At 39.7% G+C, this 60,948-nt stretch overlaps 1 long non-coding RNA gene across 1 annotated transcript; it reads left to right on the top strand.

Moving 5' to 3' along the window:
* Positions 1–317: 317 nt before the first annotated feature.
* Positions 318–37,222, top strand: LOC103891568 (uncharacterized). Its single transcript, XR_655822.3, has 3 exons — positions 318–407; positions 543–726; positions 36,933–37,222. It is a non-coding gene; the product is annotated as an uncharacterized LOC103891568 (long non-coding RNA).
* Positions 37,223–60,948: the final 23,726 nt, after the last annotated feature.

Here is a 60,948-nt window from a genome sequence, read left to right as displayed (position 1 = left end):
ATCAAGATAATAATGGATCGAAAGTGAATTTATTCAGTTATGAACAGTGCATTCAACCACATCTAAGGATAAATATTAAGCAAAAACAATTCAAGTCACAAACTTAAAATACTCTAAGTAAGGTCATGCCAAACTACTTTAAGAATATATCTGTGGTAAAAATACATTCTAGGCTACATTACATAGAGTGAGATTTGTGGGAAATAACTTGCCCTTTTCTTCTATTAAAGGGCAGAGTTTTTTGGAAAAAAAAAAGATAGTTCAATTTCCTCTCTCCAAGCTGTCTTTTTAAAATAACATAACATAACACATAGTTTGACACAACTCCACATGACTCAGAAGCCCTTCTTAAAATAAGACCAGACCACATTCATGGAGGCTGAGTCACCTCTAACCTTCCAAACTTGGTGAGGATTACTAACCAGAACATATTTTTATTCCTAAGATAGTATGAGAAAGTTCTGATCTTGACAGTTCACGTAACATTCAATCAATTATACCATTGCTCTATCTCTAACATTTTCTTTTTCTCCTTTTCTCAGTGTCTTACCAAGAATGAAAGACAACCTATGTAAAAACTATGGGCTTTCTAGTATAAATAAAAACTACTCATCTCCAGAAAATAAACATTGACTGCTAAGATGATTGAAAAAAGAAAGGAGAAGAAAGTAGCTTATAAAAGTGTGTGAAATTCACTCACGTTGGAATCTCCTACAGGCACTTCAGGTAGGAATTCTACCTTATCCTCTATGTTTTACTCCAGAAAAGCATTTCCTTTTCCAGAGCAAGGAAAAAAAAAAAAACTTTTTAAACAAAATTCAGCATTTTTTAATTAAAAATTGACTCTAATGCATATATCCTAGACTGCACTGCATTGCATATTATGCCGTTGTGTGTGATAAGTTCAGGTTTTCACGATTCTGTCTGAAAGCTTAAAGATGTGTGTTTTACAAAAATAGCTCTAGTACAATAGGTCAATAAAACGTGAACTCTTGAAGATCTGAATTGGAATTATTTTCCGACAGACTATACTTTTCAATTTTTTTATTCAATAAATGAAGATGGATAACATTGACCTCATGTGTAACTACAACGAATTCAAGGGTGTGGACATGTTTTTCAGGTCTTGAGACTGTAAACATTTGAAGTGTGATTGCTGCGAATGAAGAAAACGCACAGCCATCATGACAAGCCTAAACTCAAAGGGGACTGATTTCTTCTACTCACTGAAAGTTTCATTAGTGACGGGGCCCAGATAATAAAGAATTGTGATCACTTCCTGTGAGTGATGGCTTTCCCTCAATTGTATGCTGAGTAACAGTTACAGTATTCATTTTTAAGCACCCATCTTCCTGGGAGCCATATCTTTCCCTAAGCTTTCAATTAATCCTCCTAACAACAGAGATCACTTAGGCACTGAGCTGCACAGCTGCTGCCTGAGTCTCCTGGACCCCTGCCCTCACCTCCAGCCACACTGAAAAACATTCAAGCTTTAACTTCAGAAATTTTCTCTAACCCACTCCCAGACCCCCAACTGATTAAATCATAGATTAGAGGAAAAAAATTCTTGCCTGAAATTGTCATCTTGCACGTGTGCTGATGTCCAGAAGGACACATCCTGGTGGGAAGTGACTGCATGTTTTGTTCATATTCCAAGTCCTGTTGACAAAAGAGAATAATACAGGTGTCCTCCTGAAACTGTCATCACAGTGACCTTCCTCAGTCAAAAAGAAATATAAATAATATTGTGTTTCTCATGTCTGAGGCACCTCTGAAAGCATTTATCTTTTCAGAGAGTTCAGCACTTCATCTCACGGGTTAATTAAGCCAGCCTGTAGTGGCAAAGTTTAGTGGTAGTGAAAATAAACATAATCCTCTTTCTGTTGCCCAACTTTTCAGTTTCATTTTGTAATTTTTCAATACAGGGGCACGATAAGTGACAATCCTGGATGCCAAATGATTTTCATTTCTTTCTCTGCCACCTGCCCTGCCCCAACACCTGCCATCCCTCATTTACACAATTCAAGTAATCAAGGGGCAGTTTGGCTCCCTTTTTCTGGAGGCAAACTTTTGCAGAGTTTTAACTTACTCAGTGGGAAGAAAAGCCCCCAAAACACTGAAGCATACCAAGCAAATAAATAAATAAATACACAAAGGCTCCCTGCGGTTGTCTGACGAGGATACTGGAGCAAGCAGCCTGAAGAACAAACGTCTGACTGTTGAAACAGTGAGATAGGAATAAACCCATGGGGCCACATCTGGGAGTGTGAGTGTGTGAATGGAACTAAGCTGGTCTCCCACACAACAGGAATTCCACCAAAAGTATGCGCTCTGTATGGGAGGACAGAAAAAAATGTGTTTAAAATATCACTAAGGAAACCCAGATACATTATCTCTGCCAGACTACAGAAGACAGTACAGTTAGTGCTTGTCTCAAAATGACAGAAACAGAGAACATGCTTTGATGATGTCGAAGATGCAGGAAAATAGAAAAATAAAAACGGTGGAAAGATTTTTTTTAATGCCCTAAAATGAGCAAGACGCCTCCCTTTTCATAGTACCAGGAGACATTTCCATTGCTTTTTTTCATGCTTGTGGCTTTTTGAGGGCAAAGAGTAAGTGAAATCCAAGAATTTGGTCTTTCTACTCCAAAGTTTTGGCTGCCGTAAACTTATTGTTCAAATATCAGAATGGTTGTTCCTGCTTTGACGCCTGTGAAACAATTTGTTTCAATATTATAGCACAGTTTTAAAAGTATATTTTGACTCCAGAAATATGTTTGACCTCAGAATTTTGAAAGTATGTTTTGACCTTTGAACTCTTACTTCGAGAAGACATATGTGTGCATGTGTGTGTTTGTAGGGTGTGTGTGTGTGTCTTGTAGAGCCTCACGTTTTATTCAGTAGCTTAGCTCCTTTTCAATGCCAGTTAAATTTTAGCATTATAATAATACAATGAATTACTCTCTAAAAATAGGTTGAAATGTATTTATATTTGTGAAGTTTAGGCAAAATGACACCATCTGCAATATCCTTTAACAGATTAGCTATTGTGAAGGCATAATTGTTAGGAATAATGCTTTTCTGCATTGTAATAATTTCCCGTTATTCCTACGGCAAGTGCTGGATGATTGTTGTTTCAGTGTGGATCAGCCTGACTTCAATCCATCTGTGCTTCCCAGGGCCGACTCCTGAATTCCTGCTCCATGCCATCATACCTTACTGGCTCTCCTGCTGTTACGTTCAGTCATAATGTTAAAAACTCAGACTATTAGAATGTAAAGAAATGAATTCTTTTGGAAATTGTCAACATGGAAGAGTCTACAATCTGCCTTTAATTTAGCGGCGAAATGACTTACTTCATGCAACAATTTCACATGCTGAGGAAGAGTTTTCGATTGCTGAATTAGTGTGATAAAGTGATGGTGAAGTTTTCTGTTGACTCTGGAAGCAACAACAAAAATGGTGGTGCTCTTCTCCATACCCATGTTCATACATATATCGTCACAGGTGACACTCAAACTTTATTTGATTTTTTTTCTTTTTTGGCTGACTGCTTGAAACACATGTATCCCCAGGAAACAAGTAGAGCCACCCCAGGGAACTAAAAAACAAGTGAGTAACCCAAGACTCTAAACCACGTGCAGTAGAAATCCTTGACTCTTGTTACAGAGATGCCTGGAGGTTAATCCACATGACAGGGATGAATTATCTATTGATGGGATATTTTTAAAATACCACCCAAAAGTTTGTAAGCATATACATAAAATTAATTCAAATAATTTAATGTGAAAGCTAAAGAATGAATCAGTAAATTTTAAGAAAAAATGAACCCAGATAATAAGACAAATTGTAGATAATAACAATCACAAATTATTGATTCTAAGATGCAGTTTTCTACTGCTTAAAACCCTTTGAAGTCTTAACCAAATACACTGTCACTATTTTTATAAACTCATTTATTTTGAACCATTTATTAATTGATACACAAGCACACACTTTTTAGTGGTAGAAATTGCAATAAATAATTCTGACACTTTAGTTAACAGTTTAATCTAGCTAAAAGATAAATTCCCGACAAATGTGTTAAATGACAAATTTTATTTTTCATCATAACCCACGTTTGAGTCTAAAGGTGGTAGTTACAATATCTAAAGAGAAATTTATATCGTATGTCACTGGATAAAACAAGAGGCATGGTCTGACTTTGGGAAAGGCTGAATATATAGCACAGACAGGCACTTTTTAATGGGCCTTTGCAGGCCTCAATAACCATTTTCCAAATATATTTGCAACAAATTTCAAATAACACACTTCAAATTAAAGACCATGTAGATTCAAATGTTTTACTACCAATATTTATCCATTTACATACCATAAAATTGCAAAATTGAACATTCATACAAAAGCATTTTAAAATGCCCCTGACTAAAATCATATTTTCTGCAAAAATACAAGTCATAGACTCTTAAGGACCCTGACAATTTTTTTTCTCCATTAGAACACAAGGAACACAGAAAGGTATAAGCACAACAAAAATATCATAAATAGATTCTGTTATTCTACTTAAGGCCAAACCAATTCTCAAGCTAAATTACACTGCAGATAACTCGGAATTAAACACGGTTTTGTTCGCCCAGCTCTCCCACCTTCCACTCAAGTTCTTGATGTTTCAAGTTTTCCTATTTTTATATCTAGTATATGGGGATTTTTATATGAGTAACTATTCTTGTTATAAAATAGCAAGAATGATCAGTAACATAATCAACAGCAGTTAATTTGGCATTTATGATGTAAAATTGCCTGCAAGAAATACTTGTAACCAATACAAAGTATGCAACCTAATTTACGCCAGCAATAACAGCATTTTTCTATTAACTTGTAGGGCAGTGAGTTTCTACCGTGGGGATTCTTTTGCTAGCCAGCTTGCACAGGGATGAAAGGAAAACGCATATCTGCTATTTTACAGCAGGCAAAGAATATAGACAACTAATGGGAGGGTTAATCCTGAAAAGGGTAAAAAAATACGATAAACATTTATTTATAACAACAATATAAAATTGATTTTTGCAGAATGGGTAAAAATACAGATATGACGCATGATTTTCTACATCAAACTCTGTGACACCTCTCTTACCTACCATGCATCATTATCCTAACAACATCCTACTCTTTCTCTCAATCCTAACAAACAAATCACAGTATATGTGTCATCTTAATTCTCAACTAATTTCCATCACGTTTTGACTGTCAACTTTAAAGTTAGGCAAAAGATCCAAGAATAATATCAAAACTGTTTAGCAACCATGATGGTACAGGCAATGAATAATCCACAAAGATTGGCTGAAAGCAACAGAAAGCACACAGGTGTGAGCTGACAGAACATTAGCCTGCATATCACCGAAGCCCGCCTTAAACCAGCACTAGCTCTCTCTGGCCGCCTTCCTGGGGAATGGAGGGAGGGTATTGTGGAAAGGCAGAGTACTGTGGTCAGGATGGCCTGTGCAGGACCTCATGCAATTGCTATTTCCCTGTTTCTTCCTGGGAAAATCCCTGAGACTCACTGGGTAGACATCTTCATCTGAAAGAGAGGGTTAATAGAAAATAATCCACACTTCTGGATGTGAAAAAACCATGAATCAAGGATTGATCATTACATCATCCATAGAATATGTTTACCTCTACTAGGTAGCAAAATTGAAAAGTCAGCACAAACAAAACAAAACAAAAGCACCCAATGCCTGGTTGGGAGCGCTGGGCTGTCTTCTCACTGAAGTTCTCTTGTACTCGCTGCACTAACTTAGCCACGTGCTTCCTCATAGCCAGATGTCCATTGACAGGCTGGGCACACAGGCAGCCCAGTCCACGGCCCCCGGGCACAGTGGACACACTAGTGTGTGACCACGCACACATGGGCTGTGCTGCTGCTAGGGACAAGGAAGGCAAGACCTTGGATCAAAGCTGGGTATAAAGACTGTTTCTGAGGTCACCCTTGGCTGGTGAGACAATTATTCCCCAATGTCTTCACAGAAAGGAAAAAAGGGACCCTACATTCTTAGAATGCTAGAATAACCCTGGTATATGCTTGGTGCTGGCCATGAGAATGGAAATATATCTCGGTTTGATTGTAAATTCTGTCCCAACATCCATAAGAGGGCATGCCTTGCACACCTGCATGGCACGGTGCTGAGTAAGGCTCTGAGCCAAATGACTGCAGGCGGCTCTGCCAGTCTGCAGTGTTACGGGCCCTCAGGGCTTGCACTAGGCTGAGGTTTCCAGGTAACATTAATACTGGGAACACTGCTGTGGACCCTAATAACAAAGGGAATGTGAAATGGGTCTAGGATCAACAAAAGCAGTAACAGTAAAAACTAGACCTGACCATTTCTTTTCTGAATTTAAAAAAATATAGTTACAATCTTTAAGGAATCTCCACACTGTTTTCCATAGTGGTTATACTAGAAACATTCCCACCAGCAGTGTAGAAGTGTTCCCTTTTAACTGGATCCACACCAATATCTATTATTTTTTTATTTTTTCAGTAAGGCCATTCTTGCAGGAGTGAGGCGATATCTCATGGTGGTTTCGATTTGCATTTCCCTGATCATTAGTGATGTAGAGCATTTTCCCATATGTTTCTTGGCCATTTGTATATTGTATATCTTCTTTTGAGAATTGTCTATTCATGTCCTTAGCCCACTTTTTGATGGGATTGTTTGTTCTTTTCTTGCTGACTTGTTTTTTCTTTTCTTGCTGACTTGTTTGAGTTCCTTGTAGATTCTGGATATTAGTCCTTTGTTAGATTTATAGATTGTGATGATTTTCTCCCACTCTGAGGGTGGTCCATTTACTTTGCTGACTATTACTTTTGCTGTGCAAAAGCTCTTTAGTTTAATTAAGTCCCACCTATTTATCTTTGTTTTTATTGCATTTGCTTTTGGGTTCTTGGTAATGAAGTCTGCCAGCAATCCCACTACTGTGTATCTAGCCAGAGGAAAAGAAGTTATTATATGAAAACGATATCTGCACATGCATGTTTATAGCAGCACAATTCACAATTGCAAAAATATGGAACCAGCCCAAATGCCATCAATCAATGAGTGCATGAAGAAACTGTGGTAGACATATATGACGGAATACTACTCAGCCATAAAAAAGAAATGAATTAATGGCATTCACAGCAACCTGGGTGGGATTGGAGACCATTATTCTAAGTGAAGTAACTCAGTAATGGAAAACCAAACATCGTATGTTCTCATTCATAAGTGGGAGCTAACCTATGAGGATACAAAGGCATAAGAATGATACAATGGACTTTGGGGACTTGGGTGAAAAGGTGGGAAGAGGGTGATGGCAAAAGGACTACAAATCAGGTTCAGTGTATACTGCTTGGGTGAAGGGAGGAACCCGAAGCGCACAAATCACCACTAAAGAACTTACCCATGTAACCAAATAGCCCACATTCTCCAAAACCTATGGAAATAAAATGTTTTTTAAAATAGCTCCAATTCATTTCCTAAAATAACCATCTTTCAATCTCTAATTTCAAAAAACAACACATCTTTATTTTCAGAACCATGTCAGGTTAAAGTCCTGAGAGAGAATCTTTCTCTTAAGGAAGGGTCAATGAAGAGTTAGCTTTCTGTCTCAGTCTTGACTGTAATTCTAAGGTTTGCTTTTGCTCACCATTTTATCCACATAAATTAAATATCTGTTAACAAATTTAATTATAGATTTTTTTTTCAAAATTGAATATCTTTACTGATTTTGCCTTATTGAGTAACATATACTTGGTGTTAAAACCAAAAAACCTACACACTCACAACATACAAACAGAAATTTAAATTCAAACGTAAATTGTACTCACCCCCAAAAAATTCTACCTCTTGCAATAAGAACCACATAAAATGTTATTATTATTCAGAGTGCTTTTATGCCTGATCAGTAGTGGTGCCTGGTAGAATTTTGACATGACATGCTGTCAGGAAAAGGGAAAACAGCTTCTCTGGAGTTATGTAACAGGTTCGCTGTGCCAACCTGGAAGAATCAAGACCGTCAAAAGCAATCAAACTAACACCTAAGTCCCCATTCATTGTGAGTGAAGGTGTTTTGCCAGAGTGCCAGTGGAAAGTTCTGTGGACGCTGCTCTGGCAAGCGACAAGAGTAGTGACTTGGCTTCTCAAATCCTAATATTTCTGGTCAAAAAATGGTTGGAAGATTTTGTCCAAGTAGAAAGGTTTTGAGATTCATTTTTCCAATGGAGAAGCATTGATTCATGTAAACCTCAAAGCCTGGTAAGCTAAGCCACTTTTAAGGGAACTGTAAAGTCCAAGAAAGCAGAAGGCAGAGAGAGTTTTCTAAACCATGGCTTTTTTGATAAGTCTCTTTAAATGAAACTTGTCCCCTGAACACATTTTGTGTTTCTTTGGGTCAAAGACTCCTGACGTCCAGATCATTATGCAAGGACAGTTTGAGCCCAGTGCTCTCTGACTGAGGTAGAACCCCCAGGAAGGTGAAGAGGGCAGCCCTCTGCGAAACAGCCCAGCAGTTAAAAATGGGCAGCACCTAGCCAGGCGCATTTGAGAACTAGGAATCTGGCAACAATAACATTTATTTATTTGGATTAAGACAAGAAGACATATTGGATTCCCTGAAACAATCATTGACCTGCCTGAATCCCAACTGTTGCACTGATTCCACTAATTCACCAATCCACTTGAGCTGGGAGGAGAGCCCATGCACAGAGGTTTGTGGATAAACAGACCTGAGCGTCTAGCATGGTGTTAAATTTATATGGCCACCGAACTACAAAAGGAAATAACTATAATCTCACCTACCACAGTGCTGCTGACACTTGGACAACATGGGTTTGAGCTGCTTGGGTCCACTTAGACAATAATTTTTTCAATAACTACATTGGAAATGTTTTTGGAAATTTACAACAATTTGAAAAATATTGTAGACCAACATGTAGCCTAGAAATATTAAAACATTAAGAAACAGGTATGGCATGAATACATAAAATATATGTAGATACTATTCTATCATTTACTACTATAAATATATGCAAATCTATTATACGAGGTTAACATTTATCAAATGGTCACAAACTCTTATAGTTTGTACATGGCACCATTTACAGACAAGGAAATATAAGCCAATGTAAAAATGCAGTATTAAGTCATAACTGCATAAATGTAACTGTGGCACATACTGCACTACTGTGATAATTTCACAGGCACCTCCCACTGCTATTGTGATGAGCCCACATGTTGTGAGTTTCCGCATAAAGCCCTGCAATGCTGATCATTGCCACGTGGGCAGTTTGTTTCTCTAGTTAATTGTGTACTGTAGAAAAAGTGATCTCACGGTTCTTGCATATTTTCCGCATTTAGCGCGATATGGTAAACATTGAATAGCACCAAGAAACCCACACGAAGGGCCACTGGTGATGTTGAAATGCTCCCAAGAAGCAGAGAAAATTCATGACATTACAAAATCAGTTAAATTGCTTCATATGCACTGTAGATTGAGGTCTGCAGCTGGGGTTTCCCATTGTTTTAAGATAAATGAATCAGCCTAAAGAACATTGTAAGAAAAGAAAAAGACGTTGGAGAGGCCATAACTGCAGCTATGCCAGCAACAGCAATAGTTACGTTTCTGAAGAGACAAAATTTGTAAGTGGGTTTTCAAGTGCTCAAGGGTAACACTGTAACCCCCACGTTGTTCAAGGGTCAACTGTATTGCAGTCAAAAACAGAAATTAAAAAAAAAATTCCTTCAAAAAAATAAAATCGTATTACACACTTGCTAATACAATTTTAACACATAATGTTCTTCACCATCAATATAAGATATGCTATGCCGGGTTTCCTTATTTGTAATAATTCATGTATTACTTATAGTTTAGATACGGTTCTTTGTGTAAAATTTGTTTATTTTTATTATTTATTTATTTCTTATTTTTCATTTTTGAGACAGAGTCTCACTCTGTCGCCCAGACTGGAGTGCAGTGGCATGATCTCAGCTCACTGCAATCTCCTCCTCCTGGGTTCAAGTGATTCTCCTGCCTCAGCCTCCTGAGTAGCTGAGATTACAGGGATGTGCCATCATGCCCAGCTAATTTTTCTATTTTTTTTAATAGAGACGGAGTTTCACCATGCTGGCCAGGCTGGTCTTGAACTGACCTCAAGTGATCCGCCCACCTCAGACTCCCAAAGTGCTGGGATTACAGGTGTGAACCACCATACCTGGGCTTCTTTGCGTAAAATTTAAATGCTGCTTTTTTTAGCTAAGAAACACAAAACTTTCTATTCATATTTTACCTTTTCTCCCTTTTTGCAAATATGTATGATACCTTATTCTTGTGGTAGAATGTTACACATAGAAATAAAAGATTTAGCTAGCAACAGCAAACCTGAAAATGGATTAATGAAATATTTAAGACAGGGCAAGCAAGTCCATTTCCGAATGATGGGTGTTTGCATTTATCCAGTGGAGCTGCTATTCATGGAGACACAGCAGCATCCCCCGAGAAGGCTGATAGTCCTGGCTTCCCTTCCCTTCAGGGACAGGAGCAAGCTGAGCCTCTGGTGCTGTGTTTGACAACACAGACACAGCTTGGAGGTCTTGCGGGCTTGGTTCCAGACCCCTGCAGTAAAGTAAATATTAACTAAAGCAAGTTTTACACAGGTATTTGGGTTTCCCAGTGCATATAAAAGTTAGGCTTACACAATACTATAGTCTATTAAGTGTGCATCGGCATGATGTCTAAAAAATGTGCATAGGTTAACTAAAAATATTTTATTGCTAAAAATGGTAACAATCAGTAGTGAATGTTTTCCAGATGTTTTCAATTTACTTTGCCCAGACCCATCAGAGGAATCATTATCTGTGGCAGTTATAACCATACCAAATGTATTTCTTAAGTAGTAAAACTGAAAAGTCAACATTACTCTTTGATCCGTGGGCTGCAGAATGGGTGTTGTGTTTGCAGACATGAAACAGTATTAATCTTCTTGCACGTCTCCATCAGAGCTCTTGGGTCACCACGGGTACTGTTAAGGACCACTAATATTTTTAAAAGAATCTTTCTTTTTTTTTTTCCTGAGCAGTAGGTCTCAACAGTGGGCTTAAAGTGTCCAGTAAACCATGCTGTGGACAGATGTGCTGTCACCCAGGCTTTGTTGTTTCATTTATAACACACAAGGCAAATTAGGTTCAGTGTAATTCTTAAGGGCCCTAAGACTTTTGGAATGGAAAACGAGCACTGGCTTCAATTTACAGTCACAAGCTGCATTAACTCCTACTAAGTGAGCTAGTGTGTTATTTGAATCTTTGAAGTCAGGCATTGGACTTCTGTATAGCTGTAAAAGTCCTAGATGACGTCTGCTTCCAAAAGAATGTTGCTTAATCTACATTGAAAATGTATTGTTTAGTGTAGCCACCTTCATCAATGATCTTAGCTGGATCTTCTGCACAAGTTGCTGCAGCTTCTCCATCAGCACTTGTTGCTTCACCTTACACTTTGTTATGGAGTTGGGTTATTTCCTGAAACCTCATGAACCAACCTGTGCTAGCTCTGAACTTTTCTTCTGTACCTTCCTAATCTCTCTCAGCTTTCACAGAATTGAAAAGAGTTAGGGCTTTGCTCTGGTTTCAGTTTTGGTGTAAGGAAATGTGGTTGGTTTTCTGTTCTATCTAGAACATTCACACTTTCTCCATATCAGCAATAAGGCTGTTTTGCTTTTTTGTCATGCATGTGTTCACTGGAGTAGCATTTTTAATTTCCTTTAAGAACTTCTTTGCATTCACTGCTTGGCTAACTGCTTGGTGCAAGATGCCTTGCTTTTTGTCTATCTCTTCTTTTGAATGCCTTTGTCACAAAGTTTAATTCTTTCTAGCTTTTGTTTTAAAGTGAGAAATGTACAACTTCTCTTTCATTTGAACATTTAGAGGCCATTGTAGGGTTATTAATGGGCCTAATATCAATATTATTGTGTCTCATTAAATAGTAAGGCCTAAGCAGAGAGAGAGAGACGGGGGAATGGCCAGTCAGTGGGGCAGTCAGAAAACACGGTATTTATCTATTAAGTTTACAGTCTTATATGGGCACAGTTCATGGTGCCCCAAAACAATGTCAATAGTAACATCAAAGATACTGACCACAGAGCACCATAACAGATACAATAAAAACAGAACCATTTGAAATATTATGAGAATTACCAAAATGTGACAGAGGTAGAAAGTGAACACATGCTGCTGGAAAAATGATGTCAATTGACGAGCTTAATGTCGGTTGCCACGTACCCTCAGTTTGTAAAACACACATTATCTGCAAAGTGAAATCTACTGAAGTGCAGTAAAATGAGGCGTGCTTCTACTTTGTCTTGAGCAGTTTTGTTTAAAGCGTCCAGGACCTGGTGCACCAACTTCCAGGACTCCCCAAGTCCATTCATCTTCTCTCCTGAGCACAGCTCTCCCAGTACCATTCTGCCAGCCCTGGAGAGCCCTTCACGGAGTCGGACAGGGACCCTGGGGTCTAGCACGAACAGGGTCAGCAGCCCTGGCTTGCCCACCCCTTCTAGGTAATACGACCTCCCCGGGGGTTCCTCCACTCCATGGGGCAGAGCCAGGCCATCAGTCTCTGTGTAAAAGTCAAAATATTGACCATACTGCATTGAAATTTTTTTTTATAAAAAAAATTTGGGATGTATGTTTTTTTAAAAAAAAAAAAGAAAGAAAAAACACTTGGTGTGGAGAATGAAACTAATATCAGCCACTTACTATGCCAAGCCTAGTGCTAAATGTTCCACTGACATATTTTATGTATGTTAGCAATAAAAGAAAAGGCAAAGCTTGAAATGTTTTTCATTTCTATCTACACTCCATGTGTGTCTCATTTTATAATAAAAATCATGCTGACAAGTAGCAGAGTATTTCAATAAAACAACGTTTTAGACCTATATTACAATGTTTTTCATTTTTTCTTCTTTCAGTAATTTTTTTAAGTGCTAAAGGCTCTTGGCTTCCTGAACATCAGCTTTTTTCTTCTCTAGTTCTCATAGAAAAGTAAAATAAAATTAAAGGATCTCACTATTTAAATCAAGATCATTCTTTTCATTAAAAAGTAATATATTTTTCAGTAACAATGAAGATGATGTCTTTAGTAAAATTTTGTTTTATTTTGAATACATAAAGCATTTTTAAAATTATTCTTTAAATATGTCTAAAAACTCTTGGATCATGATGATCAAAGGATCAAAGCTATTTTTTATACCTTTAGCATTTTTCAATGTGGGTCATAGTCACAAACCCTATAAATTGACCATTCTCTTGAGAAAGAGACAGAATAATAGAATTGTAGCAATGAAGAGTAGACACTTCCTTGTAAAAGAAGGAGAAATTCCCATGCACAGCTTCATCCCTAATATGTCAATATGTCACCATCTGAAAGGCCACCTCGCCTTATTAAGGGAGGTGCTACAGCCCCACTCATAACATCATAACTGCTGGGAAGGAAACAATGTTTTTATAGCACTAATGTAATTAAAAACAAAACTCATCTGTAATGAAAGGAACTTTTCAATTAAAAAAAAGGAAAAAGTTATTCAGAAATACTGTCCCCTTCTAAAACTGAAAGGCATCACTCTGATACTAAGGGAAGATTTTAAGAAGAATGAATTATGGACAGATTCTCAAATGCAACAGGACAGCGGCAAATTGTATAATCACTCTTTGTTCATTATACATCTGTGACATAATCAGATTTAGGGATAATACAAAATTATAAAACTGAAGGTTTGTCAGATTAAATTGATGAGAAAAAATATAGCTTAAAGAGACCTTGTGACATATTAATAAATGGGTATAGTCTGTAAGGAATATTAGCAAAACCTGTCTGAACTAGATTATAAATCTCCAATGAGTTTTTAAATTACTCATGCCTCCAGGACACAGAAATACAAACTACTGGATGGTAGACATGTCAGATTTGCAGCTACAAGGCTTAAAAAAATAGCAAGATAAAAAGCAGTGCTTAATTAAATATGTCTAATGATAAATTCCAGATTACTTTAATTTTAATTGTGTCTGTGGTCTGTGTAATATGCGTGCACCTGTGCGCATGTGCCTGCAAGTACTGTCAGAGCAACTTCATCTAGTATTTATTTAATATAGCGTTTTATTGGCCTTTATTTTTTTTTTTGCCAGAAGAATAAACTTACATTGATGATTTATAATTTTTTAAGTTAAAAACTACTTTTCTTAGGCACTTGTTGATCCTTCAAATACCAATCACAGCAAACATATTTAGAGCACATGCTACGCTTTGGCCGCTGCTCCAAGTGCCTGAGATTTTTTCTGGTCAGTTTCACAATTGATGACTCTGAAGCTCATGGCACTGAAGTCCCTTGGACCAAGTGACATTGGTAGTCAATACTTCTTGGACCACAGGTTTGAAACTAGGCAGAAAACTGGCTCCAACTCGGTTTTACAAACATAACTGCACTGATCTCTATATTCTCTCACAGGTTATGAGGAAACCAGCTCCATTGAACAGTAAACAGTTTTAGTAAACCTGAGCTTATCAACAGAAACTTCAGCAACTCATCTGAGAATGTGAGAGATAATTTAGCATCTATTTATTCTATGTCTTTCCCCATATGATTTTCCTTGGCTCTCCTGAGAAATATGTTTATATTCAGGTGTGTGAGAAGTATGAGAAAACATGCTATTTTCCTCAACTTGCTTTACCAAGGGTCAGTGTTTGGGAGAAGTGTAATTGGCACATATTTGGTGGAGCGAAATTGGCAGAGTTTTCCCAATCCTCGTTAATCCATCTTGCTATGGGAGACAACGCTGCTTTACCCAGCATGGTTATTGTGGTTTTGGTGATAGCTCAGGTATTTTAAGTGGCCTTGACTGACATTTCATACCTGTGGTTGTTGAGGAACCATGGCTGTTACCTAGCTCTTGTCTCCTGGAGGAAAGCCTTGGATTTCTCTGGATGAAGTTTGAGTCCAGGGTGAATGCTCATGGGGTTGAATCCAGGCTGCAAAACAGACTGTTGACCTCTGACTTGAAAAACTTATTTGGAAGCCTCATGAAATAGAGTTCAAAGACACAACTGGCAATTCATATTTTCTTTCATATGGATTTGCTTAACGTATGGAAAAAAGATAACAAGACTCCATTCATTCATTCATTCATGCATTCATTCACTCTTACATTGTTCTATTTGGAAAAAACTCCTATATGCTTCTTTGAAAATGTGCACATGGTCTGAGGAGCTCCAGTATGATTACATTTTCTTTCTTTTTTTTTTTTTTTTTTTTTTTTTTTTTTGACGGAGTCTCGCTCTGTCACCCAGGCTGGAGTTCAGTGGCGTGATCTCGGCTCACTGCAAGCTCCACCTCCCAGGTTCACACCATTCTCCTGCCTCAGCCTCCCGAGTAGCTGGGACCACAGGTGCCCGCCACCACACCCGGCTAATTTTTTGTATTTTTAGGAGAGACGCGGTTTCACGGTGTTAGCCAGGATGATCTCGATCTCCTGACCTCGTAATCCGCCCGCCTCGGCCTCCCAAAGTGCTGGGATTACAGGCATGAGCCACCACACCCAGCGACTACATTTTCTTAGGATAGGTGGGCAGGGCTCTGAATCTCCCATTTTTGCTTTAGCTAATATTTTATAGAATAACACTACTTGGAAAAAGAAGAATTCCTTTGCTTAAATTAAAGTTTCTGTTTTTACTTTTTTAAACAACTGATCCAGACTCTTTTCATCTCAACTTCAGATTTAAACATGTCAATACAAAATTGACATAAGTTTAAGTATACAATTACCAATATTATTAGAAGAGTTAGCATCAAATATTTTTCACAGTGCATTATTTCAAGTGTTATTTAAAATTATATGCCTTTGTTTTATCTCCCTTGGAGACCTATTGTGATTTACTTTGTCATATCCCTCAAAATCCCTGTTCTAGTTATGTTTTTAATTAAAGATATAGTAGTTAAAACTGAAGCAATTAAAATTACTTAAAGTTAGTAATACGTTTTATTATTTTTAAAAACCTGCTAATATTTTGCTACTGGAATTATCATAGAAAATAACTGGTGAAAGATTGAGTATGGTGGTGATATTTGAGAAGAAAAAGAGGCAAGAATTAATTCATGCTTCAAAAATCATTAAACGAGAAAAAATGTCTGGCATGAATAAGTTTCAAACTGGGTAGAAGCGCTTATCTCCATGGTTCAATAAATATTTAAAAGGCTATCCATCATATTATTTTGAGCTCCTTACTGAATTTAACTCTACCCTCATTCATCCTATATCACTTTCTTTCTTAAAATATTTTCTTCATAGACCAGCTGAGTAAATTTGGAACATCATTAAGGTCCCCACAGCCAAGAGTAAGGAAATAGGAATAAATTATTTACATGGGCTATGATGACTAATAAAATCTCAAATTGAATGGTTTAGATCTGTCTATTCTGCTATAAACATATTATTTAAGTACTTATATCAATTTTCTTTGCTTAATGAAGAAATATATTTATTTTCTAAATATTCCTATAGTTTACTTAATTTGGACACTTCCTTTCCCTTGTCATGAGAAGCTATGGAACAATATCTCCCCATGTTATTACACTGGGATTCCCTATCCTTTACTTGTAAAATGATTTCTGAGCAAGATAGTGAGGGGCTCACCTACCTAATCAAAACTAAATTTCTCGAGTCTAAGAAGTTAATTTACCAGAAACCACTGCCCATTATCTTTTGCAAGCAAAGCAAGGTAACGTGCATTTATATGTATATTTGTATTGAGTATCTTTTTTATTAGCACATAAAGCCAAAGATAGCAGGAGCCTTGATGCTTTATTGACTAACATATCCCCACTGTGTATAATAGTGCCTGGCACAGAGCAGCTGCTCAATAAATTTTTATAGGATGAGCCAGCGGATGGGGGAAAAATGATTAGAGGGAGAGAAGGATGGAGGGAGGGAAGGATGGGTGAATGGATAGACAGGTGGATGGATGGTTGGATGGATGGATGGGGAACAGATACATAGACAGATGAGTGGACAGATGGAGACTGGACAGATGAATGAATGGATGGGTGAAGAGGAGGTGGATGCATACATGGAAAATCTGATATAACTTTCTTTGGGCCTCAGTGTGATGCATTCAATTAGCTGTCTTTTTGGCAGGGTCTTTATTTCGAAATGAGAACCACTTAGCAGGCAAAATAGGGATGAGATTCCTCTAAAACTGAACTAAACTAAAATTAAACAATTTAAGAAGAATGATACATCTATATATTGATTCTAAAATTATCTTAGTTTTCAATGAAACAAATTTCATTTTAATTTTTGATGTAATAAAAATAAATCGCTATCTGTATAACCCCACCAATAGGCTTTTGAGCCAAAGTTGCTCAATGTGATTGTCATGATCTCTTCGGATCATTTAAAATTAATATTCAGCCTAACAATCTATCATACAGGTAGGTCTGAAAGCTGAACTTCTAATGCCTTAATGATCTTACTTTCCAAACAGCTTCCTGGAAGTCATCCTAATTCAGTAGTGCTCTTTATAATGCTTACCTGAAAATCACTGTCTAATCAAGTTAATGCTTTCCTCTACTTTCTAACATAATTGCAAATACTCTTATGAGATGCCTTTGGACAACAAAACTCTGAAAATAGCTATATCCAGAGTCACTGCAAAAGACTCTGACTGAAAGATGTACGGAAATCACAATTCATGATGATTTATTACTCTATGATTTAGTATTAGGCACTGGAAAAAAAGAAAATGTTAAAGAGAAAGAGTGAAAAAGCAAATCTTGATGTTAAACTCAAGTATTCAACCTTTATATTTTAATTAAGATTACGCTTGTTTTATCTATGATTTTCTGAGAAAGTTGTATCAAGATTCTCTATTATAAATGTTGTTTTATCAATTTGTCCGTGTGGTTTTTTCCACTGTTGCTTGATATACATATTTATATGGCTATGCTTTCAAAAATGTATATCTACGTGGTGAATTGTGTCTTTTATCAATTAAAAAATACCTTTTTTAACCTGATAATTTCTTTTGCCATAACATGCACTTTTGCTAATGTATTTTCTTTTATTGGTCAGTAATTTTCTGATATACATTTTTAGTTTCAACCTTCTGTGTCAGTATAATTTAAATACTTTTGTTAGAATAATGCGTAAAGCTGTGGTATCAGTCAGGGTTCTCCAGAGTGAGGAAGATATATTTTACAGAATTGGCTCATGTGATTATGGAGGCTCATAGGCAGTTCTGTGGGGTTAACCAGCAGGCTGGAGACCCATGAAGAGACAATTATTCGGTTTAAAGGTCGTCCATCAGAAAATTTTCCCCTAATTGTGGGAGGTCAGTCTTTTTGTTCTATCCAGAATTTCAAATGATTGGATGAGGCCCACCCACATACAGATTAAAATGGCAATCTCATCCAAAAGCACTCTTACAGAAACACCCAGCATGTTTGACCAAATAACTGGACACCCCATAGATCATTCAAGTTGACACATAAATGAATCATCACAGTTTTTTTTTTTTTATCAATTCTAAAAATTTCTGTCTTTGGCCGGGCTTGGTGGTTCACGCCTGTAATCCCAGCACTTTGGGAGGCCAAGGCGGGTGGATCACGAAGTCAGGAGATGGAGACCATCATAGCTAACACGGTGAAACCCCATCTCTACTAAAAAAAAAAAAATACAAATAATTAGCTGGGCGTGGTGGCGGGCGCCTGTAGTCCCAGCTACTCGGGAGGCTGAGGCAGGAGAATGGGGTGAACCCAAGAGGCGGAGCTTGTAGTGAGCTGACTTCGCACCACTGCACTCCAACCTGGGCGACAGAGCAAGACTCCATCTCAAAAAAAAAGTTTTGCCTTTTAGGAAATGATTTTATATTTTTACATTGTAATTAATGACATTTACAATTCATATATTAGTAATTTATTTTTATCATCTGATGGCTGCTTTTTTTATGTTTTCTCTCTTCCTTTTATTTTCTCTTCTGTTGTCTTCTTTTGCATGGTTTGGATTATTTTACTGGCCATTTTCCCTTTCTACAGCTTTCATGAATTCTCCTGTGCAGTTGTACCCATGAGTTTTCATGTCCATGCTTTTAAAAGATATCTTTTTGCATTTGACCTTATATATAGCAGCATGCATAATTGTCTAAACAATGTGTAAAGCTAAACAATATGTGGGTCATTTTCCTGATAAGACATTCCGAATACTTTTATATTAGTCATTCTGATCTTGTTTTACATGTTATTTTATTCATATATTTCAATTCGCCACTTAAAGTACATCAGATTAATTGCTGTAATTATTACATTTTATAGTCATTTCTTAGAGTTATTTATCCATTCATTTGCTCTCTTTTGCTTCTTAGAGATATATTAGAGCCTCTTGTCTATCTTTTATGTCTTTTTTTTTTTTTTATACACTCTCACCCTGTCACCCAGGTTGGAGTGCAGTGGTGCTGCTATCTCAGCTCACTGCAACCTCCGCCTCCTGGTTCAAGTGATTCTCCTGCCTCAACCTCCGGAGTAGCTGGGACTACAGGCATGCACCACCACCACCTGGCTAATTTTTGTACTTTTAGTAGAGATGAGGTTTCACCCTGTTGGCCAAGATGGTCTTGAACTCCTGACCTCAAGTGATCCACTCACCCTTGGCTCCCAAAGTGCTGGAATTACAGGCATGAGACACTGTGCCCGGCCTATCTTTTATCTCTTAATTTTTTTTTAAATTTTCTATGCTATATATTAGGCAATCGTAAGTAAATTTTTTTTCCCTAAGGGGCAAAATACATAATATTTTAGGCTTTGTAAGCCACATAGTTCTCTGCCAAAGCTACTAAGAACAACCACAGACAATGCAGGAAAAAAAGGAAGTGGCAGTGTCCCAACAAAACTTTATTTAAGAAAAAAAATTCAGTTGGTTGGCTGGATTTGGCCTGTGTGTTACTACAGTTTCTGATACCTGTTCCAGATAAATTTCTCAGTGCTTTCCTCCAATTCACTCTATTTCCCTTTGACCAGGTCCCTTTGATATAGTCTAGAGTTCATCTCATACATAATGTTTTACATGACAGTATTTTCATAGTCAATTCATATTAATTGAAAGTAATATGAAATATTGAGAGTTCTGGTGTTAATTTAATGGCAGGGTGTGTACATAATATTTATGCCACACACATAAATCATGAATGGTTGCCACATTTATGAAAATGCTGATACATTTTATTTTGTTTTAAAATAGAGGATTAGGCTAACTGCATAATTTAGTGTTTCTTTATAAATTATCTTTCTAGGCCGGGAGCAGTGGCTCATGCCTGTTATCCCAGCACTTTGGGACGCTGAGGTAGGCAGATCACTTGAGGTCAGAAGTTCAAGGTCAGGCTGACTAAAACAGTGAAACCCCATCTGTAGTCCCAGCTACTCAGGAACCTGAAGCAGGAGAATCACTTGAACCCAGGAGGTGGAGGTTGCAGTGAGCCCAGATTGCACCACTGCACTCCAGCCTGGGCAACAGAGCAAGGCTCCATCTCAGAAAAAAATAAAAATAAAATATCTTTCCATACTTGACATTTTGAGCACACATAAGAATGAGCTTGGAATTCTAACATATTTTTATTTGTTCCTGATTGATTTTATGGTAAATCCTACCAGTGAAATGAGGTTTAGGTGTCGTTCAAAGTCAAATGAGGATGTGTGGTGAATGATATTACATTTAAAAACATGGGCCATAATTGATGGATAATTTTCTTTAAAAGAACTAAAAGCAATCATCTTAGACATTATTGAAAACAACCAGGAGTTACAAGTTTGCACGCTGTCACGAATATAAGGAAACTCACTATAGTGTAAACCAGCATCAGTTCAACCCATCTTTTACTGTATGGTGTGGCTCTAACACATGCTTTGCTGGTGACTTTCTTCTTCTTACTGTTAACTTTCTATGGCCAGAATAGTAGATCCTGATGATTCAAAACTTCTCCTTTACTTTCATGATGTATGCCAAACACCACAATTATCTCTCAACCCTGTTTGAGCTTGTATATGAGGCTAGTCTCAACAACTTTTAAAAATAATAATCCCGTTTGCTGAAAACCTACCTAGAGACTGGAACTTGATAATGACATAAAGTACTCAGTTTTTAGAGTGCCTCAAACGCTACTGCTTTGTAATTTGTTGAATGGTGGATGCTGTGCATGCTTTGGGTTTATTCTTTGTAGTCTAGACAAATTACAAAATGATGAGGAAAAGGCTTTGGCTGCCATAGGAAATGTTGAATGCAGACGTACACCCAGACAGAGAGCTCACAATCAATCAGTAGATCATGACAACATGTTTTCATTCATTCATTCATTCATTCATTCATTTATTCGTCCAAAAATATTTATTGAACACCAACTACAACCCGGCACTAGATGCTGAGACTAGACAGACAAGCTTTTTGCCCTCACGAAATTGTGGACTACTTTTTAAATATTCAGTCTACCATAATTATATGTTCTGGGAAAGTTGTCACCATATGGGGTTTTTTTTACAAATCCTATTTTCTGTAGGGAATAATATACCTATTAGAAAAAAATGGGGCAGAATAAAGTGAATATTTTTATGCAATTTAAGCACAAATTAAATATATTTTCTTCAAATGTATATTTGATCAATTGATATTTGATCCATACATAATGCATAAAATGTTCTTAATACTCTCTGAAATTTGAATAAAAACAAAGACATAATTGCATAAAAAGGCAGACAGTCTCAATATTTTATAATAAATAAATAATGTTTGCTTTACAGAGGCTCATCTATAAGAACAGAAGCAACTTATTATTTTCTTGGAGAAGAAAAGTCTTTTCTGGGAACAGCTGATAACATTTCATTCCTTTTGAGTTTTCTGAACTTGTCCAATCTCTGTTGAAGTATATTTTAAACTTATGACTAGATTTTCAATTCTACAGATAAGTAATACCTAGAAAATATATTTGCATCAATGTGCTTATTTTTGCCAGCTTTGACAAAAAAAGCTGTAGTTTAACTAAATAAAAATAAAAACCTTCCTTTTATTTAGGTTTTACATATGATATTCTTCATATGTGAAGCTGTGAATCCACCATCCCAGGGCTTGAATTTTTTTCTTCATTTGTCAAGATGGATTTATGTCTATTTCTCCTTATCAACTGGTATCAAAGAAGTTGTAGGATATCTCAGGGGGCTGACAAAGGAATCTGTGGTTGAGAAACACAACACAGATTGTTGCCCCTGAAAGCAATCCTTGAGCTAGACCTTTGAAAAGAGTTCTTTGCCCACTTAACCACCCCGATTTACTTGCAATTATGGACTTAAAAAATAAAGTAAAATTTCTACAGTTGAAGGAAGAGTATGTTTTGATATACTTTGGCTGTGTAGCCACCAAATCTCATCTTGAAATATAACCCCCATAATCCCCGCGTGTCAAGAGAGACCAGGTGGAGGTAATTGAGTCATGGGACAGGTCTTTCCCATGCTGTTCTCATGACAATGATTAAGTCTCATGAGATTTGTGGTTTTATAAAGGGGAGTTTCCCCGCACAAGCTCTCTTGCCTGCTGCCATGTAAGACATGACTTTGCTTCTCCTCTGCATTCCACCATGATTGCGAGACCTCCCCAGCCATGTGGAACTGAGTCCATTAAACCTCTTTTCTTTATAAATTACCCAGTCTCAGGTATGTCTTTATTAGCAGCATGAAAACAGACCAATACAGTTTATAACCAAATATGCCCAGGCCACTTCCAGTGTGTGAGGAGGAGACACCAGCCTGTTGATGCCATGCCTGCACAGGGTCTCCACCAAAAAAGCGCAAATGTGCATTTTTCACTGCCCAGCATTTTGCAATTCTTTATTTTTATATTAATCATTTCAATCTCGTTTTACATGTCATTTTATTCATATATTTTAATTCTCCTTCATTTAAAGTACATCAGCTTATTCATTGCTATTATTATTGCATTTCATAGTCAATGCTTATTTAGAGTTATTTATCCATTTATTCAGTCTCTTTTGCTTTTTTGAAATGTATTAGAGCCCCTCATCTATCTCTTATGTCTTATTTTTTTTTCTTTATCTGTTTCTCACTTGAGAAGAATACGTATGCTCCTCACGTCAATTATCTTTTGAGTAAGGTCTCTAATCCTGACCTTCCACCCACACCTGTTTCAGCATTTTTGTATCAATTTGATATTCCTGTAAGACTGACCCACTTTTAACTTCCTCATATTCCAGACCTCCCCTCCACATTGTGTTCATCATGCTAGACATCCCCTCTACTTCCTTTCTGGCAGTAACATTATTTCAGTAGCCCACCAGCAAGTTTCCTTCTTTCTGGCTTTTCTTCTGTTTAAATGCTTTTGTTTACCTGCTGTCTTAATCAAGGGTGTCCAGAGAATCAGAACCAATAAGGGATATAGACATATAACCTGTATATTTCCTATATATTTATCTATCTATATAGACAGTTATCAATTTGTATCTATATAGTTATCAATATATCTATATAGTTATCAATTTATATCTATCTATATATCTATATAGATAGAGATATTTATAGATACTAGATAGATGCAGATATATAGATATCTAGATCTATATGTATATATTTATTATGGAAAATTGGAGCTGGAGACACAGGAAAGCAGGTGGTGTGACTCCAGTACAAGGGCAGGAGAAAATCTTTGTTCCAGCCAAACGCTGAGGCAGAAAAAGGAAGGGGGTGAGGTAGAATTCTTTCTCCCTTAACCTTTTGTTTTATTCAAGTCCTTGAGGAATTGGATGATGCCCACTCACTTTGTGGAGGGTAATCCGAATCGGCTTTACTAAATCCACCAGTTCAAATGTTAATCTCATCTAGAAACACCCTCACAGACACTCCTAGAAGTAATGTTTAATCTGGGCACCACAAGGCCCGATCAAGTAGACAATAGGATTAGCCATGCTCCCTGCTATGTCATATGATTCATGTCATTGCAATGCAATCACTGGTTTTACACAACCCTTCTAATGACCAGAATTTGGACTCCTTAATTTCAGAGACTTATTTCTCTTCTTGTTTTCAGGACCTAACATAGGGAAAGATGCAAAGTAGGCATTCAATACTTTTTTTCTTGAATGAATTAATAAATGGACAAAGAGAAAAGTAAACAAAATATGTGAACACCCGATCTTGTTAGCCCTTCCTTTATAATACTTTTAAACTTTGTTTCTTGCTCTTCTTTGCCTATGCCTCTCCAAAACAACTCCTGTTTGGATGACTACAGATAAGATAATTATGTGTCTCCTTCCTCCTAAATCAGCCCTTTGCAGTTCACTCTGAAAATCTCAATCTGTATTATATTTTACAAACATTATTCTCTATTAGTGTCTAGAGATCTCAGAGCAATAGGAGCCCAATAATTATTTGTTACATGTTACCTAAGCCTCTAAACAGTTAATATATTACCCATAGATTTATTGGTAGCATAGTCTAATGAAGACTTTCAACAGAGAAAAAGAAGGAAGAGTGGAAGCAGCTTCAATCATTAAGAAAGACTTCAGAAATCATATCCTTTGCAGCAACATTGATGGAGCTGGAGGAATCTAAATGAATTGATACAGAAGCAGAAAACCAAACGCTGAATGTTCTCACAACTGAGAGCTAAACATTGAGTACACATGGGCACAAAGAAGGGAACCATAGGCACAGGGGTCTAGCTGTGGGTGGAGGGTGGGAGTGTGAGGGTTGAAAACCTGCCAGTATATGCTGATTACCTGGGTGACAAAATTATCTGTACACCAAACTCCAATGACATGCAGTTTACCAGTGTAACAAATTTGCACATGTACCCCCTTGAAACTAAAATAAAAATTGTAAAGAAACAAAAACCAAAAGCTATATTCATCTAAGAAGAAAATTACATTTCAGTGTTCAGTTAATTTCATTTTGAAGTTTTCACAGGAAAACACACAGCTTGCCTGAGCTTTTCTCTTCTTCAAGAAGTCTAGAAAGTTGCCTTCTTTAAAAAGAGAGATGGAAATAGAGTTGATTTTTAATACTTTTCTTTTCTTTTCTTTTCTTTTTGGTGGGGGGTGGGCGGGGGAACAGAGTCTCGCTCTGTCACCCAGGCTGGAGTGCAGTGACATGATCTTGGCTCACTGCAACCTCCGCCTCCCAGGTGCAAGCAATTCTCCTGTCTCAGCCTCCCAAGTAGCTGGGACTACAGGCGCCCACCACCATGCCCAGCTAATTTTTGTATTTTTAGTAGAAACGGGGTTTTACCATGTTGGCCAGGATGGTTTTGAACTCCTGACCTCAGGTGATCCACCTGCCTCGACCTTCGAAACTGCTGGGATTACAGGTGTGAGCCACTGTGCCTAGCCAACTTTTAATACTTCTAACAAACAAGTATGTAAACTTAAGATTTCCACTGGGATTACAGAAATTCTATAAGGAGAACTGTCTAATAATCTAGGCTTGTGTAGCTCTAGTAGACATTTGTAAACTATAATTTGAAAACACATTAAAAATAATTATACATAACAATTGAGGAAGGCTTACTACTTAAATGCATTAATTTATCGTCAAAGATCTTTACAAATGTTAACTAATAAATTCTTATAATATTGGCCCTATGATTAAGCATTGATCATTTCTGTACTATGTTTCAAAGAAGAATAGATGAATACAAGTAAAAATACTCTCAGAGAGAGGGAGGAAGAAAAGAATTTTTGAGAACAATTTAAAATGGAAAATCCAAGTAAAGGTGGATTTGAGGACTTACAGATAGTTAAGTCATTGCAGCAATCCCTTTGGGAGTTATCAAGATTAAAACAAAGCTGGTTTCTTCATATCTGATAATAATCAGTTTCAATCTCTGCACAAAACACAAAGCAATAAAGCTCTTTTCAGAAGAAACTGAACAGACAAGAAGCTTTAGATGGAAGTTACACCTTAATGGGAGGTACAATTACTGCATAGGCCGCTCATTGCCAGAGAGCAGAAGGGGTCTCTCACTTAGAAGCCTCAGCTTGCCCTGAAAGTCGAGGTAAGAGAATTTCTGTGGGCCAGCTATTCTACATGTGGACCTTGGCAAGCATGGAGTGTTTGAGTGCAGGAATTTTGTGCCCTGCAATGTAGACTGTACGAGAGAATGAGAAAGGGAAAAGCAATCAAATACCAGCAGTCTTTCTTCATTGCGAGGAATATTACCGGTGGCACTGACAGCTATACCGGTGGCACTGACAGCTAGGAGAGCAGTCTTGAGTGTCTCCCTGCCTCCTTTCTAGCAGAGTACCCATCAGAAGAAAGCAAAGATTCCTCTGCAGCTGAGAAGTCCCAAACACTTTTATGTACTTGGATCCTTTTTAAGGCTGGGAGGTCCTGATATTTCCCCAACACTCCACAACAGGTACGGGAGCAGAACCAGCATCAGACTCCGGAGGCTGACCCCCTGAATCTGAAGATTAGACTCACAGATCTCTGCCTCTGGTTTTCAAACATAGACAGCGTGAACCCAGAAATGTGATCCAGCTCAGAGCTTCAATTGCACACACACAAAGATCAGACAAACTAAATTCTTATAACTCCAAAGGTTAACAAGGAAACAATCATTTCTCTCTTGACCCAGAAAACAATGAAAATACATCACTTGATATTGGTGACAAAGTTCCTCTCCATCACAATCACACAGAGCCACAGGTCGAGGGTCAGAAAATAACATCACAGAAGAACTGGTAATGATATAGCACAGTCGAAGGGGACCAATCTCCACTGCCCAAGGTGCTTCAAAGTCAATGAGATGTGTTTGACCTACAAAAAGCTAATGGCTTAGAGAATGTCATGCTGGGAATATCTAACAGAAGCTTTTAATTGCCTGTAAGATAAACCATAGTTTCCTGCATGAAAATAATTTATGATAATGTGGTACTGTGTAATAATTTTAAAAATTGCAGGAATCCATGGATCGGAAACATATACATTTAAGCATTCATTTCCCCTGAAGACATTGTTCGAAAATGTTTGCATAAAAAAAGATGCAATCACAAATTTACTTTTGCTTTGCTACAGAATATTGGCAAATTGCCTTCCGTCGTGAATGTCCCCACATATTAACTATGAACAGCCTCTGCTGAGTTCAGCCATTCCCACACTCACAACAGGAGAATCAAATACCAGGGAATGGGAAGTGAATCTTAACATAGCTTCTATTGCTAAAGTTCAGTAAAGTCAGTCATTGCATTATTTTTTTGTAAGTTCGTTATCAGCCATGTTTGGGAGATGATTATTTTGATTGTGGAACACACAAAATGCCTTGTATGAAACAGAATGAAAATTTACCTTATGCCTATTTGGTTTTCCTTTCTTTGGTGGGGAGGGGGTCAAAATACAAAGCCACAGAAATTCATTTAGAAAGAAAGATGCATGGAATTTTAAATTTTCTTTTGCAGACATTGTCCCTTTAACCATCCTGAAAGAAAAAAAAAGTGCATATTCTAAAATCAGGCAAAACTGTTACATTAAGGGCAGCTCTAACCTTTTATCCTCCATCCTTCTTCCCCTTCCTAAGTCAATCCAATCAATCCATCCTTAATCAGCCAGGAAGAAGTTGTTGAAGGTCTGGAATGAGCTCTGCCCTGTGCCAGCCACTGGGGAACCCTGGCCATGAAGAGCAGGGCTTCTGCCTTTTCGTATGTGTGTGCCAATTAGACCCGAAGAGAGATGAAGAGTAAAGCATTTCTTTAAATTCTGAGTGCAGTCTGCATTAACTTTAGGGGATTTTCATGAAGCTTTCTAGAGGAATGACTCTTCTGTGTTCTTGGCTATCAAGATGTGGGTTCTTGACTCTGTCATGGAGCAAGTCAGCTAACTCATGTATTTGAATATCTAAAATGAGATTCATTACAAAAGTGTATGTTAATAAAGAACACCATTAGCACTCAATTTTGCATTCTAATTGATGCCATTCAGGGGCCTACTAGTAGGCAAAGTACAGACCCAGTTTGTATCCTGTGTGAGAGAAAAGAACATTAGATTATTAAGATCCAACCATCTACATCTGCTGTGGATTTTAGGGAGCAGGTTAGAATAACTATGTTTAATGAAGTCATTACCTAAGGATATGCCATTAGATCTATTTTGTGTCCAGTGAACCAATCTTAAATATTTTAACATCTTTATTACAGAATGCACTATTATGATAATACCTTAAAATAATACTAATTCCTATCTACATGAAGTTTCCATTTTGGTGAGTCACTGCAATTAGATAAGTAATTGGAAGAAGATGGTTGCTCTCATCGGAAAGAAATTGTGCATCAGAATAAATCAACTTCCTCTTGTGTGCTTGTAAAAACTATATGATAGACTTTGCTCTCTGAGCTCTACTCTGCAAGCAATGAAGGCATTTATGAACGTGGTGAATTCTGTTGAGTAATTGAATTGCATGTAATCAAATAAGAAGTGATTAAGAAAAAAGGCAGGGGAAACGGAAATAACCAGGGTGGATACATGATATGGACATATAAGGGTGGGGGAAGGATAAAGGCCAAAATTATAACCAACTACAGGATGGTTCTGGAGCTGGCTGTCTTTCTAGTTCAGGGTTGCTTGTGTGAAACCTGCTCATGCATTCTCAAAGCAGAGGTTCTGACTTGAAAAAAGAGGCTCAAGGACCACACAACAACAGGTTTTCTTCAGTCTACCATCTCAATGTCCCCTTCTGGATTTGAGAATTACAAACGAGAGAACCAGTCTGTAATGGAAAGATTTCATATTCCTTCATAGGCTAAAAGGCTGATGGAGCTGTAACCAGTGCAGCAAATGCTCACACTGAGATTTGAAATCGGAAGCTGACCTTCATGCAAGAGCTCTGACTGTCTCTCATGCTGACTGCTGGGACTTTCTTGCATTCCTCAAAAGAGCTCTTCATTTGTCCCTGGCATCTAACAGAGACCCAGAGGGTGGATCTCATGGCATGGTCTAAAAATAGAATCTCCCATTTCAGAGAGAATAAAAATGTATGCAAGCAATAGGTATTCTGGTTTATTTGCAAAACAAAGCCTACTTGCCATCTCAGAAAAAGCTTTGCATCATTTCAGAAGAATAGTTCAGAGTGGAGACGAGCTTAAAATGCAGGAATAGAAATGGAGGTTGGAAAACGAGGGAGAAATGGAAATCATTCCCAGGACTGGCAGAATCTCTGTTTCTTCTTGACCCTGTGGGCCAACTGTGGATTCTGAATGACACTTAGAACAGTACTCAAAAATAAAAAATAAAAAACAAACAAACTTCAGGAAGAACCAACATGCTCTTTGTTCTTTTTGGGAATTATAGATGAAGCAGAAACATTTTGCTTAACATTTCCAATAAATTGTTTGAAGGGCACGGGGGGCTACAGCTTTTTATGCACTACAATTAAAAAAAAAAAAAAACCTCCAGAGTTTGTTATTGTTTTATTTATTTTTTCTGTGTTTACCTCAAGTTGGCATGAACAACTTAGTAAAATAGCTTGCAAATTTGTGCATCTGTTAGTTATGTCTAAGGCCCAGTACTAGAATATATGAATTTAAACAGACTCTTACATTTTAAGTTATTCTAGAAAGAAACAAAGAGACAAAAAGGGAGGGAGAGAGAGGGAGGCTATTACATTATTATTCAGAAAATATTCAATTATATAAGAAATTGCAAGTCTTACACAGAATAGTCCTTTTCCCAGAATAGGAATCTATATTCAAATTTAACTATCTTAAAGTAGTTACTATGTGGTACAGTGGGAGAATATAAAAATTCTATTAAATGGGACACTTGTTTCATTAAGCTAAAAAGCCTTCAAATAATCTCAATTTATTTTCTCTAATTTTGATCTCAAAAGATTGGAAATTCAGCCTGGATGACCCTTCCCTCTCTTGACCAATATGGTCATTTCCTAATATGGTCATTCCTGGACAGTGTGAGGAGTTGAAGAGCGCCATTTAGTGTGTGTGTGTCCATCCAGCTTACCTGGATTGACACTCAGGCTCAGATATTCACCATCTGTGTAAACCTCAGTAAGCTGCCTGACTTCCCTGCACTTCAGTTTCCACAACCGCAAACTGGGGACCAGTTTAGAATGTGCTTTGTAAGGTTTGTTATGGATTGACTTGTATCTGCCCCAAAATTCGTATGTTAAAGTCTTCAGAATGTGACTGTATTTAGAGATAAGGTCTTTACAGAGGTAATCAAGTTAAACTGAGGTCATTAGGATAAGCCTTAATGCAACATGTCTGATGTCCTTACTAAAAGAAAGAAATTTAGATACACTCAGAGAGAACGCCATGAGAAGAGGAAGACAGAGACCTGGGTGATGCTTCTATGAGTCAAAGAAAGCCAAGGAGAGTCAGCAAGCTTCTAGGAGTCAAAGAATGCCAAGGAGAGTCAGCAAACCACCAGGAGCTCCTGAAGAGGCCGCAGACAGCAACTTCTTCACAGCCTCAGAAGAAACCAACTCTGCCAGTGCCCTGACCTTGGACATGCAGCCTCCAGGACTGTGGGATGATGCATTTCTGCTATTCACGTCACTCTGTTAGTGGGACTTTGCTACAGCAGCCCCAATAAACTAACACAAGGTTATTGTGAGTTTATAGGCTGATAAACGTAAAAAACAGCAACAATGAAAATCCTTTAAAGCATGCCAGGAGCAATAAAGGTGAGCTGACATGATTGTTGCTATTAACACTGACTCCAGTCATTTTAAGTGTTAATTTTATATGTTCTGCATCTATTTCCTTAAAATAACATACCCACCTTAGGTTAGAACATACCTACCTTAGCCGAGAAGTCAACTGACTTCTCAAGCAGCTCCTTACCAATGTGTTTGATTGATAGTTTGACAAAACTGGCCAGTGGATTTAGTGGGAAAAGTTGCACAGTCATGGGGGTAGATGCTATCCTCAGTGGCCTGGATCCGTTTTCTTTCTCAGGTTTCCCCTGATCAACTGGAGGAAGGGATCACACAGACTGTGCTTGCACACACAGATACAAACACTTGCACCCAGCATGTACACCAGCATAGATAAGGCCCATGTACTCATTTCCTTTTCAAGAAAATAAGATCAAATGGCATAGACAAAATAGAACACAGAAGAAAAGCAATTTCTCTGCCCTCACTATACAAGGTCATGCAATTCCAGGTTACAGCAGATGCCCTGGCCCCAAAACATTTCACTATCAGCTACAAAGCATGAATGCTAAAGTGTATTTCCAAACTTCCCCCAAGAGCAGAGAGTGCTTTGGAAAGGCTGCTGTGTGCACCAGGGTGCCCAGGGCTTGTCCCCTGTCAGCGAGGGATACAGTCTCCTATCTCCATAAACATTTCAGAGCTTCCATTAATAGGCATAGGCCATTGTCTGCAAGTAACCTCCTAATACTCAGCTGTGCATATCTTACGCATCAAATACTTGTCTCAGAATCTCAGGCCTTATTGTTTTGTCTTTGAGATTTTTCTCTTCACCTCTCCCAAATTTTAACTTGCAGATGAACCCTCCACCACATGCGGCTGAGACATGACAAATGTCTTCCTTGTGGGTTAGTGGAGGCTGACTGTTCACCAGACTAGCAAGGAATTCTGCACAGCCAGGGATTTCTACCTCCCCACCCTCCCATCTCTCCACCCAAACAAATGTGAAAATGACATTCCTAGAGAGGGCTGGGGCAGTGGCCAGTCTTCCTTCAGGATCATCTGTGGGGCTTGGGAAAAGTGTCTTATTACCCAAATTCTTGAAATCCTTGCATAACACTTCCCAAATCAGCCTTCTCTTATGAATCTATCTTTAGGCAAAATATGGTCTAACCATTTCTTAGATGTTCTAATTTAGATATTCAAGTAACTCAATGGCTTTTGTGGCATTTCAACTTGACATACCAGCAACATGTGAGTGGTTTCTTTGTTTACATTTGTTACTGGAAACTTTAAATATTCAGTTATTGTGACAAGCCAGATAGAATCCCCTTGAATACACTTATATTGTCGGACTATTGCTAGAAAAGCTCATTGTCACGGAAAACTGATATATTTTTATGCTTTAGAGAGTAAGTCACCATTTATATATAATAAATTATATATAACTATAATTTATTTAATATTAATTATATATGTTATAAGATCTACAGTAGACTCTTGAACAATTATATATGTAATCCACAATTATATATACTATAGTAGACCCTGTAACAACATGAATTTGAAATATACAGGTCAACCTACATGTGGACTTTCTTCTGCCTCTGCCACCCCTGAGGCAGCAAGACCAACCTCTCTCTTTCCTCCCCCTCCTCGGCCCACTCAATGTGAAGACAACAAGGGTGAAGACCTTCATTATGACCCACTTTCACTTAAAGAATAGTAAATGTATTTTCCTTCCTTGTGATTTTCTTAATCATATTTTCTGTTTCTTAGCTTACTTTATTATAAGAATATACTATGTTATATATATATATATCACAAAATATATGTTAACCCACTGTTCATGCTATCAGAAAGACTTTGGGTCAACCGTAGCTATTAGCAGTAACGTCTTTGTGGATTCGAAAGTTGTATCTTTGACGATGCAGGGGGGTGATTAGGATTCCTACCACCTTGATTTTCAAGACTCAGCTATAAACCTATATCATATTTATTTTTAATACAATGTAAAATATTTTTTCAGGGGATGTGAAAATATGCCTCTCCTATTAAATGAAACAAAGCATTTCAGTGACAGCCCAATAGCACCTCTTTTGTATGGGTCGAGGTGGGTTCTCAGATACCCAAATGGTCTTCAGGTTTTGATTGACACATCAAACCTCTACTGAGCTCTCAGTATAGGCCAGGATTTTTGTAGATAAATAGTGAGCACTGTGAATAAAATAGCTCTTGGCTTCCTAGAGTTTGAAAAATATACAAATTATAGCACCATATAATGCTTATTTAACAGAAGAACAGTTAAATTTATTTATTTTAATTAATTTATGTAAATGCATGTTTAAAGAAAGGACAGTGCCCAAGTGTGGACTTGTAAATACATGTGACAAATTCAAAGAAAGGCAAGGTTCTTATGTCGATGGTCGTAGTGTGGATGCATTGCTAACAGCTTTCTTTTCCTACCTCTGGTCAGAAAATGTTGTTTCATGCTCAAATTACTTATTAGTTAATTCAAAGGGTGGGCACCCAAGGAATTTAAAACACAGACAATTTGAGATTTTTCAGGAGAATTCATCTTTAATGTATACAAGAGATTATGTGGTAAGGTTGATGTCCTAGGAAACAAGTGTGTACACATTGGACAAAGACTTCATGAATTTTACCTATGAAGTAGTTAAATTAATATTATGATTTATTCAGTAGGCCTCTTAAAGATATAAAATTTACTTTATAATTGTAAGTGAATATTTAATATATGATCATTACTGTGATAGAACTACTTGTCAAATAGGAAAGGAGCAGAGAAGCAATATAGTAATTTTGCTTGCCTTTGAAGTGAAAGTCTTTTTAGAAAAGGTGTGTCTTGAAGAATGAATATACTGTAGAGTGGAAGGTTCGGCCCATCCGTAGAAGGGCATTTTAGGAAAAGGGAGGACAGCGCCCAGGCATGGACTTGTAAATACAAGTGACAAATTCAAAGAAAGGCATTCTCATGTAGATGGTCATAGTATAGATGTATGTCTAACATCCTTTTTTTTCCTACCTATGGTGAGAGAATGTTCTGTTTCATTATTTCATTATTAGTTAATTAAAAGGGTCCTATCCTACATGGAGAGTTAGTGGTTCTGGTTATTTTAAAGATATATTCAGTCTAATTCACCAAGTATTAGTTGGACACGAGCCTATGCTGGTCGGTTTGGATACAGGGAGGCACGAAATACCTGGGGATAACTTGGAGAAGAAAAGGATACAGACCAACTGATACATACAGACTTCCTTTATTCACAGAAAGTGAAAAAGAAGGAAAAAATATGTTTGGTTGATCCCTGTCTTCTATTTTCAGTTACTGCATTAGGAGAAGATTAAATTAATTAACCACTGTCTTGGGTATAAGAATAGAAATATTTTTAACATGTTGAGAGACTGGCAAACCATTTTAGCAACTAGTTAGACACCGTACCACATCTACCTGGTAATCTACACCCCAAGTACTAGGGCAGTCCCACCTGAAATTCTAGAGGCCTGGACAGTTCACCCCGACTGTCACAACTGGGGCTCTCGGGACCTGCCACCTGACTTCAGCAGGCTCAAATCCTGGGGTGGTCTGTAGAAGCTAGAGTCTTATTTTCCACACTGGGCACTGCTGTATTTGTCTGATAACTTGTGGTTCTGCTTTTCTTGTCAGTTTTCTCTATTAGTACCTTTTTTTGATAAGCCCGTTTTTTTTTTTAATTGAAGAATAGCCATTTTATGCAAAAAACAAAAATGCAGAGGCTCTGGAGGGTATCATCTTCTGAAGGACAGCCACTGTGTTTTTTGGAAGAGAAGCCAGAGTAAGGGTGGGCAGCCAAGTCCAAGGATGGGCATCTCTGACTTGACACTGGCTCACTTTTTGTAAGACAGCTGCACCCCATTCCTGGGGACCGTCCTCCGGGGGTGCCATTAAGAGCCTGGGCGTGGTCATTGCCACTCCACTTTCTTGGGTCCTGAACTCTAAGTTAGTATCCAGAGCACCAGGAGGAAGTCAAAGACCTGTTTGTCATTACAACTTCTTTCTGTACCGGTGCCGGGCTCTGACCTGCATAAAGAACGGCAAATGCCTTGAGAAAAACCCTGGGTTAGTAGTAGGGTCTTGCAAGTTCCACCTAGCTCAGTGGATCCCAATCACGGTTCTATTTGTGTTTGTTTTCTCCAAGATGCCCAAAATCTCTGCTTTGGGCTTTCTGCTCAGAATTACCTGGTTTCTCTACTCTAGCCCTGAGTCCACAACAGCCTTTAGGGAAACAGAAGTGCATGGAATAAGTGACTTATCTCTGCAGGCATTCTCTGTCTCTGCCCAGCCTCTCTCTCTCTCTCTCTCCCTCTCTCTGTCTCCCTCTCTCTTCCTCCTTCTCTTTCTCTTTCCCTCCTTGTCCTTCTTTCTCTCTCTCTCTTTCTCCCTTCTTCCCTCCCTTTCTTGGGTCTTGGTCTCTCAAGTCCTGGCTGCTTTAGAAGTTCCCAATGCCTTCAAACAGATTTTATTTATTCAAAAAGTGTGTTACTTATTCACTTATTTATTTACTATTTTTCTCTGCTTTTCTCGCTTTTCTTTGGGAGTATCAGTCCAGCTACTCTTCTGTAGCTTAACATAGAATTCTTCTTTCCATGCAGTTTAGCAGAACCAAAAACTACCTGCCAAGTCCTGGAGATGGCAGAATAAAGCACTCTCCTTCTTATCTTTCCCTAGAGTCTTCTGGATGTTTTTCAACAAAGAATGAAGAACTGTTTTTTTTTTATTATTGGTTTATGATTCCTGAAAGCCCTTCCGAATTTGTGTAATCTTTTAAGAACCCCGTTTGCCAGTGAGCCGATAGCTACATCAGAATAGTAAATCATCAATGACAAAAGGAAATGTTTTAAAGGCTCTCTTGAAATCAATGATTTCTGAATCATTCCAGCCTCTTCTGTATTCAAGCTGCCCAATGTGAGCCACATTCTCTTTGTGCAGGTGCATCCAGCCCAAAGTTTCGGGGCAGCTGATGCTGTGGGGCTGTTGTCAAGTCATTTTCACTCAGTCCAAGGGCATGGCTAGACATACCAATCTGTCACCAAATTAAGTGCTTTGGGATTTTTTTAAAGGTTGAGTTGAGAGGTTAGATTTTCTCCCTTTGATCTTCCATATTTCAAATAAAGATGAATTGGCAACTTTCACTTCTGATGTATATTTAGGTTTGCCTAGGTTTGGTTTATGCTGGTGTGAGTCTATGGATATGTGGTTTATGCTGGTGTAGGTTTAGATAATGATGTGGTTCCGTGTGACGTGAAGTCAGAGAAGTGAAGGACAGGACAAGTGGGCACAATTCTTTTCACTGAAACCTTTTATGTCAAGGTGTGATTACACGTAAGATGCATCCTCCTTTATGTTGGTAGAGTTTATTCACTTTGAGTTTGAATGCCACACACTTTATGTCTCGTTGAGAGATCTCACCATTAATATCCCTTTAGTGTGTCATCCAGGCCCACAGCCAAACGGCCATTCTCCTTTCTTGCCCAGCAATATTCAGCCTCTCTTTCCCTCCCTTTAAAATAACTGGTCTTTGCTAGTCATAGAAGGATGCCATCATTGTCTTTCTGTGACAGGGCAGGCGTTATTAAACACAGTGCTGCCTCTTATATATTAGAGACAGGGGCACTGCAGCTCGCAAAATTTATGGACGCAGTGGCAAGTGATCTATAATACGCATGATGAGAGGGATATAGAATGGGCTCTTCCCTTTTCTTATGGGCAAGCCGCTGAATGTTTATTCATTGAAGGCAAAGAAATACAACTGCATTTCAGCCATGCTCTTTCAGAAGCTTCCTGTAGGTTTCCTCCCAATTTATATCTTCTTTATATCTGACATTTGCTTTAGAAAGTTATAAAATTTAATGTTTCAAATATACAATGTTTATAGTTCATACCCCTCTTGTGTTTATCTGTGGTAGGTTTCACAGTGATTTGGATTCAAAAATTTTAAAGGATGCAGGGGTTAATAATCTTGTTGAATCATTTAGTACTCCATAACTAGGCTCTGCAGCATGGGAGCATATTCTAATAGTACCTTAGTTTAATAATAAATGAACTTTGTTAATCTAATCCTGGGTAATTCAGGAAACAGAATGTCTTCCTCTTAATGTCTTTCCCTGATAATGATGGAGATTTATATTGATAAAATTGCTTCCACAGAAGATGAAGTGCTCCTGATGGCTGCTTTCAATCACTGGAAGAACCATGAAAGTGCGAGAGGTTCCTCCTGGTGAATGAAGCCAGCTCACCACCGTCAAGGGCAAGGGATCAGCGTGTGTTCACATGGAGGCTTCTCACTGAGGGAACCCAAGGGGACAGCACAAGAATTGCAGAGCCAGCACCCATGGAATGGGCAGGGATTTGGGTTTCACCGAACCAGCCAGTTGATCAATAATCACTGAAAGTCTGTCACTCATTGCATCCTCTCCTGCGTAGTGAGGCTAGGCTAGTGCCAGGCACCTGGAAATCCTCACTGTTCTGCAGTTGACATTTTGAGAGGCAAGTCAAACAATATATATAAACAACTAGAATGTCTAGTGTGTTTCAGGAGGTAAATGCCGTGCCGGGATGAGCAGAAGGAGGATGGAGCCGTTGCTGGGCAGAGAGGCTGATTTTAAATAAAGCCATCTGGGTGCAGGAAAGAAGACCTTAAAGAGGGAATGACATTTGAGCAAAGTCTTCAACAAACTGAACCAAGGAAGAAAACATTCCGAAAGTCGGAGAAAAGAGGAAGTACGAAGGGCCAGAGCCAGGGAGGACATTGGCGGAGATGCAGTTGCAGAAGCATCAGGGGCCCTGCAGCCGCGATGCAAACAGAGAAGTGGGCGCCATGGAGCATACGGGGCAGGGAACCAGCACCATCTGAATACACTGCTTAGGCTGTTGGGGCCACGGCTTCTCTCGATACCAAATAGGAGGCTGTGGACATCATCTTGGCAGGAAACGACAGTGGCTAGGACCACAGTAGTCACCGTAGAGATGGAGAGAAATGGCCAGATCATAGATACATTTTGAAGGTTAAGCAGACAGAATTTGCTATGGGTTAGATGTGGGTGAAACAGAGATAGAGAGAGAGAGAGGATAGCTCCAACATGTGCTGTCTGAGCAGCTAAAGGGGTGGAGCAGGATGAATAAAGTAAAGATTGAAATGGAGACGAAGGGCCACTGTAAGTGAAACATCCAGACAGAGCCCAATACTCCCAGGGGAGTTCGCTTACGGCAGATTCCAGCCACAAGAAGCACCAAAAATGTCTCCTCTTTCATTTATACATGACGCAAAATCAAGAGGATAAGCTGCTCCGATTTGAAAGCCACACATTCCTTTAAGGGCAGGGCTGGGAGAATGGGTTCAACCCTGACTGCTCTCCACCGTCCATGCAGGACTGCAGCCTAGGGTGAAGGGGGCCCTTCCCTGGGTGTTGCTGGCATTGGGGTTGACAGGAATCTGACACCCTGTGAAGAGAAGGCTGGGAGGGAGAAATATTCCTGATGACCTTAAGACACAGCACTTCTCCCCTGTGGTGTGAGAGCCACTGTGCCTACAAGGACACTCACAGAAGCTGTCATTTGGGATTCGCTGCCAAGAGCAGAGCACGGCTGTTGATGCATCAAAACAGAAAAGCCTTCTTCAGCTGCGTGGGCAAGATGGCTGTCTATGGAGACCCTCCTGAGTATGGATGCACCTGCTTTTAGCCTCACATGGACGGGGGCTCTTTAGGACTGTGAGCTGACCCTGAGAAGAAGCCCCATGGAAGCCTGCTTGTCCCCAAATCCCCTGTCCTTTCTCCTGAAAGACAGTCTCAGTGAGTGAAGTTCTATCATTATAGATTTGTTCCTTTGTAAGTCTGACAGGATTTATGGTTTGTGAACATTTTTTATGAGAATGAAAATTACTTTGGGAAAAGTCATTCATTTACCACCCTCACTAGTCCTTCCATAGGAACTGATTTCCTATATGAGCTTGAGACATATTTGGAATTGGGCAAATTCCTGCAGAGGGTAAGAGGACCAGCAACAAAGAAAAAGTGTGGCTGTCCATGCAGGTAATAGGGCCTCACAGGCTCGTGTGAATTACTTTATTTAACAGCATCCTCTGCTGTTGCTGAGGAGAGAGGAGTGGCCCTGGCTTCTCACTCATATTTTCCAGCCCTGACTTGTTTACCTGTCTCCAAGAATTGACCCAAAGTAACACCTTTAAAATGGAATTTATTCTCTCCTCTATTTTAAATAACACCTGGATGAATGAGAGTCTTTACAATAGATACAGCTAGAAGGAGAGACGCTAGGAAACACAGAGGAAAACATGGGTCATTTGCATCTGCAGCTATGCCTGTGGCAGCTCAACACTGGAAGCTAAGTTTTCCTATTCAGGAAGATGAAACTCTCGATGTCTGTGCCCCATCCCACGCCCCTGGCTACCTATTCACATCTGGGGCCAATTAGTGCTGTTGAATTTATTCCAAAATCCTCAGGCAAAATAGAGCTGTTTTTTATTATCTTGGAGTTGACTTCTCCCTAGTTCCTCTCCACAATGATTTCTTGCTTTTCACTGAAACTCTTTGAGAAGTTCTATTTTTTTGTCATTGGTCAGAGCAGCATTTTACTCGGCATTTCAATTCAATTTTTGATGGGTTTTGGATTTTTATGTTCACCTGCCAGCTACTTTAACCCAGAAAATAGCAGCATTGAGCAGTTCCTGACGTAGCGGAGGTCTACCAGTTGTCCTACGGTATCAGCCGCCATTACCCCTTTTGTTGTGTGGTCCTGAGACTGGTGTACACCTTCACAGCTCAAGGGTCAGTGGTTGCTGCAGGCAATTCTGCTGTTGGATAAATGCTTAGCCCTTTGAGCTTTACATATTTTTAACAGAAGATCAAAGAAGCTGAAAGAGTGATGGAAATAAAACTGGTCTTATCTATCTATACCTTAATGACTGACTTGGCATCCTAGTGTGGTAGCAAGAAGCTTGGACTGAAAAAAATCTCACTTCATAGCTGTTTGGCTGGGTGACCTGAAGCTTTTTTTTTTTTTGAGACGGAGTTTTGCTGTTATTGCCCAGGCTGGAGTGCAATGGCACAATCTTGACTCGCCACAAACTCCACCTCCCTGGTTCAAGCACTTCTGCCTCAGCCTCCCGAGCAGCTGGGATTACAGGTGTGCACCACCATGCCCAGCTAATTTTGTATTTTTAATAGAGACATGGTTTCTTCATGTTGGTCAGGCTGGTCTCGAACTCCTGACCTCAGGTGATCCACCCACCTCGGCCTCCCAAAGTGCTGGGGTTACAGGCATGAGCCACCATGCCTGACCGACCTGAAGCAATTTAAGTGGACTTTCAAATTTTCAATTTTCCCACTGGGAAAGTGTAAGTTTTGGGAAAAGTCAGTAGTTTTTACATTCTTTTGTCCTGATGACCCTTTTTTGTAAAATCCACATGTGGACGCCGTTGGATCATTCTGTGGGGCACAGTTTGAAGACCACAGGACTTCATGATTTCTGAGATCTACCCATTCTCCCAATCCCAGCTTCCAGCATCCTCTGGGTACATCGGAACCTCCCAGTAACAGAGGATGGTGTTGGCAGCTGCCCTGGGAACGCTCAGCCTCGCTGGGGATGGGTCCCCTCTTACTTGCTGGGTGACCGTGAGCATGTTGATCCCACCTCAGAGCCCCCGCTTCCTCCTCCCCTATAAATAGGACCATGGACAATAGCTCGGAGAATTCAATAAAATATAGTGTGCTGAACACTCAGCACGTACACTAGGAGGAACCAAAAATGAGCAGAACCCTCACTGATATTTAATGTCCCCTAATTTGTCAAGGGACATTATATTGCATAAGATTTGCTTTAAAGAAAGTAAATTCCTTTCAGGCAAGTTGTTTGAGTCACCAATAGGTTTAAACCAAAGGAAGTTTTTGTCCTCACGATTTTGCATTTTTTAGTGCCTTTCCGCAACAAATGTATAAAAGGAGCATTATTTTTAAGTGTAACTATTTTGGAAACTTCTTACTTAAAACAATTTTCTACTACAAGTCAAAGGATTAAAGCAAAAAAAAAAAAAGGTGAATCTGCAGCAGCATATATCGTGTATGTTTTCTAGAAATACTCTTTTAAAGAAGGTAGAGAACCCCAAGCTAAAAGCAGAATTTAAATTTCTAGCATTCATTCAGCAGCTGTCTGTGTAAGGAGAGAGGGTTGAATTGTGTCCAAGTCAAGCATCAGATTTCCAGGGAAAGCAGAGGAGAAATTAGAAAGTGTGCAGGAAGCAGCAGAAATGGCTGTTAAAAGGTGATAGCCTTCTAAAATTGACAAGACTTCTTGGGTCAGATAACAGATCCAAGGGCTAGAGGTCTGAATTCAGGCATGGTCGGGGGAGGAGGAGGCGGAAGTGTACAGAAAAAGTGGGTCAGTGCCAAGGGCATCTCAGCCTGTTTGGAGGAATTCAAAATCATTTAGGTAAAGGGTTAGAGGTCAGAAAAAATGATCAGCACAGCAGTGAGGGGTCACTGGGACGTCCTTGGATGGAAGTCCTTCAACCCAGCAGTGTTGCAAGGCCTCAGGTTCCCGGTACCTGTCAGTTTTTGCAGCTCGAGGAGGACAGCCTGGGATCTCAAGCTTATGCTTCATAAAGTCGCCATCCTAAGCTTTGCCATGACAAAGTCTCTCTCCTTGACAATGTTCCTTAGGGCCTTCTCAGCCCTTTTTTCAACCGGGATGCCACGTTGGCTCCCATCCTCGCTGGGCCTGCATACCTCCTTTTCAGCAAGAATCCTGCTGAGTCAGTTTCACAAAAACTTTCCACCCTTAATGCCTGATCATCGCAAGCATCTGATCACATTTTGTACCCCCTCCTTTGATGCCTTATCACCTTGGCCTGCCTTCAGCAAGGATTTGTTGTTATTTTGGTCGTCATTTGTTTGTTTGTTTGTTTTATTGAAACAAGGCAGAGTCTAGGCTTTATGATTAAACTCTAAACTAATCCACAGGCCAAGGGCCAGATATTCTCTCACCACAAAGCATGAGCACATATAAGTTCAGTCCCATGTCACAAACATCTGTGGCCCTTTCAAGCCAGATGTGAAATCACATCCTGACCAAATACAGTTTTTTTAATGTGACGTTTGGGAGTGCTTTTAAGATTTTATCTGTACCTACCATGACATTCATCGTTTAATCAGTCTCACTCTGCCAACTCAAGGCGACTGTATTTCATGCTTTTTAAAACCATCGAACATGCTACAATGCCCAAAACACATCCAGATTGTTATTGCATTGGGTCATTGCATAATCTTTCTGGCTTCACGCCACTGCCTCCTAAACTTCCCCAGCCACCAGCACAATCTCTCCAGGAGCACTATACTGTCCCAGAAAGCTCCTCACCCCATCCCTGGAGGGCAGTTTCTGCTCTCCAAATAGCTCAAGCCTCCTTGCTTGTCCCCTTTAATCCCCCAGTGCTTGGGGTACCCATATATTCACAACGGGTATTAAGAAACAATGTCATCTAAAACCCCTTCAAGATGCGATTACATTTTAACTCAGTGGGAAATGGCTTATCATACACTTCATGAGGAATACGAATGCTGGCATTTTAGGAAACTGCAGCCAGTGAATATGAAAGAGATGCTGCCCAAAGGGCTGGTCATCCAGGGTGCCACCTGCCAACCTTGTGGTACAAGTGTCCTGGGCTGGAGGAAACCTGCCTCTCAAGGGACATGGGGAAAGAACTCATCCACCATCTTCTGCCTCAAAGACAGCATGGTTATGTAGGAAGATTGAGTGGGGTAAATATCTCCAAAAGAAAAAACAAAGTAAAACAGAACACCAAGTAGGAAAATATCAACTGTAAGTATATGCCAAAGTAAATTAAAATCCACCATGGAGAAGAACACACATGCTGAGAGGGGCTCTCTCCTTGGCCCTGCCGTCCTGAAGGCAGTGTGGGGAGACAAAGAGCTGGCTTTTGATAGCAATACGGACACTCTGGGAGCTGTGCTGAATGTTTCATACTTTGCTTAATGTAATTTCCACAGCATCACCACAATCATTACTATCTCTGCTGTACGTGGGGAAAAGCTTGAGTTAACAGAAGTTAAACTTACCAGTGATCACACTTACATGAAAAAGCCAGGTATTCTATCTGTCTCATAACTTGAGCCTGGCCATTACATTTAGTTCTACTGTCTTTAAAATAAAAACCTTGGATTAAGCCATCTCTGGTGGTGTTTTTTGTTGTTGTTGTTGTTGTTTTGTTTTGAGACGGAGTCTCACTCTGTCACTCAGGCTGGAGTACAGTGGCGCTATCTCGGCTCACTACAAGCTCCGCCTCCAGGGTTCACGCCATTCTCCTGCCTCAGCTTCCAAGTAGCTGGGACTACAGGCACCCGCCACCAAGGCCGGCTAATTTTTTTTTTTTTGTATTTTTAGTAGAGAAGGGGTTTCACCGTGTTAGCCAGGATGGTCTCGATCTCCTGACCTCATGATCCGCCCACCTCGGTCTCCCAAAGTGCTGGGATTACAGGCGTGACCCACCACACCCAGCCTGCTTTGTCTACTTTTATTTTGAAATCTTGGGGATCATATATGGTAGATGTGTTAAAACTACAAAGAAATTGTCATATAGCCAGGTCTGACTTTTTTTTTGTTGTATTTAACTTACTCATTTATATAATTAAAGAAAAATGGGTCTAAAATTAATTCAATTTCAATAAGATTATTCTACATAGCAAATATAACTGGTGTTTTATTTATTACATTATGTATTATCTATTTTTATTATTATACTTAATATATTATTCATAAATAACAACATGATAAATATTAAATAAGATAAATAATATTAATAAATATGTTTACAGATAACAAAATACATTATTTATTCTGTATTATTATTTATAATGATATATTACTTATATCACTGGCATTTTATCTTAATTAAATCAAATACTATGTTTCATTAAATATTTAAGACAAACGTGCATAATACAAGGATTTTTTTTTTCAGTGATTAGTTATATTTGGGAAATAGAAAATAATGTTTGGAGAGATCGTACTAAAGAAAGTACACAAAATGCATGAATGTCACAGACTGATACTAGAGAACCACAAATTTAACTCAAAATCTTGAATGAAGTCTTTCAAGAAATACAATTAATTAAGTGATTCAGAGATTCCACAAGTGGAAAGAAAATTTCTCATTTAGGAGAGAGGGACACATCTATTTTAGTTCACTGGTACATTTTCCCCATGGGTCTCCCTAAAAAGACAGTGTGTGACATGGTAAACATCGTTCATAAGAGTGTTCCACCCGGAAACACAGTGGCCATTTCCATCGTGCCCCTCAAGGCATGAGGCGCAATGCCACAGTGCGATTCCACAGGAGAAGTGTCCTGGAGGGACAGTCTGGAGAGAAGACCCAGGTGGCTGGCAAGCTAAAGGGTGCGGCCCTCTTCCAGACTAACTTAGAGCAGCCTGCATTTCAGGGTAGATGACATACTCCTCAGGCAATAGTCCAATTATGTTTTTCAATGAATCCTTCTTGTAATTAGCCTTTTAATAAATAATGAGCATGAGTTAGTAGCAGGTTAGACTCCCCAAAAATATCTGCAATACAGCAGCTATTCCATGCTCCTGGCTTAAGGTAGAAGCGTGTGGTTTAACAAGATTTACAACCACTTATGAAACCTGAGGTACCTGACAAGAATGTGTAGCTGTATACATAGTTAAATGCCCAGCTCACATAAAAAGGACAAAGGGTAGTAGAGACCAAATGTTCCTGAAGAAGTAACATGTTCGTTCTTCTTGCTTACTGACTCATGCACCTGCAAGAATGCAACATTTTATTCCAGAGTCAAGCATAGCAGTGTTAATTTTCTTAAGTGGGTATGACCCAGAATCATCCTCAGCTTTATAAAGATAAACAAAAAGCAACTTTAAAGACCAGAGGAATGTAGGGTAAACATTTAATCTTGAACCAAGGAGTCCAAGGGAGTCCGAGGTTGCAGTGAGCCGAGATCACGCCACTGCACTCCAGCCTGGTGACAGAGCAGATTCCGTCTAAAAAAATAATAATAAATAAAAAAATAAAAATAACAGAGTGCATGAAGCTCCTATGCAAAGCTACTAACTCAAATCATTTAGTTAAATGTTGAGAAACATACGCCAGCCTTGATAAAGATCGTTAGAATAATTCATCTGTAACTTTACATTGTGATAATTATTGAGATTTCAGAGTCAATAGCCTATTTACCTCTCTCCGAGTCTATGTCGGTACAAGGATCTGGCCTAAGTAAACAAGTGTCTTAAACTCTTTTCTTTCTGGTACATGCAAGGGAGAGACCCAGGGAAAAATTCTCTTCACGTCAAAGGATTATCAAGTTGTCAGTACACATGTTGATACTAGAAACATTAAGAAAAGGAAGAGAGATCAAGTTCTTGTCTTCAACCCTTTGGAAAAATTATTATCAGATCTATGAGTGACCACTCCTTGGACTTTGATTATTGATTGCCATGTTGTTAAATAGCAGGTCCTTAAAGAAATAACGATAGAGAATTCTTCCTAGGGTGATATGATCTGTAACGTTCCTGTGTAAATTCCCGGAAAACATGACTGAGTTGGCCACCTGTCCACATGTGCAGCTTTATCACCACACTTCCTCACATTTTGTGCTGTGATAAGAACAAATCAGTTTTCATTCCCGGGCCTCCACAGGTGCTTCATGCATCAGCGACTCTGCAGGAGCTGTTTCCTCTTGTCTGGAATGCCCTCCTTCACCTTGTTCATCCTGAAAACTCACCATGTACGCTTCAGGTCATGTCCAGACACCTCCTCTTCCAGAAGTATCCTTTCTGCCCTCCCTCAACCCTATGAAGACGTATTAATTCTGTCTTCTAAGCAAAAAACCTTAAAAGGACTCCTCGATACTTCTAGCAGCAAAATCAATAGGTTTCTAGTAGCAAGGAAGTCTCCCATTCAGTACGAGTGCCTCTCATTGTGATTACACCATGCTGCATTGTTTCAGGCATAGCCACATCTAAATCAAATCATATTTTCTTTATGCACTACAAACCAATCTTAAATTAGAGTCAACACCTTATCACTTTACATCAAGATAATATAAAAGTTCTCAAGGTTTAAGTGTGTGCACTTTACATTCAAGGAACTAATGCAAATCCAGGAAGGAAGAAAATGCTGATCTTGTCTTTTGGTAATGTGTTATACTTCTTTATGCCATAATTTTTTTGCACATTTTTTTTTGTCAGGCAGCCTGGTAACACTCTACAATTGATAGTGTAATTTAGTCTCTTCATGATTCAATTGTATTCATCCCAAAGGCTCATTTCCTTGAGTGTCTTCCAGCTGGAATTCAGGATTTTAAATGAAAGTTTAGCAAGGAAATTCAAGGGGTACCGAAGAAATAAGTCATTTCTTTTATTATAGGAGGGCTTCTAGGCAGATTAATGAAATGCAGTACCATGGATATTAGTTGTTAATAAGGGTATGGCACTTGGTCTATTGCATGTCATCTATCACCCATTGGATTTGATTGATGGGACACACCGTGTCTAATATGATGTGCATTGAGCACTTTCCCTAAAGGATTAAAACACTGACACCTTGTGAATGAGAAGCAGTTTAATATTTCAACAAGGATGTTTCCACTGTGATTCATTACAGGTAAAGCATAATTTTCATACTGGTGAAATCAAAACTATGTACCATTCTGTATTCGATCTTCTATCCCATATATACTGCCTTCACAGTACTTCTTAGACAAGCATATCCTGTTCTTTTATTAGAACAAATAATTATCTGGGCCCAGATTCACCCAGTGGGAAACAAATATTTTGAAGACTTGCCTGTGAGCTTTGCTTCACGGTAGAAATGATTCCACCCAGGGTAATATTTTCTTTGGAAACTGTTGTAAACTGACCTACCAGAAAAGAAGAGGTCTGGAAAATTGTGTGATGATTAGTATGCACTTAGCTCAACAAAAAGATAATAGGCTGAAAATATAAAGTAGGTCTTGTATGGCTTAAGTAAATTCTGAGATGACAGGTCTATAACAACAATGCAGCTCAACAAATAGTCCTAATATAGAAACTCTAACAGCAAGGGAAACATCTGAGAAGCACAAGAGGATACTTCCGTTTTTTGTTAACTGTTTTCAAAGTACTAGGGGAGGAATGTAATCCTTTTCTGATTCATACAAGTTCAGGAGAGAATAAGACAAAGTTGGGAAAGTATGAAAGGAAAACCATGATCATGCTTAAAAATAGAAAATAGGCAATAAAGTGCTAGGCACCCAGGCTGACTTAAATACCATAAAATGTCAAGGCTGTAAGTGAAATTAAAAATACTTTTTTACCATCATTTTTTTTCCCAATTTTACAGTCAAAGAAATTATAGCCAGAAAAGTCAAGTTGCTTATTTAATGCCACACAGCTAGCTAGAACCTAAAATGGAATGATAACATCCACGGTCTTGCAGTAATACCTTGCTTTTTACACAGCAGCAAGAATCCATCTGTAAATATTAATACATGTGAAAATAATCAGAATAGAGAAGAGAAACAGCAAAATACCTACTTACCCACCACATTTTAAGAGTAAGAAGTGTAATAATGGGTCCAAAGAAAAAGGTGGCAATCGAGACGAATGTAAGTCATTATGCACAGCTGCTCTGGGAAATTTCCAGAAGGAAAAAGTTTTCAGGAAACCACCATATGGCTTTGTTTTGTATTCATTTACTCCATCCACATCGACAGAATTTGTCCTGCTTAAAACGTGGAGGATACAGGGCAATGCCACTGCGATGTCCCTGTCATCACGGAAGGTTCGGGCCACTTCAAGATTGGCATAAGGTCTAGGTAGACCTCAGAGACTAAATACTCCATTCGTCCTCCATCAAGCATGTGAAAATGCACCCAAATACTACATTAGGGGAAAACTCCTATGCAGGTTAACTTGTGAAATTTTCTGGCAAGTGTTGTTTCATTCAACTAATAACTTGGCCGTAATTTCCAAGAAATCCAAGGAGTGCACTCTGCACTTTTTTCTTTTTCTTTATTTTATTATTATTATTATTATTATTTGGAGATCAAGTCTCACTCCGTTGCCCAGGCTGAAGTGCAGTGGCACGATCTCAGCTCACTGCAACCTCCGCATCCCAGGTTCCAACGATTCTCCTGGCTCAGCCTCCCGAGTAGCTGGGATTACAGGCGCATACCACCATGCCTGGCTAATTTTTGTGTTTTTAGTAAAGACGGGGTTTCAGCGTGTTGGCCAGTCCTGGCTCCTTGAGCTCGTGGCCTCAAGTGATCCGCCGGCCTCGGTTTCCCAAAGTGCTGGGATGACAGGCGTGAGCCGCCGCGCCCGGCCTCACTCTGCTTTCAACTCCACAATTGTCACCGCCATTGGATGCTGGGACAGGAGGATGCAATGAAGTCACTGCACAAGCAGCAGCTCCCTGAGTGACTCAGGATGATATCAGCACAGGACCCACGGAAACTATCAGCTTCTAAACTGGACATCGGCTTTCTGGCCAAATATAAGTGCTCAGGCCCCTCAAGCCTCCTGGTGTTTGCATTCGCTTTGCACCTCTGTGCAGCCTGCTCGGGTCAGCACTGGGCTCCGGCAATGCCAGCCTGGAAGCCCGGCTTGGTGCTGATGGTACAAATGTGGCCTTTATGAGTGACTAAGAATATCCTTAAAATGTGGTTTGATTTTCCGTAAAAAATGTCCTTTGAGAACAGTTGTACCAGCAGCCACCCCCATATCCTGCACTCTGTGTCTTCACTCGCAGCCCAGGACACGGCGTTGGTGTCCGCATGGTGCAAATGCCAGCCTGGGTTGCAGGGTTCCTTTATTCATTCAACATGGGAAACACGAGGAGCAGCAGTGGGCGTCTCTCATTGGCTGGCTGTCCCATGTGATCAGGGGGATCCACTCCAAGCACAGGTGGGGCTGTGGTCCTCCCCACCTGTGCTGTTGGAGAGACGCTCAGACCCATAGCCAGCCAAGGGCCTCTCGGCATGGCAATGCCATCATGTTGGTTGTGACTATTGTTACTATTCCCTTTATGTTTCTGTGGTGAGAGATTAACATAGGGAATATTAGAAGGGATTATTAAATTAGTTGGCTCTAACAATGGAACACAAAATGCAGCCCTTTGGGAACTGGGCACAAAAGAAATTGGTGAATGAGGATGATGTGTAAGATGGGGCCACTGAGACCACAGGGCATGGTGACAGAGGCTCGGGATGCTGGCCACCATAGCACGGGAGAGATCGGTGAAGACGGGGCAAGTGTTGCCTCACGTTGTTTCCTTTTGGAAACGTTTGTGTTTCTATTACCCATAATCTCTCATCCTTTGGTGCTAGTCTCTTTCAAATGTGCTTGGCATTCAGCATCTTTGCTTCTTATAGAGGTCATCAGGAAGGCTCCTGTGAAGAACTGTCTTTGAGTAATCCTGAGTAATAAGGAAAAAGCCAGATACATTAAAATATGAGGAAATATCAGCCAATGCAAAGAAAAATCCTCCTAAGACCTAGAGGTGCGAGTGAACTTGATAGCCTCTCAAAATATTAAGAAGTTAATGAATAAAAGCACATGAAAAAATGAAGTCAGAGAAGAAGGTGGGAGCCAATCCCATAGGGCATCCTGGGCTATAGGAAGGAATTTGGACCAAGTGTGGTAGCTCACAGCTGTAATCTTAGCACTTTGGGAGGCCAAGGAGGGAGGACGGCTTGAGGCCAAGAGTTCAAGACCAGCCTGGGCAACATATAGGAGGCTAAAAAGGAAGCTCTCTTGAGGCCAAGAGGTCAAGACCAGCCTGGGCAACATAGCAGACCTCATTTCTATCAAAGAAAAAATTTAAAAAAATTATCCAAGTGTGGTGATGCACACCTGTAGTCCCATGCTACTTGGGGTGCGGAGGTGGGAGGATCACTTGAGCCCAAGAGTTGGAGTCTTCAGTGAGCTATGATGGCACCGCTGCACTCCAGCCTGGGTGAGAGAGTGAGACACAGTCAGTCTCAGATTTTCTGACATAAGAGATGAGGATATGAGGAATGAGAAAGAGAAAACTTATGATCCACCCTTAGGTTTGGGGCTGAGCAACTAGATGGATGATTGCAATTTTTACTTACATATGAAAAAGAGTGTTGGGGGAGCATACTCATGAGGGGTGCAGGAAAGTGGGGGGGCAGAATCACAAATTCTGTTCAAGACCTTTTTATACCCAAAAGGGCCAGCAAATAACTAAGGGAGGTGTTGAGTTGGCAGAAACCATAATGCTTGTTTGGAAACACAGATTGGTTCCAATGCAACTGGTATAATAAGAAATAATTTGAGCATAACAGAAATTCTCAAATGTCATGTTTGCTTATGTCTGTGAGGAATATTAGGTCAATGCAGAAAGTCGCCCAGATGTACCAGGCCATGAAGGAACACATAAACGCACCCACGCATTCAACTTAAATTTCTCACTCATGTCCTGAGCTCACCTTTCCACAGCTGGGGTTAGGACGTACCTTCCCGTATCAAATACGCCCTGCCACCACTTCATAACCCTCAGGACACCCACTTCCAAACACAAACAGGAGGTCTTTTTCAAAATAAACTGTCAGACTTATTGTAGTTATGTCTTCTCAGCCACTTAGCCCATGCAAAACTGTGAGGAAATCCTCATTCATTTTCTAACTTTTTCACTTGTCACTGATGAATTTTTGAGCATTGGGCCTTGCCTCATTTTCCCTGTAAGTCCTGCGATTTTGACTGCCTGATTTTACTCAAAGCAATGATCTTATGTCAGAACTCACTGTAAAAGTGCCTGGTGCTGTAGTGGAAAGGCGGGGTAAGAGATGGGAATTTGGGAGTCTTGGATACCAGGGTTAGAGGACGACATCTGTGGTGCACCTTCATGTATGATCACAGAGTGTGATTTCTCAGGAGCTGGCTTCCTCCTCTAGGAGCACTGGGTCCTGATCCCCATCTCCACATCTCACCTTCTAGCACAGGGCCTGGCTGCCGGAGCTGCTTGGTGATTTCCTCAGCGAACTATTCCTGGAACAATATATGCCATTCTTCAAAATACTAATCGCTGTGAATAAAATGGTGTTCCTTGCAACTTTGACTGAGTCTGAACCGAGTCGTATGCAGGCATGAAGTCCATTTTATTCTTAAAATATGTGTGCAAATGCTGGCTCTAGTTTTCGTTTGTTTGTTTTGGGTGTGCATGTTTTGTTTCATTTTGGAGGCTCTGTAAAGTTCTCCAGATTTTGTCCTGCTGACCCCCCGAATAATGCAGCAGGTGTGGCCAACCCCATGGCTCTCTCAGGGGCCCTCATGACAGCTCATACCTGAGCTGTGGCCCATGGCATCCACGGACCCACAGGAAACTTACATATCTTTTTTACTCCAGTTGTCCCATTCCGGGCCCCATGGGCATCATACCCACATTCCCCCCAAGTCCCCAGAGCATTAGCCCCAAGGCAGTGGGGGTTCAGCTGGTGTGGAGGGCGGTGTGGCTTGGACAGGAAAAGTGAGACAGAAAAGATAGTGACTTCTTTAGAATAATGTTCTCTCTCTCCCTCTGTAGCCGACTTTATAGAAGGGAGGATAGGGGATTTGCTCAATTGGTTTTGTTAGAATCACCTCTTTCAGAAACATGTGCAATAAAATGGCTGGCACAGCAGTGAGAAAGTTTGAAATCCTAGAAGATGAAGCTTTGGGGCTTTTGTCATAGCTGTGGGCAGAACAAGTGCCCTACCCATTCATGTCAGAGCTGGTGAAGTGGGGCGGGGAGGGATGTGGGTAGGGCCTTTCCTTACCGCCCTTAAAAACCCCTCCATGTCCCTGCTAATCAGCTTCTTTGTCCCAGAAAGATTCTTTTCTTTGCACTTTCATTAAACATGCTACTTTCTCTGAGTTATGAAACGGGTAAATGCCAGTAAATAAACGCTACCCCTTTGTGTCTCATAATCCACTTCCTAAAACTTCCCACCATTGCTACCTCCAGGACCCTTCCTGGATCTGGCCCAGCAAACATTTTATGACTGGCTCTCAAGCAGACCCACTTGTGTCCAAAATCCTTAGCAAATGGGCCAAGCTGGCTGCCTTCCTGCTTTGGTACGTAAAATTCAATGTGTGTAAATAATCACACTCCCAACCATTCACTTAAGGAAGGTTATTGTATTTCACATGCTGTTAAAAATGCAGCGTGTCAAAATCATGCTTTATAGCATCACTCCAGGCAGATATATCATCGTCAGACATCTCACTCCAATAAAACCTCTTTATGGGTGATAGATTTTATTTGTGAGTTTATGACAAATATCTGAAACATCAGGTATTCATGTTGTAATCACCTTTTATAGGCTTTAGTTTTCTCCCATGGTCAGAAAGAGCACGCACACCATTGCCTAGGATTTAGAAAGGCCGAGACTTGGCTACTCATTCCCCTGCCTTGGGCAGGTTGCTCAATTTCCCCATGTTGCATCTTTATAAAACCTACCTCACACAAAGGTGATGATAATTAATTGGGCATTAATTCTAGTGTTCTTTGAAGATTTAAAAGTGCTCTTTGTGGCTATCACTTCAACAGCTTTATGACTTTGGGTCTTTTTTCCTGGGTTTTACTGATTTTTTAAATTAATACATTAAAATTAACTCCTAAATGAGAATGTTCTTCTGGCATTTTTTCAGTTTTGAAGAGCAACTTTTCAGGTTTGGCAAAAGAAACTGACATAAAAACATGCCAGGATTTGCATTAGTGAGATTTACTATATTTCTTTGTTCTTAATGCTAGAGGGTGAGGAACCTGCCATGCACGCAGACAGGCTTGAAATATATTCTGCAGATAGTTTGTTCTAAGAAATGCTGAGTGAACGGTACATGTGATTGGGACACCATCATACGCTGGCACAACCTGGGTTGTGGGGGAATTGGTCCGTTTCCATAGGAAGGAAGTGAGGACTATCCTGGCAGCTACTGAGGGAGGAAACAGTCACTGAGGAAAGAGACGTGCATGCTGTGGACTGTGTTTCTGTACAGGGATGAGGTCAGGCATCTGAAGCCAAAAACCCAGAGACCCATGGATCCTCCTTTGGACATGTAGGGCGACGTGTAGGGCCCACCAGACACGGTCATAAATGCCTCTGGGTTTCTTGAAAGCGGACACTCTGGAAACAGGAGCTGCATTTCTCTACCACACACTCAGCATTGGGATAAACCAGGCCTGCAGATAAGGCAGAGAGGTTTCTAGAAATTGTCAAAATGGCCCTGGAATCTAGTTCTATGTATGCACCTGCTGTGTAATCTTGAGCACATTTTATGAGTTGTCTCATCAGCTGCATCCTTATCAATTGAACAACAACAATAACAAAAACATGATCTCTTCTGAGAATGGAATGCATTGAAATTTCAAATTATGTATTATTAAATAGGGGTAGGTATAAAGTTAATTTTTTTTTAGTTGAACCATCTTATGGTGAAAAATGAATGCTTGTACACTGTTGATGGGAGTCTAAATTCATTTAACCATTGTGGAAAACAGTATGGTGATGCTTCAAAGACCTATCATTTGAACCAGTAATCCCATTGCTAGTTATATACCCAAAGGCAAATAAATCATTCTACCATAAAGACACATGCACACATATGTTCATTGTAGCACTATTCACAATATCAAAGACATGGAATCAACCTAAATGCCCATCAGTGATAGACTGGATAAAGAAAATGTGGTACATATACACCATGGAATACTATGCAGCCATAAATAAAAGAATGAGATCATGTCTTCTGCTGGAACATAGATGGAGCTGGAGGCTATTATTCTTAACAACCTAATGCAGAAACAGAAAATCAAATACTTCATGTCCTTGCTTATAAATGGGAGCTAAATGATGAGAACACATGGGGACAAAGAAGGGAACAACGGAAACTTGGGCCTGTCAGAAGGTGGAAGGTGAGAGAAGGGATAGGATCAGAGAAAATAACTAATGGGTACTCAGCTTAAATACCTGGCTTAAATACCCGTACAACAAATCCCCATGACGCAAGTTTATCTATATAATAAATCTGCACATGTACCCCTGAACTTAAAATAAAAGTTAAAAATAAAAAGTTGAACCATCTAACGTAAGAAGGTATATTTAAAAGGCATACACATTGCATGAAGGTAAGCTAAACATTAAATTAGATTTAGAAGAGGCACAAAATACTTTAACTTGGGAAAATAGCTACACACTTGGATGCAATGTAGTGATCTTTTCCCTCAGCATGTTCACTGTGTCAGCTAACAAGCTTCCTGACTCCATTCCAGAAACAGCAAGCGTCCACCCAGCCAATGATGCTCTCCATTCTGAACCATATTGAATTAGATAATGTATATTACAACTATGACAAGCAAAAGAAGCAATGATGGCAAGGAACTGCTCCTACATTTCATACACATTCAAAAAATTAAAAGTAAATCTCAGTTGGTTGAACTTCAAATAGGAAAACTCCAACAGTAAAACCCAAATGAATTCTCACTGTTTAATCTGGCAACTATGAAGCCATTGTAAAAAACTGTCAGCATTGCTAAAAATAAAAATGCTACATATTCAGACATGAGGTAATCAATGGATCCACGGATGAGCTCAGGCTAGGTATAGAGTGTCCACAAAAAATAAAAATTTGCCTCTGCTGTTTAATTCTCATCACATTTTGGCCATGGATGAGGAGAGGAATCACATTTTTTTTAAAGCCTAAAACATTTTAATTATATTTTGCCTTTACCTTTCTCCATACTGTTTTTATAGCAATCAAGCAGTATGATTTACTTTGTAAAGTAAGATTTATCTTTGTACATGAAGTTTACTAAGTGGAATGTACACACTGACATACCAATTAATTTCTTAAGACCTATCATTTGCTAAAATAAAGAGATTTAAATGATGTTTATTACTCACAGAGAGCCCTACAATGTGTTTTAGGGAATGAAAATAAGAGTATTACTAGGAACAGGTGTACAGTGATATGTACAATGGCAAATTAGACAAACAAAAAAAAAGTGCTTTTTTTTTTGCATCCAGGCCACTGTAAAACAGAAATGCACTGAATAAAATCCAGAGGGGGATAAGTTAAGGGTGAAATGAGCTACAGGAAGTCTGATCGCAACAGGCCAGCGCTGCCTTGATTGACGCCCGAGGCTGGGGAAGGGAAGACAAGGCTGAGGCCCTAGGCTGCGCTCTGAATGCCACGGGGGAAACCGTCATAAGCGCCATGAACCCTGTCTTCTGCACCACCTTCCGCGGCTCTGCAGCTCACATACAACTGGAACGTGACAAAACGCAGAGCACAAAGTGGATGCTTTGAATACAACTTGGAGTCGGTTTCTTGATTCGAGTGTCATAAAACGTCCTTTTTGCCCAAGCTGCGTAGTAGGAAAGAGGAGAATTCACAGTGAGGAAGGAAATCCCGCTCCCGTGGCGAAGCTCACAGACCGTGTGGCCATCTTGGTGCACCATTTCGGGATTCACAGGATGCTTTGGGACTCGGGAGTGCTTTAGATCCAAGTCTGGGAAACAGTCTGTGGCCCCGCATGGGAACCTTCCCTCTTTCCTTCGGCTCCGCAGCTTTCCCATCCCAGAGCCTGTTTCTCAAGGTGTGGTCCAGCAGCAGCACCAAGCCCCGAGAGCCTGCAGAAATGCGGACTCTCAGGCCTGACCAGGATTCACTGAATGAGGATAGGCATTTAAATTGAACCATCAATTTAAATTATTTGCATTTTAAAGTTGGAGAATGGCCATGGATTGGGAAATGAATAACATTTTTTAAAGCCTAAAATATTTTTATTATAGTTTGCCCCTACCTTTTTCCATACTGTTATTGGTACATATACACATATTCCATGTACACATACACCATGGAATACCATGCAGCCATAACATAAGAATGAGATCATGTCCTTTGCAGGGAAATGGATAGAGCTGGAGGCTATTATTCCTAGCAAACTAATGCAGAAACTCAAATACTGCATTTTCTCACTTATAAGTGGGAGCTAAATGATGAGAATGCATGAACATAAAGGGGAAGCAACAGAAACGCTTGAACCTGTCAGAGGAAGGAGGGTGAGAGAAGGGAGAGGATCAGAGAAAATAATTAATGGGTACTCGGCTCAAACACCAGTGTAAAGCCTGGATCCTTTTCCTGACACTGACATTTGTCATTATTCAAAGCTAAGCCAGCATGGGGCCTGCCCTTCTACGCTACTGCTGCATGCTCAGCATGTGTGCTGGATGGACAGGTGCCGCCTCGCCTCTTTTCCACACTGGGCTCAAGGAAGGAAGGAGCCTTGTTTATCTTCACCATCTGCAGCACCTGGTCTAGTGCCTCTCTGAACAATTCGTTGCATGAATGAATAAGAAACTTTGGAGAAAAATTCTGTCCCCTCTTTCCGGAGCTGCAGAACCCAGATGGCGTAACTGTGACACCGCAGGCAACTGTTAACAGCAAACTCAACAGAGACAGGCAGAACACAGAAGGAGCTGCAGTGAGCCAGGCCCTTGGGGTTCTCAGGAAAAGGAAGAACTGTCAGTCTGAAGAGGTAACAATACCAGGTGCTGTCGTAGGCAGCTTCTCATTGCCTGAAAATGAAAATGTCATTTCTCAGCTTTATATAAAAGTCTCCAATTTGACTCCAAGCTACTTTCCTCAGCACTTGCTCCCAAGCCATCTTCTGTCCATTTCAGGGCATGTTTCAGGCGCATGAGAATCCTTATTGCTTTTTACTCGTGGGTCCTGTGTCTTTCAGCCTCAGTGTCTCTGCATTCGTTTTCCTCCGATGAACTGAGCTTCCTCACCATGCGCACCTGCCATCGGCCTACCTTTCTTTCTAGATGGGGTTTTCATCTTCCTCCACCTAAAGAATCATTCCCTAACATCTATCCAGAGAGAATAAAGGCCTTCTCTCCCCCTACTTTTACCAAAATCGCTTGATATCATGATGTTCGCCCTTACCAGAGTGAACTTGATTTATAATTATTTGAATCTATTAGAATCAGTGATGATCTTCCATAAAAGTTGGAGTCATTTTTGTGACTTCTTACTACCTACTTCAGGGTTCTGCACATACTTCATCTTCAAAATACTTTCCATATTATGTTGGATAGAATTTGCTTAGTGGAGCAGGTTTGAGATGGACTGTGCTCTGCTGAAACCTTGGGACTTGAACAACTTTGGAGAGGTCTTCATAAGACACTAGAAAAGAAACCATGAACTTCATTTGAACAAAGAGTATGAAGACTTTAAAAAGTCATTGCAAGTACATGTACTTGAAAATCCTCACAAGTGGAATGCCAGTAGGAATATGCCCTGGACTGGCCTTGTATCGGTCTTCTGTCCATCCCTTCTCTGTGCCGCTTTATTCATTTCATTCAAATGCTCCCAGCGGGTAGCCTTTAAGTAATACACATACTAAACGAATAGTTCTTTCTCCTGCCTGCTTGAAGAACTCAGCAGCTCTTTATACTCCATGCCTTGAACAATCCAAAGATTAGAAGTATGGCTTATTTGATCAAGTAATTCACACTAATGTTGAAGGGATATAATGTAAATACAGAAGGTGAGATAATAAATAAAGATGCAGTCTCTTAACAGAAGTAGGTTTGTACCTTGTGGTGTATTAATAAATGCTCAATTTCAAACACAAAGTAAGACAATGAAACACAAAAATCATAGTTTAAAAAACACCCTCGGCTGGACACGGTGGCTCCCGCCTACAACCCCAGCACTTTGGAATGCCAAGGTGGGGCAAGTGGATCTGTTGAGCCCAGTAGTTCAAGTTCAGCCTGGGCAACATGGAGAAACCAGTCTCTACTAAAAATTAGAAAAAAAAGTAGTGGTGCACACTTGTAGTTCCAGCTACTTAGGACGCTGAGGCGGGAGGATTGCTTGAACTGGGGAGTTTAAGGCTGTAGTGACACGTAGTGGCACCGCTGCACTCTAGCCTATGTGACAGAGTGAGACCCTGTCTCAAAAAACAAAACAAAAACAAACAAACACTTTCTAGAACATTAAGATAAATAAAATAGGAAATAAGAAGACCTACCATCCTGGGATATAACTAAATCAAAATGTTTTCTAAAAGGCCACTTCTAGCATAACTGAAATAATACAGAAGGTATGATCTAGAATTGAGGAATCATACTAATTAGATACGATCCTCCCTTTTGCATCTTGTAGTTGTTCAGGTAAAAAAATCAATTATAATCTAGTTTTAAACTGGAACTGCACAAATGGTTTCCTTAAATAAGTTCACATCTGTGTGGTGATATCTCCCTGTTCTAATCAGCTAATAGTTGAAGATCTAGCGGCTCACAAGTGCCTCGCTTTGCTTCTGAAATCTAGGAGAATATCTCACACTTTCTCTGCTTTAATCTTTCATTTGAGTCTTTCACTGTCATAGTTGCTCTTGAGGGGATGGTCAGATCACATCTGCTAATGGATGCTTGGTTAAATGGAATCAGAGGATTCCAAAGAGCAAATGCTGAAAGCATGCCTCCGTGCCCAGGCCTGTTTAGCTCCCTCCCACCAGTGGAGTTGAGTTTTCATCTCTAGTCACAAGGTGTGTGTCTAAAACTGACGGATGCCCATGGCACCGAGGGTCAGGGAACGTGGTGGAGATGGGCGGGAGTGGTGTGTGAACATCACAGAGAGACCTTCAAAGTTTACTTTTGCAGCATTGTAGAGTTAGAGAGTGCTGTGGTGTCACCGTAAAAGAGGACATTCTCTTCCCTCCATTAAAATAATAATAATAAAATTCTTAAAAAACTGAAATGCAAGGTGTATTCTAAGAGGAAATGTTGACAGCCAAGCCAAATGGGCAGGACAGTATCGGGATGCATAGTGAGTGGAAAAGATCACCCGGGAGCAAGTATGGAAAGAGATACCTCACCAGCAGACTTCCCTCTGTTTGGGGAGATATTCAGATGCTGAGAATTAAACCAACTTCAGATTTTTTTTTCTTTGCTCAAAGGCTGTCAGAAATTAAGCAAGAAAAACTACTAAGAAATTCAATCCTGGTTTTTGTTTTGTTTTCATAGGTTATTGGGGAACAGGTGGTGTTTGGTTACATGAATAAGTTTCTAGTGGTGATTAGTGAGATTTTGGTGCACCCATCGCCTGAGCAGTATACACTGCACCCAATTTGTAGTATTTTATCCCTCACCCCCTTTTCTCTGTTTCCCTTTGAGCCCTCAAAGTCCATTGTGTCATTTTTATGCCTTTGCATCCTCATAACTTAGTTCCCACTTATGAGTGAGAACAACCAATGTTTGGTTTTCCATTCCTGAGTTACTTTGCTTAGAATAATGGTTTCCAATCTCATCCAGGTTGCTGTGAATGCCATTAATTTATTTCTTTTTATAGCTGAGTAGTATTCCATCATATATACATACCACAGTTTCTTTATCCACTGGTTGATTGATGGGCATTTGGGCTGGTTTCACATTTTTGCAATTGCAAATTGTGCTGCTATAAACATGCATGTGCAAGTATCTTTTTCATATAACGACTTCAAGAATCACATTTTCCAACAATTCAGACTTATGGCCACGTCCTCTCCTAGGGAGTGCCTGGAACGTAGCCATTAATGGACAGAGTTGCACACCCTTGCAAGCATCTTAGACCAAACAGGCAATGAGGGAAGGTTCATCTTCTATCACTGGGGACGAACAAGAGCTTGGGAAGCATAGTGTTTTGGACACAGAATTATGACTGCTTTTCAGAAGTATTGAATTGAGAAATAAATATTAGGAAATATAAATAAATAAGTCCTATTTTTGCTTACTCTGTGTGGTATTCGGCCTCACCAACGTTTAGGCCTCCTAAATAAGCAGCAGAAATGCGGTATGGCTTTTTGCCAGAGGACGCAGTCCAAATGTAATAAAACACACATTTTCTTTGCTAGGCTGGAGTCAATATATTACTTCATTTTCTTTTTTTTAAGAGGTCGGTCTGAGTATCATCTATTGATTGTAGCTTCACGTATGAGATTGAAGGTTCTAGCCTGTTAACAAAATAAAAACACTGCCAAACAAAACAAAGCAAAATGTTCACATTCCTCTATTGTCAAAAGAATCAAATCATTCTGTGCATCAGAGAAGCTATGCCTGGGGTTTACTTAGGAGCATGTACATGGACGTTTGCAAAGAGATTAAATGTGGTGCCCTCAGGAGGCCAAAAGCCACCTTGGAAAGAACATCAGGTGGAGAGCCAGAGACTGCTTGCTTCATGCCAGGACGACCTACACCAGCAGAGGAGAAACCACCACTATCACGGCGGGAAACTGTGCACAGGAAGCCTCATTGCTCCTGTGGGACATACAGTGCTCTCCTCAACTATGAAGATAGCATAGCGATTTCTAGAGGCCCATTGCATTATTTAAAAAATTCATAAAAACAAAATGCCTGGCTGACTGACAACAGTGGACAACTTCATTCAATCAATGGATATTACCTCAAGTACACATGGTATAGACTCAGATAATATATGAGAAAAATAGTTTCATTTGCAAAGCTCCTAGTTTCAAATCCAGGCTTAATTCTGTGGCCACAGTCAATATCATTATAAGCTTTCAGTGGAATTTAATTTGGATATCCTTATGGTACAATCAGGAGTTTACAGCCATTCTGTAATTCCCTAACTGTGTGATTTGAGAACACACAATCTGGTGGGATGGTGGATGTGATGGTTAATATTGAGTGTCAACTTGACTGAAGAATGCAAAGTATTGTTCCTGTGTGTGTCTGTGAGGGTGTTGCCAAAGGAGATTAACATTTGAGTTAGTGGACTAAGAGAGGCAGACCCATCCTCAATCTGGGTGGGCACCATCTAATCAGCTGCCAATATGGTTATAATAAAAACAGGCAGAAGAACGTAGAAGCACTAGACTGCCTGATTCTTCTGGCCTCCATCTTTCTCCTGTGCTGGGTGCTTCCTGCTCTTGAACATCGGGCTCCAAGTTCTTCAGCTTTGGACTCTTGAACTTACACCAGTGGTTTGCCAGGGGCTCTCGGGCCTTCGGCCACAGACTAAAGGCTGCACTGTCAACTTCCCCGCTTTGGAGGTCTTGGGACTCAAACTGGCTTCCTTACTCCTCAGCTTGCAGACAGCCTATTGTGGGATTTCA

Source organism: Pongo abelii, chromosome 8 (genome assembly GCF_028885655.2).
Source record: "Pongo abelii isolate AG06213 chromosome 8, NHGRI_mPonAbe1-v2.0_pri, whole genome shotgun sequence".
Lineage (NCBI taxonomy): Eukaryota > Metazoa > Chordata > Mammalia > Primates > Hominidae > Pongo > Pongo abelii.
The sequence above is the reverse complement of the archived record's forward strand: the minus strand, read 5'-3'. Positions and strand labels throughout refer to the sequence as shown.